The sequence below is a fragment of the Drosophila serrata genome, unplaced genomic scaffold, assembly GCF_035046125.1.
Source record: "Drosophila serrata isolate PLE 108 unplaced genomic scaffold, ASM3504612v1 contig_302, whole genome shotgun sequence".
NCBI classification, from domain to species: Eukaryota; Metazoa; Arthropoda; class Insecta; order Diptera; family Drosophilidae; genus Drosophila; species Drosophila serrata.
In genome coordinates this window covers 979,892-1,037,907 of record NW_028257200.1, presented here as the reverse complement: position 1 = coordinate 1,037,907, position 58,016 = coordinate 979,892, and the positions used below count along the sequence as shown (strand labels likewise).

General features: G+C 40.7%; 10 protein-coding genes and 2 non-coding genes across 14 annotated transcripts; 7 read left to right on the top strand and 5 right to left on the bottom strand.

Moving 5' to 3' along the window:
• Positions 1-2,778: 2,778 nt before the first annotated feature.
• Positions 2,779-5,260, top strand: LOC110182744 (uncharacterized). The gene is given in 4 exon segments (XM_020950845.2): positions 2,779-2,882; positions 3,965-4,034; positions 4,036-4,059; positions 4,209-5,260. Coding segments are annotated over 4 exon segments (1,077 nt in total). The 3' UTR covers positions 5,088-5,260.
• A 1,811-nt stretch (positions 5,261-7,071) lies between these two features.
• Positions 7,072-17,647, bottom strand: LOC110182743 (uncharacterized). Its single transcript, XM_086837241.1, has 8 exons — positions 17,095-17,647; positions 16,172-16,353; positions 15,625-16,113; positions 14,538-15,557; positions 10,303-14,443; positions 8,605-10,243; positions 8,426-8,544; positions 7,072-8,344 (listed from the first exon to the last, which is right to left on the bottom strand). The coding sequence occupies exons 1-8, from the start codon at positions 17,345-17,347 to the stop codon at positions 7,839-7,841; spliced, it is 8,349 nt and encodes a 2,782-aa protein (XP_086693367.1). The 5' UTR covers positions 17,348-17,647; the 3' UTR covers positions 7,072-7,838.
• A 528-nt stretch (positions 17,648-18,175) lies between these two features.
• Positions 18,176-27,957, top strand: Atg18b (Autophagy-related 18b). 2 transcript variants are annotated; one of them, XM_020950833.2, is made up of 4 exons: positions 18,176-18,576; positions 25,647-26,377; positions 26,434-26,985; positions 27,049-27,957. In XM_020950833.2, exons 1-4 carry the CDS (start codon positions 18,539-18,541, stop codon positions 27,147-27,149), a joined length of 1,422 nt encoding a protein of 473 aa, XP_020806492.2. In that variant the 5' UTR covers positions 18,176-18,538; the 3' UTR covers positions 27,150-27,957. The 2 variants fall into 2 exon arrangements, with proteins under 2 accessions (XP_020806492.2, XP_086693365.1); XM_086837239.1 differs by lacking the exon at positions 18,176-18,576 and adding an exon at positions 24,428-24,583.
• On the top strand, positions 19,808-23,779 carry LOC110182732 (uncharacterized). Its single transcript, XM_020950832.2, has one exon. The coding sequence runs from the start codon at positions 21,430-21,432 to the stop codon at positions 23,566-23,568; it is 2,139 nt and encodes a 712-aa protein (XP_020806491.2). The 5' UTR covers positions 19,808-21,429; the 3' UTR covers positions 23,569-23,779.
• Positions 24,428-24,567, top strand: LOC147643014 (U4 spliceosomal RNA). The gene has a single exon (XR_015272681.1). It is a non-coding gene; the product is annotated as a U4 spliceosomal RNA (small nuclear RNA).
• A 279-nt stretch (positions 27,958-28,236) lies between the features above and the next one.
• Positions 28,237-32,541, bottom strand: clumsy (glutamate ionotropic receptor kainate type subunit clumsy). Its single transcript, XM_020950828.2, has 11 exons — positions 32,317-32,541; positions 32,096-32,242; positions 31,761-31,823; positions 31,490-31,693; positions 31,203-31,414; positions 30,805-31,146; positions 30,283-30,714; positions 29,862-30,220; positions 29,370-29,800; positions 29,035-29,303; positions 28,237-28,972 (listed from the first exon to the last, which is right to left on the bottom strand). The coding sequence occupies exons 1-11, from the start codon at positions 32,387-32,389 to the stop codon at positions 28,427-28,429; spliced, it is 3,078 nt and encodes a 1,025-aa protein (XP_020806487.2). The 5' UTR covers positions 32,390-32,541; the 3' UTR covers positions 28,237-28,426.
• Positions 32,542-33,278: 737 nt separating this feature from the next.
• LOC110182730 (cilia- and flagella-associated protein 299) lies at positions 33,279-34,377 on the bottom strand. 2 transcript variants are annotated; one of them, XM_020950831.2, is made up of 2 exons: positions 33,847-34,377; positions 33,279-33,751 (listed from the first exon to the last, which is right to left on the bottom strand). In XM_020950831.2, exons 1-2 carry the CDS (start codon positions 34,174-34,176, stop codon positions 33,356-33,358), a joined length of 726 nt encoding a protein of 241 aa, XP_020806490.2. In that variant the 5' UTR covers positions 34,177-34,377; the 3' UTR covers positions 33,279-33,355. The 2 variants fall into 2 exon arrangements, with proteins under 2 accessions (XP_020806490.2, XP_086693366.1); XM_086837240.1 differs by having other exon boundaries at positions 33,573-33,770; positions 33,847-34,323.
• A 666-nt stretch (positions 34,378-35,043) lies between these two features.
• Positions 35,044-39,106, top strand: GluRIIA (Glutamate receptor IIA). The gene is made up of 11 exons (XM_086837389.1): positions 35,044-35,391; positions 35,456-35,605; positions 35,665-35,727; positions 35,797-36,003; positions 36,187-36,404; positions 36,464-36,613; positions 36,669-37,105; positions 37,165-37,342; positions 37,408-37,631; positions 37,689-37,826; positions 37,946-39,106. The coding sequence occupies exons 1-11, from the start codon at positions 35,286-35,288 to the stop codon at positions 38,397-38,399; spliced, it is 2,325 nt and encodes a 774-aa protein (XP_086693515.1). The 5' UTR covers positions 35,044-35,285; the 3' UTR covers positions 38,400-39,106.
• LOC147643013 (glutamate receptor ionotropic, kainate 5-like) lies at positions 38,502-39,106 on the top strand. The gene has a single exon (XM_086837390.1). The coding sequence runs from the start codon at positions 38,502-38,504 to the stop codon at positions 38,856-38,858; it is 357 nt and encodes a 118-aa protein (XP_086693516.1). The 3' UTR covers positions 38,859-39,106.
• Positions 39,107-39,883: 777 nt separating this feature from the next.
• GluRIIB (Glutamate receptor IIB) lies at positions 39,884-44,413 on the top strand. The gene is made up of 13 exons (XM_086837399.1): positions 39,884-39,968; positions 40,027-40,173; positions 40,244-40,306; positions 40,809-41,018; positions 41,228-41,439; positions 41,641-41,799; positions 41,874-42,032; positions 42,100-42,380; positions 42,442-42,631; positions 42,848-43,209; positions 43,286-43,716; positions 43,798-44,057; positions 44,118-44,413. Exons 1-13 carry the CDS (start codon positions 39,884-39,886, stop codon positions 44,301-44,303), a joined length of 2,745 nt encoding a protein of 914 aa, XP_086693525.1. The 3' UTR covers positions 44,304-44,413.
• An 815-nt stretch (positions 44,414-45,228) lies between these two features.
• LOC147643012 (U4 spliceosomal RNA) lies at positions 45,229-45,374 on the bottom strand. Its single transcript, XR_015272683.1, has one exon. It is a non-coding gene; the product is annotated as a U4 spliceosomal RNA (small nuclear RNA).
• Positions 45,375-50,556: 5,182 nt separating this feature from the next.
• Positions 50,557-51,552, bottom strand: LOC110180609 (chymotrypsin-like protease CTRL-1). The gene is made up of 4 exons (XM_020948293.2): positions 51,336-51,552; positions 51,223-51,268; positions 51,012-51,166; positions 50,557-50,957 (listed from the first exon to the last, which is right to left on the bottom strand). The coding sequence occupies exons 1-4, from the start codon at positions 51,550-51,552 to the stop codon at positions 50,557-50,559; spliced, it is 819 nt and encodes a 272-aa protein (XP_020803952.2).
• Between the last annotated feature and the right edge of the window lie 6,464 nt (positions 51,553-58,016).

Sequence of the window (58,016 nt, the reverse complement as noted above, 5' to 3'; positions counted from 1 at the left end):
ATTTTAATATTTTAACATATCGTCTTGATTAATGTTGTTTTTAGTACATTTTGCTTTATTTTTAGTTTATTTTCAAACTTAATCTAGGCTAACATCATAAATCATCAATATACATAAATGACAGTGTTTGGTATATAAAGCCACAGTAACTAATAATTATTATTATCATTATTATAAACACTTTCTGAAAAGGAATAGAATGACAAAATTAGGAATTAAATTTAAGGTTAATTTATCGCCTAGCACTATTAAAAGAGACTCTGTTTGTACAAATAACAAAAATAAATAGTTATTAATACTATATATCTTAAAATTAATATTATGGCACAATTCTCAAGTACATTTAAAATTTTATGAATATATTTTTATTATTAGATTTATAATTTTCCCAAAAGATCTAGCGTTTTCAATTGCAAAATTGGGTTGCCTTCGGAGCCAAATTGGGTAATTTTAAGTGTGTAAAATTGACTACTACTACTTAATTTGGTGGTGTAGTGTGTAATGTTTTACGTTTATTGTGTTTTAGCAACAATTTGGGAATTTCTTGCTTATTTGCTGGAATAGCTTTTTTATAAAGTAAAGGTTGGCATCACTGATTCCAGAGCTGGCACTGTCTCTTTAAAACGCCGACAGAACTATGGAGGGTATTTTTGCCAATACGGCAACTGGTCACACTCCGTGGAACGAAACTTAACCGTCTCATAGATGGCGTTTACAACTCCGCTAAAATTCGAAGTTTGAAAAATAAGCCGTTAAATTTAAAAATTCATATTGGTTTAGTTTGTGAAATGCTGAAAATAGTATTTATTTTTAGATACGCTTTACCAGTTCCATTTTAACCAGGCACCTGTAGATTTTATATTCCATATTCATCATTTTATTATACTCAAATTATTCATTTGGTCATGTCTAATTTATTTATAATTTATGAAGTATGTATTTATATATTTCCTTGCCACTTTACACATCATTTAATTACTCTCTTGTTCCGGAAATATCCTAACTGGGTCAGGCTTTTTAAAGTCAATCATTTAGTTTCATTGCTGCCAAAATAGCGTCACAAAATAAAGACATTAATAACTTGGCTGGGAAAAGCTCTCTTCAAATGGCCAAAAGCTTCACCGTTTAAGCTTGATCGCCGTTTGTGGTAAGCAAACCGACTGGCTAATTAAAGTCAAACATATTGGTGCTGGCCGCCGGTTTTACATTATTTATTGGGAAACATTTTAGATGATAAATGGCTCATATATGCAAATGTGTGAGGCCTGCAATCCATATGTTAATTTTATGATTTTAATCATCCTTAAGATTAACAAAAAGCATTCTGGGCGTACAGCCATCGAAATTGGCTTACGTTTTTAGTCGATTTTATTTTTGTATTTGTTTTATTGAATATGGTTAGCTAATTGGTTAATTAAGTGAGACCTGGGGGCAAAAGGCATCCGAGAAAATAAATTTTTATGCAAGCCATGATCATCTTTGTCGAATTCGATGCTGGTTGTTGCTGTTTGAACCTCTTAAATGGCATAATTAAAACGGATTACGCCTCTTGTGCCGACCATCTGTCTCTTAGTTTTGCAAAAATAAATAAATATATAAATATCTGCAAGTCTGCAGATGAAATTCGATGCTCTTAAAGTAGGCTAAGCAAATTCGCGACACCTTATGAATTGATTTCGTTTAGAGTTTAGATATGCTTTCAAGCCGCTGCATTTATGCATTAAAAATTAACCAATATGCAGGGGCTTCGATTAGCTTTAAACAACAATAAACAAAACGCAGACACTTTGTCGCTGCTGTTTGGGAAGGTCGAATACACAACAAAAAAAAAGTATTATATTGTAAAGAAAATTGTATCTGTGACACATCGAAATGATATTTCAAAAATCTGATAATCGAATTCGAATAACAAGAAGCAGCTTGAATTAATTTTATCTTATTGTATTTTTTATTAATTATCAATGATAAATACTTCAATTCAATGGACACAATCGATTAATAAATATGCAAATTTCAGTCTTTTGTTTATTACTTTTTTATATTGATTTGTTTTATAGATTTGTGAATGAAATTATATAAAAAATATTATAATAAAACTAAGGTTGATTTGATTTTGTGATATTTTATAAACTAATTTATTTCAGCTTTATTGTGATATAAATATTTTTTCATTTAATTATCTGCCATTTCTTCTGATGTATGATTTGCCTTTAAATATTTTAAATTTATTTACAAATTACACCATTTTTTTTTCTCAGTTCATATTGACATCGATACAATACCTAAACAAGGTGTTGACGAGCGGGAAAAGTGCCACCTCACGATTGGGCAAAAAAAAAAAGATGGCAAAAGCGGCCCAGACAAAAAAAACCCCACAAAAATAGTATATTGGTTGTTAATGTTGGCCCTTAAGACCACAATTAAAACGCTCAGCTTCGGGGGACTTTACACGGGGCCCAGACCCTAAATAATATTCAAATTAATTAAGCCACCGCAGACGCCTCTCTGTTTGGCTTTTTCATTCCGTTTTCATTAGTTACAAGTTCACTGAGGCTACGATACGAGCCGGGCATCCTTGAGCCGGACAAGCTGCGCTTGGCCGAGCGTGTAGTTTGGCCATTAGCACCGGCTAATAGTCAAACAAGACGAATTTCCTCAAGCCAACCGCACATGTGAGAAGTGCCTCGATCAACTGACCCCTGACCTTAGCCGCCGGCCCTTCAAGCGGTGTGTGTGTGTGTGTGTGTCCAGTGACTGCCCCCGCATCCGAATGTAAAAATGCAAATGCGTGTTGGCGTGTCCCGTGCCCATCCGCTCGGCAGCCAAGCTGCTGCCCTATTGACATTGCAAAACCCATCCAAATCTACCGATAGCAGCGATCGGTAAGCGGTAAGCGGCCACGCAGGCGCACAAGCCAGGTGAGAAGGTGAGAGCCGCCGGGTTTAACCCTTGGATGAGCCAAAGGGGTTATTCACAGGCAACGTTTTATTTGGGTTTTTCTTTCAAATTTGCTGTCAATTTTAAACTAATTTAATGATACGTTAGTATAATAATAATATAAATTATATATAAATTGAAATATTTCATACTTTTGTAAAGCCTTCCTATTGATTTCATTTCAATTGCATTTTCTATGGCACCTATAAATGTATATTTGTTAATGAAATTTGTAAATCAACTTGTGGTATCTATTAGTATTTGAATTTAAATTAAATTAAAAATGTTGCTTATAATTTAACAATATTTTGGTACCTGTTAATTACTTTAATTAAAGTCAAGTTAAAGTTCGAATTACAGGGTAAACTAAAATATAAATTATCATAAAATGCTACGTTTTTAATAATAATATAACTGATATAACTATTATACCACTTATTTAGAATCCCTGTTTGCTCTTTATCTTTATTTATTTATCTAAAATCAGCTGTGTTTTACGAGTCGAAAAAGATTTGGGACTTAAGATTAGTTTAAGTCTCTGTTAATGTTACCTGCCTTATAACTCTTACATTAACCCGGTGGGTAACCAAATGTGTCTTAACAAGGAGTTTATTCGGTAGAAACTAGCCCTAACAGGCAGTCTCTGATTGCGTTTTGCTGCACAATTAAGTACTTAACATTACTCTATTAGTCTTTTTCCACTTAAGAATTCAAAAGTAATTATTTTTCAACCGAGTATATTTAATTACACACATTTGACACTCTTTTTAATCAGTTTAAAATCGTATCGTTAGGGTCAAAATTGAATAATCTAAATTGATTGCGAGTTGCGGGGCTTGAGGCTATCACCAACTCCCCGTCCCAAGGCAGGGTTAATGGTCGGCTTCTCATAACTGCCTGCCTTAACTTTGACAGGCAGAAGCAGAAGACCCTCGGCAAAGACCCAGCTAACTGGCTGTAGACCAGGCCGAGACCGAGACCGAGACTGAACCCGGCTTTTGGTATAAAAGTGCCGGCCCATCTGCAGTTGGTCATCATTCAGCTTCAGCGTCTTGCGACCAAAGCTTGCCAAAGCAAATCCAACGAACTTCGTAGCCCAGCGCCAACAAATCAACAACAATGGTGAGTGTACCTGGTGCCTGGCCAGCGGTTCTCAGCGCGATCCGGCGGCACATCGATCAAGATAGCCGCCGACCTCGACCGCCGGCTCACCTTCGCCTGTCTAGCATCCCGTTCCCGTTCGCTAATCGATCTCCATCCGTGCCTTTCAGAAACTCTTCGTCTTCGCTGTGTGCGCCATTGCCGTGGCCTCCGCCGATGTGTCCCACCTCAACCTGGGCGGCAGTGGTTACAACTACAACAAGCCCACGCCGACCTTCAACATCCCGTCGGCTCCAGCTCCGGTTTACTCTGCTCCAGCTCCGGCACCAGTGTACTCCGCCCCTGCCCCAGCTCCAGTGTACTCTGCTCCGGCCCCAGCTCCAGTGTACTCTGCTCCTGCCCCGGCTCCAGTTTACTCTGCACCTGCCCCGGCTCCTGAGTACCTGCCCCCTGTCCAGGACATCCCAGCTCCTGCCCCAGCTCCAGTTTACTCTGCTCCTGCTCCTGCACCAGCTCCAGTCTACTCTGCTCCTGCTCCAGCTCCAGTCTACTCTGCTCCTGCCCCGGCTCCTGAGTACCTGCCCCCTGTTCAGGACATCCCTGCCCCAGCACCAGCTCCAGTTTACTCTGCTCCTGCACCAGCTCCAGTCTACTCGGCTCCTGCCCCAGCTCCAGTTTACTCCGCTCCTGCCCCAGCTCCAGCTAACGAGTACCTGCCCCCTGTCCAGGACATCCCAGCTCCTGCCCCAGCTCCAGTCTACTCTGCTCCTGCCCCAGCTCCAGTTTACTCTGCTCCTGCTCCAGCTCCAGTCTACTCTGCTCCTGCTCCTGCCCCGGCTCCAGTTTACTCTGCTCCTGCCCCAGCTCCCGAGTACCTGCCCCCTGTCCATGACATCCCAGCCCCAGCACCAGCTCCAGTCTACTCTGCCCCTGCCCCAGCTCCCGTTTACTCCGCACCAGCTCCTGCTCCCGTGTACTCTGCCCCCGCTCCGGCACCCGTGGAGTCTGGATACCAGTACAATGTGCCTGCCAAGCGTTTCCGCTTCTAAGTGGGCCAGGGTAGCAGGTGACCACCAGTGAGAGAGCCACTGCCATTTGGCGCGAGGACGGCTTGTTAAATTAACAAGCGGACATTCGCGTCCATTGTTGTTGAATATTTGTTGTTACGCAAAGTTCCCGTTGAGATTTTAGCTAATAAATAAACATAAAAAAATTATTAAAATGTAAACACAAGAGGCTGTTAATTGCAAGTGGATCGCTCCAACGATCGTCTCGCTCAAGTGTTGCGCGATCCCCTCGTCTGCCTTTAGATATTTAAATCCAGCGCCATAAAGTCGGGTGAAAGAGTGACATTGGCGAATTCGCATAACAGTTGGCAAAGAAAAAAAAAATGTTGGTCCAACTTTGAGGCAGATTTTTATACAAAGGTGACCCCAGGTGTGTCAGGCCATAAAACCTTTTGCTAAGAGGGTCCATTCAGATCACACTTACATTTTATATATATAAATATATATATAAAGTATCTTATGAGTAGTAGGCACAGATGAGAAATCTTCAAATTTGGCCATCTGAAGATCGGTTAAGAGATCTTCAAGTCCTCAAGTTCAATGGGTTTTAAGAGATTTCTGGGAATATGGTTTAAAAATAAGAAAGATAGTCGAATAATGAATGATCTCGCAGTTCTCCAAGAAGGTATTTATCTAATCTTTCCTATAAAAGCTATAGAAAATAATTTACTGATTTATTACAAATTAAATTCAAAGTTTAACTCAAATGTTAAGAAAGTTATTTATGATCAACTTAAAATACTTTGAAAAGTAACCAATTAAGGATACATTTCTTAGATGTTAAAAGACATTATTAGATATAATTCCAGTGGACCAAAAATATAGCAAAATATTGATAGACGCAGTTGGAATAAAATAAATTCGCAAATGATAAATATAGTTTCGAAAACTATCCGCTTTTAAGCTATTTAAATAAAATAAGTTGACATAGAGGCAGTAAGACAAATGGACTTATCTAGATTGGCTCGACTTTTGACACGGAACAAGAAAAAATATATAATTATTTTGAAGAAAGCATATCCAATATTTACCAATTGATATGTAGCATCTGGGAATTTTTTTTAAAGGTCACTACTATCTTTAGATTTAGATACTGTTTACTACAATTTCGCAATGAATTGGAATTCATTTAGCACACGAAATTCGCTTACTGCATTTGCTATTTGGCAATGAATTGGTTATTATTTAGCACTTAGCGTTAACTGCACACGGACTATTTGCTATCCTACTTATCGATGATCACTAAAGTAAAGTTGTCAATGAACCAACAATTAAGTAAGGTTGAAAATGGCAATTCAGGCTAATGAGGAATTTGACTTATTCAGGTTTATTTTCATGATTTAACTATAGTTAATCAAACTATAATTAATTCGTTAATAATTATGATTGTAATAAATCCATTTACTTTGTATATTGCTAATTACAATATCAAGAAGTATAAATTGCTTTAAATGGGTGTTTTTAACTATTTAATATATCGTTAAATTCAACATATGTATCACCTGATCAAGCTGATCTGAATAATCGTTATGCAAATGCCTATCATTAAATTTTATGCAAATGAAACTATTCAAGCATATTGCCAACTGCTGCTGACATTTTCATAAATAGTTTTCACTTTTTTTGGCAAACATTTCGATTTGCGAATTTTAGATTCAACTTTCTTATAACCTTCACCTGAAACACGCGTCTAAGACTTTTGCAGAGGCTATATAAATTTGAATTTGCTGAATATGTTAGCTTTAACCTCTCTAAGCTAAGTTTGAATTAAATTCATTATTTATTAAGGGTTGTTTTGTAAATGAATAAATATTTAACGAAATTAAATCAAACAATTAATAAAAGCACAACTGAGGTATAACTTTCTACTTCTGGTTTATTTTATAAAACATAGAATATTCTTCTTTAAATAAGCTGACAAAAGAACCCCCGCTATATCTAATTATATAATTAAAACTCAGTTAAATTGTAATATTTGCAACTAATGATAAATATTTTTATTATCAATATATATATAATATGTGTGTTTTGCCCATCTTTGATCTTAGTATACCATTTGCATTATGTTAATAATGGTTTTTTAGGTAGTTTTAACTGTTTTTGTAATATGCACTGCATGCTCATATTCCAATTGCTTAGTGAGGGGTTCATTATTACTCGAAGTATCGTTAGTTTACATTGCATTATGTTTAGGGTATTATTCGTTTATAGTTTAGTACTCATTAATGGTATGTATCATAGATAACTTATGCGCCTTTCGCTATAATTCCCATAAAATATACATCTAAAATTAGAATACTAGATGTAGTTAATGTTTTTGCTTTAGCTAAGAACTCTAAGAGCACAGAAAATTATGGGATAGGTAAATAAATTAATTACTTAATGGGGAAAATGTCTGTCGCTGGTCAAAACAAAATTTCTATACAACATAAAACAATCAAATCAGCTCATTAGATATCATACAACGTAGTATAACTCCACTTGCTTTAAACTAAACAAAATTGTCAAATTAGTTTTCCTTCTAAATTGCTTTGCGGGAGTAAATTTCCGATAAGTGGCCTAAAGCAGGATATTAAGCTCCGCCCTACAGAGGGCAATGCAATCTCCGGACAACTCTACCTGCTGGTTGTCCAAAGACTACCCTACTTACAGTACTCTTTAATCCTTAATTACAGATATCAGCTACTACATATATTTACAGTTTTTCTCCCTTTAGGCGCCCGCCGGGGTTTGTTATGTGTCATAATCGTCCTGCTGCGAGCTAAAGTAGCTCACCAAGCCACTAAACTCGCCCACCGCAGTGCCTCCCGTGGCAGCTGGCGGCGCTGTTGTGTCATGAGCCGATCCCGAATCATCTTCGGCAATGGTTGCCGGTGAATTTGTGGTTCCTCCTACCCTTGGACCCTCGCCCCCAACAGCTGGCGGGGATTTGCTGATGGGATAGGCACCCAAGGTGGTCAGCTTTTTACTTGTTATCACGGAAGCAGCTGCAGCCGTTGGTTTATCAGTGATTATAGGTGCTGCGGGTGCTGCTGCAGCAGGTGGCAGAGTTGGTGCACTCTGAGGCGGAGGTCCTGACGGCGGTGGTGCTTTGCCTGCACGTGTTAAAGCAGACACCGAGTGATTGGTGGGCGTCACCAGTGGGGGTACACTAACGATCACCGAATTGGGCGGTACTTGGGAAGGCGGCGTGGTCAGTGGTGGTGGCGGGGGATAGTAGCCATAGGGAGGATAGCCGCCTGAAATTGACAAAAAAGATCATAATTAAAGTTGTTATTTAGAGGCGACTCAAGCCGTATAAGATTAATAAAGTCACTTACGTGCTCCTGCCGCAAAATCCACTGATCCAGGTCGCATATTACCAGGTCCTGGAGGTCCTCCTGGCGGTCCTCCTCCCACACGAGGCGGATAGTTGGGATTGCCATAAATAGGTGGTGCTCTGGAAACCGATTCAAACGTCAAACACATTTTCGTGCCACACAAATCTTTGCTGACTCACCTGTACGGATTCAAGTGGGGTGATGCATGACGTGCTGGTGGTGGTCCAGAGCCATAGGCTCCTCCCATGGGTGGTCCTGAAGGTCCGCCGTGGTGCTCCGCACCATGAAGGTAAGGTGGACGTGTATTTGGCGCTCCTCCACCGCTGGCCGTCGATGCGGGGGGACCGGATCCCCGTAGTGGCGGCGGTGGTCCGTAGGTGGGCCGGAGGGTTGAGTGTGGTGGCGGAAGACCAGGCGGTAGTTGTGGACGCAGAAGGTGACGCGGTGGTCCAGGCGATGACGAAGGAGAGCGTGATCCAGCAGAGGTAGCAGACACAGGTGGCGGTTGTCCCGCCACTTGGCTATAGAAGCGAGCCAACTCCGCACTACTGGGATACATGCCGGCGGGCGGGCCGTGACCATGTTGTCCGTGTCCACGTCCATGGGGAAGGGGCAGGTGTGCGGGCATCCGGGTAATCACAGAGGCCTGCGAGGCGTTGGGAGCTCCGGGAGGAGCGTTAGGGGCATCCTCGTGCGGCTTAAAAAGCGGCTGGGGCTGTCCCTTTGACTTTTCCGCTGGAACTGTTGTAGGCGGAGTCACCGTTGATGATGTGGCTGCTGCGACAGCTGCCGCCGTTTGTTGCTTCTGCAACTGATCCCTGAGCGGTGTGACCTTTTTCCGTCTGCCACGTGGCTTAGTGTCGGCTGTGGGATTTCCAGCTGCTCCGCCATCGGGTGGGCGTGCTGCAGCTGAGGCGGCCGCAGATTGCATTAGATGTGCCGCCGCTGCAGCTGATGGCATGGACATAACTAGCGGCAGATGCTGAGCTGTTGGAGGTCCGGGTGAATAGTTAGCCCGTCCTAATGGCTGTCCGAGTGGGGCGGACAATGCATTCTGCAGCAGCTGCATGGCTTGAGGAGGCGGGACTGCCTGCGACAGATGACGCTGCAGCATGGGATGCATTCCGTGTGGCGGCGGCTGAGGTGGCAGGAGTGAGGCTGGCGGATGTGCTTGACTAACGGACAGAGGGAACTGGTGACGGAGCAGCGGCGGATGCATGGTGGGCATGGGCAAACGCTTGCGATGTGGCTCCTGCAGTCCCGATGCACTGGGAGGTGGAACAGCTGCCTCGGGAGCCGCTCTGCTTGCTTGCTTGGACTTGGAGGGCGTGGTACGCAACACTTCCTCGGCTCCGGGTAGCTCTCGGGCTGCCACAGCGGCACTAAACTGTTCCTCCTCCTCCACCATGCGTGCGATGGCATCCCCAATGTCCTCGGGGAGGTCATCGGGTAGCTCTGCATCATCCAGCTCCGATTCATCCACGTCGTCTAGGTCACCGATAGTCTCACCCTTGCGCTGCAGGTAGTCGATGTCCAGCACCTTCGCCTGCCGTATCACCGAGAGTGGGACAGTGGACAGCGAATCGCCACCGGCGCCAGTGGCCTTGCCGGGCGTACGCTTTTCTGAACCAGTTCCTCCAGCGCCTGACTTGATGGGCGTTAGACGGGGAGTGGCAGCCAGCTTGGCTCCCTCGGCATTCTTTTCGGCCAGCATTCGCTTGATCTCTTCCTGCCGTTGGATGAACTTCTGCCGCTCCTCAGGCGGTGTGTCGGGACGATGGACACCGGGTTTAATGCCGCCATCGGAACTATCGTCATCTGTAATGTTTTAATTTGGATAAATAATGCTTGAGAAATTTTATTTATTTATAACTCACCCTCTTCGATATAAGCGTAGCGACGTCCACGTGTTCGGGTGCGATCATCGGATGCAACACCTTCCTCCTCATCGGAGGAGGATGCTGCCTTCTTCTTCTTGGCCTTGCCTTTGCCCTTTCCCTTGCCCGACTGCGCCGCCGAGGATCCACTGGATTTGAGGGGTTGAGAGCGTGGCTGCTTGCCGGAACCCTTGCCCGACAGCGGTGCACCATCATCGTCCTCTTCATCCTCCTCATCTTCTTCAGGTTCACTCTCACTGATGTCATCGTCGGAGTACTCCAACCGCTTGACCTTCTTCGCTGGCTGACTGGCGGGTTTCTTCAACTTGGGTGATTTCCTGGCTATTGCCGAAGAACCTGATTTCTTAGCAGCCGCCGCCTTCTTCTTCTTTTTGGAGGGATGCCAGGCACCGTCATCGCTTTCAGATGTCGTGTCGTCGCACAGATCGGCACTGTCCACGTTCTCGGACAATTCCGAACCGTTTTCGTCGTCATCGGTTTCCGTTTCCGTGTAGTCAGAGTCCTCCTTCTTCTTCTTCTTGCTGGACTTGGTGCTCCGCCGTTGCTGCACCTCCTCCTCACTCTCGTCGCTCTCTTCGACCACGAACTTGCGATCCTTGCGTCTCTCGCGGGCCGCTCTTCTGGCCGCCTTCCGTTGCTTCTTCCCTCTGCCAGGTCGCCTGTATACCTCCAGGCTGGAGTCAGAGTCACCAGAACCAGACTGTGAGGTGTCCTCATCCGAGTAGCTTGATGTCTTAAAGTCCTCATCGCTGCCGTGATCCTCCTCGCTGCTCACATCCAAGGTGGTTAGCTTGCGAGGCTTCTTTTTAGCCGGCGGCTGCTTCGTGGACTTGTTGCTTCGCTTGAGGAGCACCTCGTCGTCGGAGGATGAGCTGCCACTGCCACTGGATTTGGATTTCTCCTTTTGCTTCTTCTCCTTCTCATTCTCGTTGTTAGCTTCATTTGCCGCCGGTGCAGGCTCCTTCGATTCCTGATCTTCGCGTCGTGCCTTCTCCTTGTCCGCCTCGATGATGGTGGAGATATCCTTGCCACGTCCGAGATTCCCAGCACCGGCCACCTCATCCATTTCCTTCTTTAGCGCCGAATTAATGAGGTCATCGTATTCGTTGAGGCGATAGCTCACATTGATCTGGCGCCGTTTGCGTAGCTTGTAGATCGGCTCATCATCCGAATCCGAGAAGCTGCTGCTGTTATCGCTGCTGGAGCCAGAACCAGATCCAGACCCGGATCCAGAGCCACTGCCAGCGGATTTGCCATTGCTAGAGGCGGATTCGTCACCGCGCCGACGCCTGGTGCCTCGCTTAGCTGCACGCCGATTGCTACGTCCGTCGCCCCGACGACGCTTCACCTTGTCGGCCTTGTTGCACACCTCCTGGTCCTCCTCCTCATCATCATCGTCGTCATCATCCTTGTCTCTCCTCTTCGAGTTATTGTCATTCGCTGCCAGATTGGCGGCTGCCTCTCGATCCTGACGATCTCGCTCCGCCTGCTCCTCGGCCAGGCGTCGTTCTTGCTGCTTTTGGGCCACCAAGGCATCGAATTTCTGAAGCTGGCTCTCGAGAGCGGTGATGAGCTGCTCCTGCTGACAGGGTGGACAGTGCCAGTCACCCTCGGGGATGTAAAAGAGCACGGGAGATAGGCAGGAACAATGGTAGCCCTTGTTGCAAGCGGGTGTGTCGCAGAGCAGTATCCATTCGGGATGATCAGACTTGCCACACTCCTGGCACGCCTCCTCCGCATCGTCTTCCTCCTCCTCAGCGTTCTCCTTGCGCACAGTACGTGCCCGCTTCATGGGCACCACTTGCGACTCGTCCTCCAGCTCGGATTCGGGCGAAAATTCATGGTCCGAGCGAAAGAGTGGTGAGCCGGGGTCCGTGTCGTAATGCGGTGGCTCCTCCTCTTCCTCCTCGCTTTCAGGCTGCTCCTCGGAGTCCGATGACCAGCCATCCTTGCCGGGGCATTTCTTTTTCTTCTTATTTCGCGTCTCTTCTTCTGCTGCCTCGCTGGCCTCTGACTCGGATTCCTCACCGGAAGGCTCCAGTACTGTAGGATCAGCCTCCTTCTCGGCTTTCTTCTTTTTCTTGAGCTCCTGCTTCATGGAACGAAGAGCAACCTCCTCAAGCTTGCGGCGTTCTGCCTCCTCCTTGATCTTCTGCTGAGCAATGCGACGGGATTGACGCACCGGGGTCTCGGAGTCAGTGGCTTCAATGATGTTGGTGGTATCCACTTCACGCTTCTTGCGAGGACCTCGTCCCCGACCCACCTTGGGCTTGGGCTCCTCTTTGGGTTCCTCCTTCACAGGCTGCTCCTCATCCGCTAACTTATCTTGTTCTGTTTTCGCCTTGGGCTCTTCCTTTTTCATTTCCACTGTTGGTTTAACTGGAGTTTTAGTGGTGTCTTGCTCCTCCTCTTTGTCCTCTTCATCATCGGATTCCTGCTTTACCTCTGATTTTGCATCTGGCTGTGTTTTCTCCTTGGCTCCACCACGCGTTCTTTTGGGTTGAGGCAACTCGGAGTAAACAACAGCGGCTCCACCACGGCGTCCAGAGCGACGGGCTGCAGACCCCTCTGGAGTAGAGCCTTCTTCTTTGGCTGAAGTCGGCGACGAGTCCTTTGCGGGCAATGCCAGCGGATCCACCTCTGTCGTTTCAACCTCCTCCTTGATGTCCTGTTCGTTGTTGCGCTTCAGCTTCTCACAGATGGCAGAGGGAGAGGTTTCATTGGGTGAGGCTTCTTTGGAGATGGTCTCCTTGGCTTCTTCACTACTGCGACGCTTCCGGTGCTGCGATGCTTCAGGAACTCCAAGGGAAACATTAGGATTTATCGCTTCTGGCAAGGCATTGTCGCTGTTTGTTCGCTTTCTAGGAATAGCCTCCTCCTCGCTGTCATCTCCCTGTCGCAGCTGGGTAAGCAGATTTTTCTTCAGAGGTTTTGTCACCGGTGACTTTTTGGTGGAGGAGGCAGGTGGTGTGACTTCTCTGGCTGGCGGCGGCGGCGGAGGAGTCTTTTCTTTTGCTTGCTTCTCAGAAAGTTGCTCCACAACTTCTTTCTCCGGCGTTCCCTTTTCCGGTGTCTTCTTTAGCTTCTTTTCAATAATTTCGGCCAGAGTGGGCTTCTGCTTGATGTTGGAAGGCGTTGTCTTATCCAGGTGTCTTTTCGGAGCTATGATCTTGCGACGACTGCGCGGGTCGTCCTCTCCGCTGGAAGATGTCGTCTCCTCGATCTGTGTCTTCTGAGCCTCCACTTTGCGCCTGACCTCCACGTTGGATACTTTAGGACGCATCTTTATGCGCTTGCCACCAACATCAAGGTCATCCAGAGCAGCATCGTCCTCGTCTTGGTTTTGATGCAGCTCCTCTTCCTGCACTTCGCTTTCGGAAGTAGAATTTCTAGGAGCAGGCTGGCAGTCATTAAGACGACGCTTTCTATTGGGCGGTGCAGGTGTAGGTTTAGCCTCGATAGGTTTTACATCGGGCCTTGGTTCGGAGGCACTTTTCTCCATTGCTTTAGTAGTATCAATTTTATCCTTAGAAATCAAGTCTGGGGAAGCACTGGGCACTTCGTTTTGTTCAATTTTCTTTAGATTTTCTTCCTCGGTAGAGGTCATAGTTTCAGTGCTGCTTGGTATTGATTTAGTTTGATCTCTACCAAGATCGGAGTGCTTAGCCTCGTCATTCACAAGATTTACTGACGTTATTTTAGTAGAATTATCTGGGGATTCCGGCTTTAAGCTCGCTTGACTCTCTTTTTTGACACTATCAGCAGTTTTTTCTAAAGTTTCTGGCTTGTTACTAACTTCAATGGATTCCTTAACCGATTTTGTATCTTGAGTCTTGGTTTCAGGTTTAATGGTTTCAGTGTGGCTTATTGTTTCCAATTTAGTTTCGGTTTCCGTTTTATTTTGCGTTTCCTTGGATGCCTCTTTTGCAGTCGAAACTTTGTCATTGCTTAAGCTACTTCTTCTTGCACTACACTCCGCTTTCTCCTGATTGGTCTCCAGAGGTTTGTCCTCCTTATCCAATTTACTTTCGTTTGGTATTGGGCCATTTGCACTCTCGGTTTCTTGACTTGATTCTTGGGGGTCTGGCTTTTCCTCAGAACTCTTAGCTGCTGCCTTTAACTGAAAACAAAGTAAACAAAAAGTTAGTTTTACGACCTTTGCGAGCTCTAGTAAATGTTACATATTAGGTATACTTGATTCAATTAATTATTACCTGTTTAGAAGATGATTTTCCATCAATTTCTGATTTATTTTGCAGAAATATGTCCTTCCTTTTCGGGGCCAGCTCTTCTTTTGCTTCTGCCGTATTGGAGATTTCCGTATTCTTATCCTTAACATTGTTCTCTTGATCTGCCTTTGCAGGTAACTTGGGTTCTTCGCTCCCTGCTTCTTTTGAGATTGTCGTTTCGTTAGTTACTTGGTCATCAAGCTTTTCTCCGCTGGGAACAGCAACAGCAGTAGTCGATGGACCCTCCTTGAGCTCACTGCCATTCCGCGGTGGAGTCTCTTCCCTGGAGTTTTGGCTGTCCCCATTGGTCTTCTCCTCACCGTCTAGGCTGTCGAAAATGCTGCGCTTCGCCTCTGGCTTAGGGTTTTGCTTCATGGGGCTTAACTTGAGGCATCCCGGCTCGCCGAAGAAGAATGTAGCCTTGGGCTCGGACTTGGTCGAGGTAGTTTCTTCCGCTGGAGCTTCGTGCTGACCATTACCAACAAGGCAATCGGCACCGTTACCTTGACCGAAGACATAGAACACAGGATCTTCAATGACTTCACTTAACTCGAGATTGTCCTCGTAGTTTAAGTTATAGGAGAGTGAATCGTTATCCGGAATAGACTCATTCTCGCGTCCGGATCCCTCGCCGCGGACCACCACAGTTGGATCTTCGACGGCTTCGCCCACTTCATCGTCCTCATCGTCGTCATCCTCTTCAATATCAGCTGCCGCACTGTCAATGTCCTCCTCCTCCTCCTCTTCGCCCTCATCCAACTCGGAGTCCTCTTCCTCGTCGCCTTCTTCCTCTTCGTCGCCGGATTCACCTTCGTTTTCATCCTTGGTGCTCTCATAACGACTGGGTTTCTTAATACGTTTGGTGTCCAGCAGCGTGGGTCGGTGCTTCTTGAGCTCCTCCTGCGATGCAGCTGTGGGACTGCTGTCTACGTCCTCGATTGAACGCTTTTTGGCCGGAGCCGGCGACAAACTGCCTCCCAGCTTGGCCTGACTGATGAGCAGGGGCTGCAAGATAGAAAAAACAATACTATTAGGTTTTCCCCGGAAACGGGATTACAATAATGATAATCACCTTAACTCTTTTGGCCTTTTGCTCCTCCTGATCGGGTGATCGAAGTTTAATCTTCAGATTGGGCACTGTTTTCACTACTTCCGGCGCCTCCTCTTTGCGAGGCGGCTCCTCATCCTCCTCCTCATCTTCATCATCATCCTCTTCCTCCACCCTTTCCACTGGAGGTGGTGGCTTGGCTGGACAGCTGTTGCTACTACTGGTGTCCTCATCAGCCTCACCTATGTCCTTGGAGGGTAGCACTACCTCATTGCCACGCAGCCTGGCAATGAGATTGACAAACTCATCTCGGTTTGTGGCCACCACCTGCCAGATCTCCTCGTCCAGGTGCTCTTGGTATATGCGCAGGTTGCAGTCGGCATCCTGGGTCAGCCAGTAGGCATGGCCCAGTCGATCCCTTCCAATGGGCTCCGATCGCAGAGTGTCGGCGTTAAGTGTAAGGATGTGGGCACGAAACTTGGCATTGCGCTCGAACTGGCTCTCAAGGAGTTCCTGCAGGATAGAGATGGGTGAGTAAAGGCATAATGAGGCATTAAGTAGCAATTCTTACTCGAAAAATCCGCAGCTTGACCTTAAGACTGGAGTTCTTGTAGCCAAAACGTTCGATCTCCCAGGCATCCTGGACCGAGTAACCGAAACAGAACTTGCTGAGGGCCGACTCCCAGCTCTTCTCGTGGACCGTCTTACGGGTCTTTCGCAGCAGTTTAATATGCAGGTCTCTCAGTTCGGGAACTGTAAGGAAGGAAATGTTAATGAATTAATAAACTTGTAATTTTGGATAACAATTGGTGGCATAAAATATGGAGAACCTTTGTGAAAACATCTTTTAAGCTTAAGCTAGAATTGAAACTATTTTAATTTATGAACAATAAGAATTTAACTTAATAACAATTCAATTTTACAACTTGTATTAATTAATTATTTGTAGAGAGAAATAATATTACTTCAATACAATGTAATGGATAAAAAAGATGTATTTCATTCTTATTGATGCAGAAAACGATATATTGGTAACGATAATACGGTAAAATTAAAAAAATAACACATTTAAAAATATATTACTCAACTAAGAAAAATTCACCTAATGGGAATAAAAATGAAAAATATTAATAAATAAATAATAAATAATGTCACCCAATTTAAGAATTAAAAAACAAATAAATCAAAACAAGTTTCACGGTTTTGTTTGTGTTGTTGAAAATACAACAAATAAAATTCGCTCTTTGCTAGCTCTCTCTCTTTTTCTCATACTCTTACCACCACAAACAAACCGGAGAGAGCTCTCCGAGAGAGTTCCTCTTTCTCACTCTCTCACCTGGCAAAGCCAATTGAAAACACAATTTTCCCAGATTTTCATTTTTGCTTTGCCATAAATATTTTTTGTATGTAACTCAATATAACTCGTTTCTTTTATCCCTTTTCAAACACTTGCCACTCTAGGCGGAGTGGACACTAGCCGCCTGTGGCACTCACCTTCATCGTTGTTGGTCAGCCACTCCTGCAAATGCTTGAAATTCGGCACATTCAGGCCCAAGTCCTTGGCGAACTTCTGCAGGAAGGCACAAATCACCGCAAAGTCCGGATCGTTGGCGCACGTGTGGAGTGTGGAGCTGAGGGCGTCGTCATCCTTGCACTCCTCCGATATTGCCTCCGTGGGCAGCGGGACTGGGATTGGGTTTGGAATCGGAACTGTGGTCGCCGCAGCCGCAGCTGAGGACGCCGCCATTTTTCATGCGTCCCCAAGAACGGGAGAAAATTTTCGTAGAGACACAAAAAGTTGTATACTACACTGAAAACACCGCACAATTGGCACTGAAAACACACGACATTTGTCCGAATTTTAAGCACCCGGCTTGCACAGCACTGCGGGCGGTCGATTGTGCATATTTGTGGTTTATGAGCAGGCGTTTTTACATTAAAAAATCGAAGTTTAAAACAAAAGAAAAAGGCTTTATTTTTCTATTGTGACCTTCAGTGTGGCTGTACTCACGTTGCCTGAAAATACTGAATCTTAGTAGTATATTACGAGCAAGTTGGCATTCTCATAGTTGGAAGAACTAGTTTTTGGTATATTTACAGTGTGTAAAATAAATTGTTAATAGAATTAGATCTTCTTGGACGTTTTAAAAATAAATTATTTTGGAAATTTAAATAATACTTTACTCAATTTCAATTATGTTGTTTATTTTTATGTTGTATCGAATTAACTAAAATGATTTAATCTGTTTGTTTTAGGCAGATACGAAAACATCTTTAGTAACGAAGCTGTAGGATGTATTAATCTGTGGCCCGGGTGTCCTTTTTCGCGGACTGAATTGTCATCGCTGTGCAATACGGGCCAACCCACAGAAAGAATCCATAAAAATAAAATTTTTACTATGTACTATGAAACCTTCATCATAAGCTTATATATAAACTTTTGGTTCTGAGTTTATACAAATTTCCTAGCATTTTTTATTTTACACCACTTTTTACACACATTTTAAGCGTGGTATTTTACTCCGCCTTTACATTTCACATAATGTCCGTTACGAAGTACCTACGGTATTTTTCTGACTAGTTCGACGTGAGCGAGCACTGGTTCCAAAGAGCCAGAGGTTCGAGTGTGTGTGTGTGTAGGGGGAATTTGTTGATAGATAGAACGAGAAAACAGAAAAACAGTCGCAGAAAAACAACAAAGACAACCGACGCTAACAAAACGAATTTAATTTATCAGAAATCGAATCGAACACTTCGCTCTGCTCATCCGCCCGCGTAGTACTGTGTGTTTTTTGTGTTTCGCTCCCAGCGAACGGTGAAAAAGTGCAATAAGATACATCGAGAGAGAAAAAAATAGATACAAGCCAAAAGCCAGTGAAAGTGTAACCGAGATATAGAGATTAAAATCAGCAAAAGGAGGAGAAAACCCCCAGCAATCATGGCCACATATCAGCTGAACTTCAACCAGGACTTTACGTAAGTAGCAACAAATGCGGGGCATCCTTGGGGGCTCCAAGCCAGGAAGGTCAAACCAGCGCAAAAAAAAAACAACAATTGAGATACAAAAATCGACACAAACTTGATGAATAAACAAGGCAAAAACAGCTGCTGAGGATGAGCTGGTGGAGAAAGAAGGGGAAGGGGGGTTGTCTTGTTAATAGCTCAACTGTAACTGTCTGACATGTTTGTGGGAGTGTGTTTGTGTGTGTTTAGGTGAGCGTGAATTGGCGTCATTTGTTGTATATGTGTATATAGTTTATTAGAACATGCAAACAAGCAGTTCCAATAACAATGACATGCATACATACATCTATTATGAAATACACTGTCTTGGGGTGAGGCGAGGGTGGGTGGGTTGTGGTAATAACCGCCATACACTATCCAACAGGAAGCCTAAAGAGTGAATGATTAACCAACACTGGTCGCAGCAACAAAACAAACATTCGACTCCGCTCTCTTTGTTGGCCAGTGTCTTTCTTGAAGGCACCCACACACGCACAACTGGCACACATTCGCGTGTATAATGCGCAACAGCTGACAGCGAGCGATTCGCCAATGCAAACAGCTTTATAAAGCTGCGCGTGAGAATTATAGCATTTCATGCAAATAGAGTTTAATTGCTTAGCTTTTTATAATCTTTATAATTATAAAATTGTTTAAAGAAAAATGTTCAAAAATTTATACAAATTTTAATTTTTTTAAATTGAGTGTACGGATTTATTAACCCAAAAATTCGGCTCGTTTTGTTTTTTACATTTCTATAAACAAAATGAAAATATATATATTTATGGTCAAGTTTAACCACTATCTATCCCTAAAATTGTTACCTCTATTGTTTACACTCACAAACACAGCCTCAAAATCTCAGGCTTATTAACCAGTTTCGCTTATGCACCGTTTCGATTATTTTCGCTCAGCTGATGTCATGTTTTCGTATTAACAGTAACAAAAAAAAAAGAGATGCAAATCTTAGCGTACCGTTACTTCAGGGCAAGTGTCATCTCCGCACCTGCTATCTCCCTCGCTCTTGCTTGCTAAACGAAAAAAATTATAAAGCAAATAGCAGCAAATATAATCAATATTTCCACTTATGGCGAAAATGGGGGAAAAAAGAACACGATTGCAATAAAAACGGGCAGCTGATGTACTATGAGCGTCATGAAGCGAAAGAGAACAAAGAAGCTTCTATCAGAAAGCGATAGGGGGGAGAGAGGGAGAGGAAAGCGGACGCTCTCTAATCAGAAACAAATCAATTAGTCCGCACAGGTGAATGCACGCCAGAACGCTTGAACATAACAAAAATAATCAAATCAAATATTATCAAACGAGGCATTTCCTTTGACTTTTGCTCGAGCCCTCCCCCCTGCCCGCCTCAGAGGGGGCTGGGCTTTGGACAGACCACAAGGCATCAGTTGGGCAAACACGTGATGCAGCAGTGCTAAAAATTGCATACGTTACTCATCTTATTCTTAATTTGTTTTTAAATTAAGTGCTGCGTAAGGGGTTTCTTTGTTGTGTTCTTAAAAATACAGAACAATAGTGCCTATTTATAATAAAAAATATATGCATTAATTTGCGAAACGTTTGCATTGCAATCACGTGATACAGAAATCTAGAACAGTATTCACTGTATATAAGAAACTAAAGAAATACTATTTATATTTATTATATTTAAAAAAAATCTATAAATGCATTTCAAATAACTATCTTTGTATCTCAAAGAACAAAGATTCAAAAATGTGTAGATATGTATCTATTGGATCCAGGTTGTTTTTGTTTTGAGCTCGACCATTGTTTTTGACTTTGCTTTATTATTTTATTTACTTGTTAAGATGCAATTGCTTACTCAACGTAATGTTTTTGATGGGAACGAACTGGATTGCACTCTTGACTTTTGTAAAAATATATATGTACCGGTTTGTTGTTGTTATTCGTCATTACAAACAACTGCAATTGTTTACAAACAAAGTTACGATTGTAAAACAGAAAAACAAACTGAAAAACCCTTTGTTTACTTAGACTAACATTTGTATAATTCTTTGATTATACTTGCTTCAAGTATAAATATATTAATTATTATATTATTAATATTATTAATTAATGAATTAATAGGTATTTTTAGGGAATTACATTTCATGAGGTTAATCCTTAAATATTCCCCCCGAATAGACAACAATAGATAGTCAATATTTTGTATGCGTCATATTATTATTATTTTTTGTTAATCATTACGTTTGTTTACTAACAAACCCCGAAGACCACGCAAAAAATAAAGCCTCCAAACGGCAACAACAATGCTAGGGTAGAGGAGACCTCAGAGCGCTATCGCATAACAAGGGGCCGAGTAACCGTAACCTTGGGCCCCATTTTAGCGACGGCTACGTCTGCGGCGGCGGGAAACTAGTTTCGATTTCATGAGCAAAAAAAAAATATTCATTTAAAACTGAAAAATATGTGTATGTAGTCACACGTGTTGCGCTCTCAGAGCGCGATAATGCTGGCTGCTCATCGCGTTAGGCGTGCTTTGCAGGCTAATTATGTGCCAAAAGCCAAGCAAAACAAAATCCAATGATAATAGCTTGGAATCATAAGAAACCGGTTTCAAATGTGGCGCTCAAAAGTACCAATTAGATTCCCGACATCTGGCAACGCTGCAGCTGCATACTAAAAGTATGGCCACACTTGCAAAAAATACCAACGCGGAAACAACAACAACAAAAGCGCTGACATTGAAAAATCGAGAATTAAAAAAAAGGAGAATAACAACTAATTTCTGCAATTAGAGCGAGGAAATTGCATGGCGAAAAATCGATTTGCAGTGCAGCAGCGATGGAGCAGCGGGCTAACTTTCTGGCACTGACCCTGCTGGACGCTTTGGAGGATGAGAACGAAACGGACATCATGTCCATGCTGGAGCGGAACACCATCAACGCTGGCATCGTGCCCTGCGAACGGGGACTGGCCCCGCTGCACTATGTCTGTGGGATGCGTAATGCCGAGCTGGCCCGCCGCATCCTGGAACGTTTCCTCGAGTGCCCCGACCTCGATGTGGACTCCCTGTGCGATGGCAAGACCACAGCATTGCACATTGCCAGCATCTATGGACGCGAGGAGCTGGTAAGGATGCTGCTGGAACGTGGCGCTCGTACAGATCTGGCCGACGAGGAGAACAAGCTGCCCGTGCACTATGCCATCGAGGAGTGTCACTTTGAGGTGCTGCAACTGCTGAGGGATCACATCTTTCGTGAGAAACAGCGCCTGAAGAGTCAGCGGCAGCGCCTGCAGCCCGGAGATGCGGTGACTCCTAACCAGTTGAAGTACAACCATGACACAACGTCGCCTTACTACATTAACATCACCCACAGGCGGCATCGGCCGCAGCCGAAGTTTCCGGACGTAGAAGGAATTCCTCCACTGCCGGACGAGGAGTCGGTTAACTTGTTCGCCTTGACAGAGGCCCATCTCACTCAGCTCATACAGAGCCAGCGGGAAACGGCCCCGCACGACGATCCAGACTATCCCAAGCAAAGGTCGCTTATTGAAAGCTGGCGGGAGAAGGTGGAGCGCTCGCGGGCCCGCCAATCCTTGCTGCATCAGTATGACGAGCATGTGGAGGCCCTTGTGGAGGAGGCCATGAGCCAGGATGACTTCAACTATGAGCAGCACTTGCAGCAGAAGCTGCGCAGCGAGGAGAAGCCCAAGGATCAGCAGGATGAGGCTCCGGGCTCGGGCCGTCAAATATTAGAGCACCTAGTAGAGCAGGTATCGCGGGCAGTAGTTGTTGCACCGGAGCCAGAGCATAGCTTCTTTACAGCTCAAGGAGAGGAGGAGGATGTGCAGCCAGAGGTAGAAGCGGAAGCTGAACCGATAATCTCTCCCCGCCAAGATGAGTATTTCCTGCAGATCAAGGAGGCCTATGTGCATACGGACGATGAGAATGGTCTTGTGTTTTACGAAGCCAAGTTTCTGCAGAATACCGAAAAGCGGGAGCAAGCCAAGCGGCCACTAGTGGAGAAGTCACCGGAATTGGACAGCACTGTGAGCACGAATCTCACCCTGCCGCTGGATTATGAAACTGACGCTCTACGTAAGGAGCTAACCCAGCTGGGTGCTCCGGTGGGTCCCATTACCAAGACTACAAAGCGGCTGTACATCAAGCAGCTGATAAAGTACAAGCGCAATACGGAGGCTCTCCTGGCTGCCCAGAAGCATGCACAAGAGGCGCAGATACGCTATTCCGTAGAGTTGCATCGCACTCTCCGTTCGCCGGAGGATTTTGCCAGGATCAACGAGTACATGTCGCATGAGGCAGCCTCTGCCGAGCATTTCGCCAAGACCAGTCTGCCGAAGAAGAACCTGCGAGAGGGCCACATCAAGCAGAGCTTCATCTACATGCTCATAGATCCAAGAATCTCGCGGAATTTACCCGGGGAAAGCGCCTTTCTGGACAAGTTTGGGATATGGCAGCGTTTTCTCGACTCGATCTTCTATGTGGGCAAGGGCAAGTCCTCGCGACCGTACGCTCATCTCTACGATGCCATGAGACAGCACACGCGGCTCCACCAGCAAAGGGACAAGGGCAAGGCAAAGGCGGCTGCTGGTGGCCGCGGTGGCGGATTCCGCACATTGCAGCCGGAAGTCTTTCGTTCGCCGCCGCCGTCGAGCGGCAAAATGGGCAGCCGGAAGCTGGAGCGCATCCTGGAGATATGGCAGCATGGCAGTGGAGTCGTTTGCCTGCATGTCTTCCACAACATTATGCCCATTGATGCGTACACCCGTGAGGCTTCCATCATTGATGCCATGGGTTTGGCTCACTTAACAAATCTCAAGCGTGGCGATTACTATGGACCCGCGCAGTCCTGGACGATGAAGCAAAAGAAGCAGCTGGGCATTGCCCTGCTCTTCAAGGCCATGCACATTTACCTGGCGGAGGGAGAGTCCCAGCTCTCCCCCAGTGACCTCCTGTGAGGAGTGCAGAGGGGAGTAAAGGAAGCACAATCAGGCCATAGGCACCGAGTACAAAGTGCATTGGCGCAACTCGATAATGTTCAAAGCTCGATCTCAAGATTGCTTTTAGTAGAAATTAAGACAAAATGTGGAGGCAATAGCGTCTCAATAGATAAACGAATTTCACTAATAAATTAAATTACACGGAATAGTTTATGTTCTTTACTGAAAATGTTGTGTTTTCTTTTAGTAAAAACTTCAATTGTTTTTGAAGAAAATCTCTTTTTGGAAGGGATTTATTACTTATTACTTTGTTAAAGGTTTTTTTAATCGATAAAATATATTATAATTATATATTATGACCTCTTGACCTTTTTCCAATTTAGATTACTGCCAAATGAAGGCTTTAAATCACCAAATTTCAAATTGATTGATTTTTAATGCATTTGATTGTGCTCAACAAGTGGTTATTTATATATTTTATATATAAATATTTATAGATGACCTTGAAAAAATAAACAAATTTCATGTCCTGCTATAAAACAAAACTCTAAAAGTTAAAATAAATCCTTCATAGAAAACCCTTTCAAATCCTGACTCATATTTTCATTCGGAATGACCAAATGCAGCTGTCCTGCTGCTGCTGCAATGAAAATCCACCCTTAAGAATCTCAAAAACCAAAATATCCTTCCTTCCTCCCCCCTTCCCCCTTGTTTGCTGCACTACAAGAACAACGAGTGCCTAAAAGCATGCTGCACCTTTTGACCGGCAGCCGAAAGTCGTTTGCCTGTGTTGTTTTTCCGTGCGTATGCGCATAAAATTCCCAACTGGTTCCAGCGCCGTCGGCATGGAGTGCCGGTCGCCGGCGACCGAAAGGTTATCTTTGCGCAGTGGCAATACCGTAACCGATGAAGTTCTACTGAGGTGCGGTTATTGCTAGTTGAAAACTTTAACCAATACCCCGCCATGGGGACGTGAAATACCGTCCGCTACGGCAATTTTTGGAAGCCCGAGAGGGCTAATTAAATAATAAATGTGAGATTGAACGTGACTAATTCACTAATTAGTATAAAAGACAGTGATTAATAAACAGTTGATTGATGTTTTCACACTTCATAATGTTCTTTTGTTTAGGCTTAAAGGAAATTGTTTTCTTTTAAATATTTAGTAAAATAATGTACTTTTAAAATCAAGAGTTTGTTGCTAGGATTTAAAAATTGAACAAAAATGGAAGGAATAATGTGTACATATTGAATTATAATTAATTATATGTATATTTTGCACTGTTTTAGTTGACTTGTAAATAATTGCAGTACAACTGTGGCTATATTTTAAGTTAATTTATTCAGGAATTTAACTATTTATACTGATTTTATAGCAAGGAAAATAAAAAATATATTTTAACATTGTGAAATTAGCGGAGACTGTCTTGTTTTCTTAGGCTTTTGTTTAAAATATTCAAAGTTAAAAGGGTTTTGTTATTTAACAATAAATGTTAAGCCTTGATTGTAGTTTAAAGAAAAATAGCAAATTGTAACATTGTTAATAACTAAGTAACAATTTTTTAAAGACCAGTAGATTTAACTAATTTGCCATAATTCTCATAGCTTAGCATTAGGAACAAAAACAATTATATTTTTAAAATGTATATCCGAAATAAATAATTAAGTAATGGCCTTCCATTAGGCTTTTGTTTAAAATATTCAAAGTTAAAAGGGTTTTGTTATTTAACAATAAATGTTAAGCCTTGATTGTAGTTTAAAGAAAAATAGCAAATTGTAACATTGTTAATAACTAAGTAACAATTTTTTAAAGACCAGTAGATTTAACTAATTTGCCATAATTCTCATAGCTTAGCATTAGGAACAAAAACAATTATATTTTTAAAATGTATATCCGAAATAAATAATTAAGTAATGGCCTTCCAAATTTTAAACAAGCTTTAAGGCTTTCTTGTAGAAGTTAAACCTTATATTACTATTTTAAACATATTGCACAAATCTTAATCACAAGATTTATAATATATTCTCTAATATATAAAAATGTTTATTAAAATTCTCTATATTAATCCCCCATTATTTTATTTATTTTCTTATAGCTCCCTGTCCGTGTTGAGTCCCTCGGGCTTGCGCCTGTACTCGATAGCCGGCCAGGATAAGGTCGAGGAGATCTTTGCCAAGGACAATACGGAGCAGATCCGAATCGTGGAGCGTCTGTTCAATAGCTCGCTGGTGGTGCTGGTCACCGCCCAGAAGCCCAACTGCCTTAAGATGCTGCACTTTAAGAAGAAGCAGGACATTTGCAACTGCTTCTATCCTTCGGAGATCCTGTGTGTGCGGATGAATCGCCAGAGGTTGATCGTGTGCCTGGCGGAGAGCATACACATCCATGACATTCGCGACATGAAGATCCTGCACTCTATCGAGAATATCGCCCCCAACGAGCAGGGTCTCTGTGCCTTGTCCCTGAACTCACACCTGGCCTTCCCCATCTGCCAGACCAGTGGGGAACTGCGCATCTTCAATGCCAGCAAGCTGCGTACGGGAATGACCATCAAGGCTCATGATACGCCGCTCTCGGGACTGGCCTTCTCGCCCAGCGGAGCCCTGCTGGCCACTGCCTCCGAACGCGGCACTGTCATCCGAGTGTTTTGCGTCAAGAATGGTCAGCGGGTGCAGGAGTTCCGGCGAGGTGTTAGCTGTGTCCGCATTGCCTCGCTGGTCTTCTCGGCCAACGGTGACTTCCTGTGCGCTTCCTCCAACACGGAAACCGTCCATGTCTTCAAAATTGATGCCCGGGCCGTGGAGTCGGTCGAACTGAAGGCAATCGGTGAGTATTTTGCTGATCTCTAAATTGTTTGCAGTTATTAATTTCCTGTATTGCAGCTGAAGTGGCTGCAAAGTCAGACAAAGCGACCAAGGAGTCGACGAGCGTTCCTCCTGTTGCAGAGGAAGTCAACAGTGCGCCCACGCCCGTTGCCAGCTGGGGTGGAATGTTCTCCAAGGCGGTGTCCTCGCTTCTACTGCCCTCACATGTCAGCGAAGTCCTGTCCCAGGATCGATCCTTTGCCACAGTGCAGCTAGCTCAGGCGGGGCTGAAGCATATCTGTGCCCTGACCCGCGTCCAGAAGGAGTTGCGTCTGCTCATCGCCTGTGAGGATGGCTTCCTGTATGTGCACGAGTTCAATGCGGAGCGGGGAGGTGCCTGCAAGCTACTGTCTGTCCACGATCTGCGTGGCGCTCTGGAGGATGTAATTGAGCTGCAACTGAGCGAAAGTGTTGTAAAGTCACAGATCAAGTCCACAAATGCCACGGCACAGCCCTCGCTCACCATGCTCAAAAGCTGTGCGGCCAGTGTGCTCATCGAGAATCCGGATCCCATGCCGGACAATAGCTATGCGAGCATCCTGCGTGGTGACCAGGCGGATGCCATGTCTGGTGAGTACTTCATATTTATATATACTTATTATATAGATAATAATTTATATTCCTATTCCACAGATTCTGCCAAATTTCGCAAACTCTGTGATGCCATCGACACTCCAACGAAGCTCTATGATGAGCGGCAATTTCCTCCAGTAGCCATCGCTGCCAAGGATTGACAACGCCGCCGCAGCCACAAGGATATGGTCATTGTTGACAAACAGCTGGCGGGTTAGCAATAAACTAGGAAATTCCTCTCCCAAGAACAATGAATATCTTATTTAAATCCCCCCCAATTAAAGTACTTTAAGTTCTAACAAGACAGCAAAAATACTCCACAAAAAAATATATAAAAAAAAGTATTAATTTATATTTAATTTCCATCTTATTCTGTATATATGTGAGTGAAAATATTTGGCAGTGTTCTTAGTTTTCTCATTCCGCTAATTTATCTTTGTCCAATTCAGACAGATTCTCTCTTATGCACTTATTCTAGCTCTGTATTTTTGTATGATATATAGATTTAGGCATAGACATAATATATATAAATATATATACTGAAGGTGATGACTAGAAAAATTGTGCGACAGAAGCTCAACAAAAATCCAAAAAAGAATGAAAGTTAAAATAAGCAACAAAACCTGTACCTTAATGTGGAGAGAAGTGTAACAAACGTATTCAATTAGCTTTGCGAAAATCTAACATATAAATATTATAAACATTTAAAATGTGACAAAAGAACAGAATAATTTAAACTATTATCCTAAGTATTCAAGTGAAGTGTTTACAAATATCGAAGCAATACTTGTATACATATGATTTATTAATATTATATTAATAGCTATGTACGTATGTCAATATATGCCCAAAATAAGTTAATTTAATTAAACGAAAAGAGAAAAAAAAACGATAAAAACAAAGAAAAGAAAAAACAACAAAAAAATTACAAAAATCTAAAAGCAAATAAAAATTAAAAAACCCCGAAAATCAGAACAATTTTTCTATTAAGTCTCGATTATTGGTTGCAGAAATGATCGAAATATACATAGATATAGCGTGACCGATATTTTAACACTGCGATGTGTGTAGCTATCCGATATTATATTTTATATAGACTATTGAAAGACTAAAGTTATATTTATATTTCTTTGATAATGTTGATATCGTAAGGTTTCGTTTTGATATTCATTCCTTTTGATTTATCAAATTTCTCGATATGATATGTTGATTCATTTCCCTTTGATTCCAAGGTACAAGTATAAACAATTTTATTATTGGATATTTATTTATATTTCGGTCTTTTTGAAAAAGGGTTTATCAAGGCTCTGCAACTGACCAACAACTTTTAAAATCAAATATTTAAAACTTCTATTAAATGCTTAATTCTTTATGTTTTATGGGTATTGACATTTTAGTATTTGTAGCTGATATAAGTTGTAAAGGGTATTATTTTTCTTCAAACTCCATTACTCAATTTACTGATCCTTTGGTTAGGCGATGAATCCTCTTCCGGTTGATGGCGATGATGATGATGATGGCGATGGTGATGATGGTGATGATGTCGATGGTGCGGCTGCTCCGGTTCCGGCTCTGGCTCTGGCTCTAGCTCGGGTTCTGGCTCTGATCCTTGGATTTCTTCAGGCTCTTCTTCATCCATCTGTGTGGATTTGTCCACTTTCCATCCAATTGGCGGCGCTTGCGGTGGCGGAGTGGTGGTCTTTTGTGATTTCAATGAGAACATGGATCCAATTTTCTTTAATTTGCTATGTACCGAGGCCTCTACATCGTGATCCGCTGAACTCTTGAGGCTTTTCATAGACAGACCGTGGGATTTCGAGGAATGCTTGGAGTGACTTGACTTGGACTTGTTGGATTTCGATGAGGAGCTTGAGCCGGCTGAAGAAGAGCTGCCCGAATCGGAGCTGGTGTGTACAGGTTTGGTGGTAATCCAAATTCTGGCCGCAAAAAGAGCCTCCGATTTTAATGCTTCTTTGAGGGAAATCTGCGGAAAGGTAAGGTATAATTATAATACTTAATTTTCTTTTTAAAATTCTATAACATTACCTTCTCCTCAATAGCCACCGACTTGACATTCCACAGAAACTCTGAGCAACCGAGAACCATGGCCGCACACAAACCGAGACCCAGCACCAGGAAGACACCGCCCACATTCTCCAGTCCAAGTTCGGGTGTGTCTCCGCCTTCTTCATCGCTCTTTTCACAGTTGCCTCCGCCATGCATTTCCTTCCACCACTTCCGCTTCAGTTCCGCCAACTGACCAAGTTCACCGAGTTTGAGAACAGCTCCACTGATCTGTTTGCGGTATGGGGAATCTGAAAGGATTTTTTAGTTTGATTTATATATATTTCTGGGGAAAATAATGTCTTGTAAATACTCACTAAAAGGCATTGCAATGCCATAACTCTTGTAGTCCAACCATCCACCGATCTGCACCAGATCGCATTTCCGCTCCACATTATACTCCAGAGTGGTGGATTCCATCAGGAAGGCATATAGATTCTTACCCTTCTGCACTCGCTCCACACCTTCGTCATTGGTCTTGGTAAAAACCGAGGGACTGGCACTCTCCATGGCTGTCCACATTTTTTGATAGGTGCTGAAGTTGGAGTCCCTGAAGAAACCCATGGTGGAGCCACCGGCCATAGCTCCATATTTAATCTTGCTCTGAGCCGCCAGATCTTCGGCGCTGTTGATGGAGTTTCCCTGACGAGAATTTGTGAGAAAGGCAGCCAAATTGGCCGTGTAGGAGTTAAGCATCATTAAAGCAAAGAACCACCACATTCCAGTCACCAATCTTGTGGAAGCAGCCCTGAATCGGAAGACAGAATTTGTACAAATAGTTTATAATTTCTTCTCCAATTCCTACTTACTTGGGCAATATGTCGCAGCCCTGTCCCATCAATGAGCCTATGGATAGCCAAGTGGTGTTCATTATGGACCATATATTCTCCACTTCCTCAGGCTCCTTGCAGGGATGTGGATTCTCCCAATCATCGGGGGCCATTCGAGCCAAAGCAAAAAGCAACAGGGATATGAACAAGTAAGCCGATCCCATATAGATCCACACATCCAGCGAAAAGGGGGACAGGAAGGAAAACAAATCCGTGGGTGGAGTGGGTGGCTTGGAGAACAGGATACTAATGCCCAAGGTCATAAAAGGGGGTGTAAAGTCCACTGCCTGGCGTCTAGAAGATGTCATTGTCAAGTCACAGATGCCAAGGTCAGCATTCTAAAAGGAAACATATTCAATTTTAAATACTTTCAAATGAATTTAAATTAAAGAACTCTCACCCCATCAAGGAGTTGCCTCACAATGCCATCCCATGTCTGGGTAGCCTTGTTCAAAGCACCATACTTGCCATCCGGCGACATCCTGAATTCGTACTTAAAGTTCAGCATTTTGGCAATGGCATCGATGAGGTCAATGGAGTAGCCCTCATAACGAGAGTTACCCGAAAGGATTTGTCCCTCCTCGGGTTCGCGCAATGTGAGGAACGGGGCTCCCAGTCGAGAGGAGACAATGAAGGTTTTATTCGAGAGCTTCTGGCCCACCCTCTTCTCACTCTCCTCGTCATCATTGAGCACATCCAGGCCATTTACCGGATCCCAAGTGGCCAGGTCCAGAAAGCCACCAGCATTTAGTTCCATGAAGCGTAAGGTGAAAAAGCTTCTTTGGCCATTCTCGTTGAAGTCTATTCTGCCAGTGGCAGTCTCCTCCGAGCGCTGGAAAATGATTATGTTAGTTGAGTCTCATCTTATTATTATCTTATAATTTAAATATTTAATAATTAAAAAAACTTCTAGATAACTCACAGCCTTCATAAACTCAATGATCCGCTTCCCAAAAGGCCAAGGCTTCTTCCTCCTGCATTCAAGTTCCGGTGCAGCAAGTTCTTCATAAATTCCCAGCTCAGTAAGACCCTTAGAAAACAGCCAAACGGCATCGTTGATCAGAATCATCTGAGTTTTTACCTTCTCTGGCTCCACTTTATAGTAACGTCCTTCGCGTTTTTCCCGCTCCTCCCAATCATGGACCACATTCTTGATATGAAAATCTGTGGGATCCATCAAACGAACTGTGGTTATGTTGGCTTCAACGCCAGATAGATCTCCAAACTCAATGGTATGGGTATCAAGAAGGGGTATGAAGACGCTCTTAAATAATTCAAAATATTATAAATTATCATTAAATAATTCACTTCATTTCAAACCTGATATTCGCCCAACATTTTTAACTCGTTAGCTTGCTGCAATATGGGCAATAAGTTATCCGGAGAACAATGCAGGATCAGACAGTTATCCGTGGAGAGTTTAATTTCCTTCAAGAACGGCCTGTGATCTTCATCCGAGCCAAGTTGTTTTACTGTCGTGGGATTACTGCTAGGCTCCCCGACTTGCAAAATATCCTGCAGCTGTTGGAGCTCTGGAATTGTTATAAAATATTTAAAAATAAAAATATATATAAAAAAATATGTAAATAATTTAATTTTATACCAACCTCTATCGGACTCGTATACAACTGTGAAACTCCGCCAACCAAAGCTCTGTACTATCTCCGCAAATCCTTGGGACAATAAGAGATTATCAGGATGCACATTTAGTGTCATGGAGGAGTGTTCTCGATCTGGTATGGATTCATTGGGTATCCAATCGTATACAATGTGAGGTATGTCCAAGGTATCGCATATCGAAGCAATAATATCTGCAAAACAAATAAGTGATATATTATAGTTTTGTTTTTATTCTTGGGAATTAATTCTAAGACTTGCCTGAGCTGCTGCCTGTACTGGGTCCAAAAATAGCAATTACTCCTTGGGAAATTAAATTGCAAACTGAAATGGAAGTATTTAAAAATGTTTGTAATTGTTTTTGCTAACTTGAGATATTCATTTAACTGTTATATATATTACAATTTAATTTTATGTGAATGTAAAAAGAATATAAGATACATTTAACACTATTTTCTTCGAGGTAAGTATGCCTTTGGGCTCTTGTATGTGATTTATATGTGAAAACCCATAAAACTTTTTAGTTTCCCTAAAAACTGTACTAAATTACTCTACTGAAATCCCATAAAATCTTTTCTCCAACCATAAGTACTTACCCATTTTTTCCATGATGAAACTATCATCCGTATTGGCATACATCACAATGGGAACCAGTTCTATAGTGCGTTCCAATATATTTGCTCGATCCACTGCAGTGCGGAATGCAATTTCCGACTCATCTTTGTCCGATGTAAAGATGCTGCCTAGAAAATGTACTCGATTTCGTATTCAAATGGCAGCAATTTGAGGCAGTGACCTATTTTCAGATGAAACTTACCCACCATGAACTGATTTCTATCTGCCATTGCGGGTATGGCCATCAACAGGAAGTGTGCGAATATCGTATACATTTTGTATACTAAAACCCGGAGATTTCCATTGAAGTAAACCGTTCGGTTTAAGCTGATTTCTGCTGATTTTCACTGATGATGTAAATCGTGCAGATAATAAAATTTGTTGCAACAAATTTGCAACTGCGATGTTCAGAGGTCTGCGATGCAATGAAATCAGAGCAAACATCAGCAGCTATGCTAATTTTAAAAGCGCGAGCACAAGAGCAGCTACAGAGAAAGAGCATAAATTGGCGTTTGTTTTGCTCAGCGTATTCTAAACAATTTTTAGAATCTAAACAATTTTCAATATTCTCGAGAGCGTTGAAGAGCGAAGATCCATTTCCACTTGGATGGCTGCCAGCGAAATGTTGTCCCCCATTATGATTAATGGGATTTTTCTATGGCGCGTGCTATAAACTTCAAATTAAAATGGTCGTAAAATAAGTCAACTTCTTCCGGCCAGTAGGAGTGTCTTTTACAATAAATAATATGGCACTACCCACTTGAAAATAGGAATTTTATTGAAATAAAAATATAAATGTGTGAGGTGGATAATATATGTGGAAGTGTATGTTAATTATTTACAAATTAAAGAATACTATTCAAGTTTTTTCGAAGTGAAATTATTATATTGTATATCTACTTTAAAATTGATAAGAACTGAAGAACATGATAAAGAGTTTACAGAAAATATATCTCTATAAACTAGTTTAGTTTTGTATTAATAAAGTTCGTCACCTGCCTTACAGATTCGGTATGAATTATTTATTTTCCTGACGCTAAGAGTATAATTCTTTTAAATACCTGCGTCAGTCACGAAATGATTATCATTATAAATGAATAAAAATATCCCAATAGAATATTAACCAATATTCCTTCAGCTTACCCACATTAAAACCAATCCAAATTCGAAACTATTCTCCTGATCTTTACTTAATACACATTCTATTATACTAGTAATTTGGATGTTACCACCAAATAAAACTAGACCTTCTTGCGAACAATGTGATCGTAAAAGACCACGTATCCATATTTTGGTGAATAGATCATCGTTCGCTTGGCGTTACCTGTGTACATATTAGTTTGACCGCCCACCGTGATCATTTTGTGGTCACCACGATGCATAAACATCAAACCGAAGCGATGATGATGCACCACCAGGAAGTTATCGCTATCGGTGTACTTGACCATGTTGTACCTGGGATTCGAGTAGCTCAGGTTATGTGACATGGGTTTCAATCGACTGCGACCCGCAAAGACAGCTCGCCAGTCTGTGTGCCTTATAGTCTCGAGCATGCAGTTGCGCCAGCTCATGTCCAGGTCGATATAGCCGGAGATCTCCGATCCATCATTGTTGATATACGAGGTGAAGACGATTGTCTGTGGAAGAATAATACATCTAGCAATTAAATATGCATAAATTTCTATACACAGCCAAAAGTATGCTGTATTTTAGAAATATTCTTTTCCCTCACCGAAATAATCTTGTTCCGGTTATGCATCTCGCGGGACTTGAAGCCCAAAAGCACTGGATCCTTATTAGTCGGCGCCAAGGCATCACTGAATAAGCCAATAAGGGAAGTTTTGGGCCTGATGGCCTCCAGAGCGATATCCACTCGCTTGAGAAACTCCTCGAGCGTGTAGGGGATCTTGGTGGTGCGGTAACCCAGTTGGACGATGGTCACTGTCGTATCCCGGTTGGCCAGATACCGATTATCCTTGACCGTGCCAAAAGACAAGATGTAGTCATTGTAAGTATCGAACTCCAACACGCTGAAGTCCACGCTCTTGCCCTGTGTGCCCATTTTTGTGATAGAGGATGGACTTCAGCCCCAAGTGTTTTTGTGTTATTTGTGATTTCCTGGGAAATTAGCCCAAAATGCGTGTATGTGGAGAGTGTGAATATAACTGACTATAAAAAGTATTTATTTTTTTTCATTTTTAATTTATTTCACATTTTGTTGAGTTGTCACAATTTGTTGATGTTTCAAAATACTAGAGACACATTAATTTTTGAACTATATAAACTATTTAAAATAACCGACTTTTCTTTGCCATCGGAGAGTAGACAAGCATAAGGGTTCATTAGTAAAGTAAAAAGTCCTCGCTGTGAATTCTTATTAGGTCCTACGAATGGTAATGCGTAGTGTGATCGAATCCTAGCAAAAAACCCTTCCAAGGATTTAAGGGATTAAATACAAAGCATGAGAATAGCATGACTCTCAAGCTTTGAATTTTATGAGTTATTCAAGCGGAATAAGTGGGAAGAAATTAAAATGATAAGGATGACCTGATCAAAATTTGTATATAAATAAATAAAATATATTTGAATTTTCCTCTTCAATTGCATTTCTTCCTTAAAAGTCACCTTTAATTCCATCAAACGCACTTAAAGACATCAAAAGGCCTTTTAAGAGATCAAAAAGCTGGCCAAAAGCAAACAATATTACGAACATCATAATATTTGGCACACAATTGCGAAGAGCTGCTGACAAGGAAAATAATCGAGCGGTGGCGGGCCAGACTGTCTGATGCCGACTACGTCATCGAGAAGCGCCATAATTTCCTCTCTATAGAGCATTGCGTATACGCAGCGTGGGCTGGCCAGCATCACAAATGCTCTCTCGAGATCTGGAGAGAGAGAGAGAGAGTGAGCGGGATTCCGATCACACAGATGGACATGGACCAAGTCAGTTGGCGTCCGAAGCGCTCCAAGACTGGATGCTGCCGTCGCGTGAAAAATAAATCGTGAAAAGTGACTTACTTTTGGACTTGTCGTGATATTTAGTGCGTATTCGTGTGCCAGTGTGTGCGCCGGCGGATATATAGATTTGTACATATGTAGATGGGAAGTGAAAACGAAATGGCTGCTGCATTTAGAAAATTCAATTAGTTTCGAGAATTTGGAGGAAAAATGAAAAAAATGCATTTGTATCCAGTTCACATTTATGCCCTCACAATCGTATTTCTCAAAACGATACTCGCCCTTGGCGGTGATGGTCGCAATGAAATTACCGTGGGTATGTCCTCATCCATCAGCCTTAGCTATATTGCTTAATAGTTTTTTGTTCTCCCTCCGATAAGGTGCAATTTTCTATGAAAATGAAAAGGATATTGAACTCAGCTTCGATCAGGCATTCCGCGAGGTCAACAACCTGAAATTTGCCGAGCTGCGATTTGTCACCATCAAGCGGTATATGCCCACCAACGATAGTTTTTTACTGCAGCAGATTAGTGAGTGAATTTTATATATAACATATAACATATTGATGAGAAATTCATCTTCCGTGTAGCTTGTGAACTGATTTCCAATGGCGTTGCGGCTATTTTCGGACCAAGTTCAAAGGCGGCTAGTGGTACGCGCAAAACACACATTGAGAGAGTGTAAGGCTACTGGCTACAGACAGATATTCTTTATATCGTAGATATTGTTGCGCAAATTGCCAACACGACCGGCATTCCACACATAGAGTACGATTTGAAGTTGGAGGCCACAAGGCAGGAGCAGCTCAACCACCAGATGTCCGTCAGTGTGGCACCTTCCCTGTCTGTCCTATCCCGAGCCTACTTTGAGATCATCAAGACCAACTACGAGTGGCGAACCTTCACCCTGATCTATGAAACGCCAGAGGGTGAGTGATGACTTAAGGTTGTCTTTAATTTAATACTATGTTAGTAAATCAAAAGGTTGCAAGGTATACATCAAAAGTGGTTCATTTCAACAAGCACTTGATTGATTTTAACTAAAGATTATAAAATCTAAATTATTTAGATATAACCCTTTTTCATTTTCAAAATAATTTCTCATATTTAAGGTCTGGCGCGTTTACAAGATCTTATGAATATTCAGGCTCTCAACAGTGACTTTGTAAAACTCAGAAATTTGGCTGACTATGCCGAGGATTATAGAGTCCTTTGGAAAGAAGCAGATGAGACTTTCCACGAGCAGCGCATAATTTTGGATTGTGAGCCAAAAACCCTAAAGGAGTTGTTAAAGGTATCCATGGACTTTAAGCTGCAGGGTCCATTTAGAGTAAGTCCCCCAAAACAAATAATCTTAAAATCATAACTAAACTTTCTTTCCCTTTAAAGAACTGGTTTCTCACGCATCTGGATACACACAGTTCGGGGTTGAAGGACATCTACAACTCAGATTTTAAGGCCAATATTACCTCAGTGCGATTGAAATTAGTGGATCCAAATCCTTTTGAGAGAAAGAAGACACGTATAAGCATGGTGGATGTAAGTTAAATTAATGAACTTTGTAATTTTCATACTTACTTTTAATATCTTTTAGCAAATTCTGAGAAATCAAACCATGTTGCCAGTTCTTATATACGATGCTGTGGTGCTCTTTGCCAGCTCGGCCAGAAATGTGATTGCAGCCATGCAACCGTATCATCCTCCCAATAGACATTGTGGCAGTCCTAGTCCCTGGATGCTGGGACCATTTATTGTCAATGAAATGAAGACGATCTCGGAGGATGACGTGGAGCCACATTTCAGGACGGAGAACATGAAGTTCAATGAGTATGGACAGCGCACTCACTTCAATCTGGAGATTTACAAGCCCACTGTTAATGAGCCCATGATGGTTTGGACTCCCGACAATGGGATAAAGACACGACGCCTCAACCTGGAACTGGAGAGCTCTGGTGCCACGCCGGATTTCTCAGAGCAGCGAAAGGTTTACACGGTGGTCACGCATTTCGAGGAGCCCTATTTTATGATGAAGTTGGTTGCCTACAGATTGAAAACTAAGTTTAGACTTTAATTGAACCCTTTTTTGCTAGAGAGGATCATGAAAACTTTAGAGGCAGGGAAAAGTACGAGGGCTATGCCGTGGATCTCATAAGTAAGCTATCCGAACTGATGGAGTTCGACTACGAGTTCATGATCGTCAATGGTAATGGCAAATATAATCCAGAGACCAAGCAATGGGACGGCATCATTCGCAAGCTGATTGATCATGTAAAGTGAATTTAATTTGGTTCTAAATTGTTCTTATAGTTATTTAAATATTCTTATTCTTCCAGCATGCTCAAATAGGTGTCTGTGATCTGACCATCACTCAATTGCGAAGATCTGTGGTGGACTTTACAGTGCCCTTTATGCAACTGGGCATTAGCATTCTGCATTACAAAAGTCCTCCCGAGCCAAAGAATCAATTTGCCTTCTTGGAACCCTTTGCATTGGAAGTCTGGATCTATATGATCTTTGCCCAGCTTGTGATGACTCTGGCCTTTGTGTTTATAGCCAGGTAAATAATCTTAACAGATCCTTTATGGTTTCTAGGTTTTTAAAACATACTTTAAAGACTATCCTATCGCGAGTGGCTACCTCCGAATCCAGCTATTCAAGATCCCGATGAACTGGAGAATATCTGGAATGTGAATAACTCTACTTGGTTGATGGTGGGTTCCATTATGCAACAGGGTTGCGATATACTGCCAAGGTGAGTATAAGGATTATAAACTTAATAAAATCATAATAATCTCCTCTCTTTATAAATTTAAGAGCACATTTAAATCTGATGAATTGCTAAAAAGTAGCACTCTTTTTTCTGTTCTACAGAGGTCCTCATATGCGTATTCTTACGGGAATGTGGTGGTTCTTTGCCCTGATGATGCTCAGTACTTATACGGCCAACTTGGCTGCGTTTTTGACCAGCAACAAGTGGCAGAGTAGCATCAAGAGCTTACAGGATCTCATCGAACAGGATGAGGTGAGCTTTGGCAGTATGCGCGGTGGCAGCACCTCTCTGTTCTTCTCCGAATCCAACGATACCGATTACCAGCGGGCTTGGAACCAAATGAAGGACTTTAATCCCTCCGCCTTCACAAGTACAAACAAAGAGGGCGTGGCTCGAGTGCGCAAGGAGAAGGGCGACTATGCCTTCCTAATGGAGACCACCAGTCTAACGTATAATGTTGAACGGAATTGTGATCTAACCCAGATTGGCGAGCAGATCGGAGAGAAGCATTACGGCCTGGCAGTGCCATTGGGTGAGTCTACTTGTATAGTTTGAAAGATCAATGAATACTAACTGGAGGTCTGTCCAGGTGCCGATTACCGAACCAACCTTAGCGTATCCATTCTCCAACTCAGCGAGAAGGGAGAGCTGTACAAGATGAAGAACAAGTGGTGGAAGAAGCATAATGTCACCTGTGACTCCTTTCATGAAGTGGATGGCGATGAGCTATCTATTATCGAGCTGGGTGGTGTTTTTCTGGTCCTGGCTGGCGGAGTCCTTACTGGCGTCGTCTTGGGTATCTTTGAGTTCCTCTGGAATGTGCAGCATGTGGCAGTGGAGGAGCGGGTGACCCCATGGCAAGCCTTGAAAGCGGAACTGGCTTTTGCTCTCAAGTTCTGGGTACGCAAAAAGCCCATGAGGATCTCCAGCAGCAGTGACAAGTCCTCGTCGAGAAGGTCCTCGGGATCCAGGCGTAGCTCCAAGGAAAAGACCCGCAGCAAGACGGCTAGTTAGGAGCTCTGGAAATATATTTGTCAGCGCCTCTTGAAGCTGAATTAAAGCATTTGTGCAGCTATGTCATGTGGAGTCTTCTAAAAAACTATGGCTATGCGTTTAATATTTTGGTATATATAAATTCATGTATATATATAGTTTGTGCTATATTTATAGAGTTTTTAGACCACTTACTTAGAAGGTGCATGGCGGTATATTGGACTACTTTTTAAGTTTGCGCATACAAATAAAATTAATTTTATAAAGTATTTTTAAAATTTTTTTTTAGAGAATATCAACTAAAAATTTTTCCTTAGCATCAAGTTCTTCAGGCTCTATGGTATACTTATAAAAATTAAAACAATATATACTGAAAAATAAGTAAATACAAATTAAAAGAATTGTTTCAATCATCAAAACATTCATAATAATTCATATTAAATGTTAGCATTTTAATAATTATAAATAGACTTTTGTCTTTTATAAAATTCTTAACAATTTATTTACACCAATTTTTTGAGAAAGATAACTTTCTTTGTGATCCAGGGTATCCTTCATTCCATACACTCTGCAGGCGCCCTGATGTACCCTACTTAGCCGGTTGTGGGGGCGTCCGGCTTGCCTAATTTTAGAGAACATTTAGTTTTCATTTATTGGGCCATTTCCAGCTAGAGCTCATGCGAGTGTCTGCTTGGTCTAGACTCTGGTCATGTGCTGGCAGCCTGCTCTTCTCCGAGTGGTGCGTGGTATGGGACTCCGTTGACGTAGTAAGGCGGTTCGGTCTGTCGGTCTCCCAGAGATCTGTCACGGCAATGCTTCCAAAATTCTGTGAGAATTGCTTTTTGTGGGGCCTTCTCAGTGCCTTGCGAGCAGTGCCCCCGTCCGGATCCGGATCCGGTTGAGTTTTGTTTTTTTCGCCGATATTATTTTTTTAAGCAAAAAAATCGAATACATTTTGTGTATAGATGGATTGAGTGGGGACTGAAGTGAAATTCGAAATAGCAGTATATATTGGTTTGAAATTATGATCAGATCTAGATGACATCATGTCCGGTATTCAACAGTTCCTAGTGTTTGTGGCCCTCATTTTATCCAGCCGAGCCAATGAAGATGGTTTAATTGTGAAAATTGGTTGGTTGAATGGTTTATCGATTAGCTTTTCAGTTATATACATGTCATATTTATTTAGGAGCCATCTTTTTTGATACGGAAATGAAGTTGGCCGAGGCCTTTGATGCAGCACTTCAAGAGGTGAATGCCGTGAATCCAGCCCTGAGACTGGAGCCCATCAAACACTATTTGACCGTTGACGACAGCATTGTGCTGCAAGATCTTTGTGAGTCATTAATAATCACTTGTTGGATTAATACTTTTGTATTTATATAGAATTTATTTCATTGATTTAGCTTGCGACTTGATTGGAAATGGTGTGGCTGCTATTTTCGGACCAAGTTCAAAGACAAACAGCGGTAAGTTGGCCTTTTTTCTCTTTTGTCTGGCCGTAGTTAAATTATTTTTAAACAAATCATATGCTTTGGCGTCATAAAAGAATGCCTTCTTGCATATACAAAAATATATATGCATAAAAATCTGAATAGATAAGTCAGACAGATCGAGAGAGGAACATAGAGAGAGGAGCTCTTTCTTCTAAAGGCTCGTCAACCTCGTTAATGATTCTTCAAAATAGCCAAACACACTTACACACATGTTGGCCATTAAATTGGGCTAGCTGCTCGCTTGGATCTACCAAATTTTTGCAGTAAACGGATCGGTGGTTGGGGACTATTTGACACAGTGCCAAGAAAATTCCCCAAAAACATTAGTTTTCTCTCGTGCTCTTCGTGTTTTGATCGCTAGATTCGTTGTGTGTTTTGTTAGTTCCTCGGTTCATTCTAAACAAAAATATATCGGCCCAATGATTTATCTCTTTTGCTCTCACTGAATTACCTTACTCTTCCAAATCTCCGCCAGATATTGTCGAGGTACTGTGCAACATGACGGGTATACCCCACCTGCAGTTCGACTGGCATCCTCAGCAATCGACCAGGGTGAGACTCAATCATCAGCTGACTGTTAACGTGGCCCCCATGGAATTGGTCCTTTCGAATGCCTTGTCCGATATATTGGGCAGCAAGAGCTTCGATTGGAAGTCCTTTACCATTGCCTATGAGAAAAGTGCACGTAAGTATAGATTAAATACTTTTTATTTAATTATTTTTCTCATTTTTACTTACATATATTTAAAATATTTTTAATGTCTTTCTTTGATTTGACTAATATTCCTTAATACTATCTAATTTGACCGTATAGACCTTGACCTTTTATTAAAATTAATTGGAACCTTGTATTGGAACCTCAATCATTTAATCCCTACCTATCCTCACCTTTAGATTTTAGTCGTCTGCAGCATATATTAGCCTGGAAGCAGCTACATAAAACTGGAATCAAAATGCAGGAATTCGAGCGAGGAGGTGACTACAGGATTCTCTGGAAGCGAATTAGCAATACTCGTGAGAAATTTGTTCTCCTTGATTGTCCAACCGATATTTTGGTGGATGTGATCAATGCCTCAATTGCATTTAATATGACTGGATCATTCAATGTGAGTAAAGTGGAATAATTAAACTTCAAATTCAAAAGTAAGAAAAATATTTAATTGCTATATGATGCCAAAACATTATAATACTTTAAGAAGTTATACTTCCTTTAGACTATCTTAATCATGAAGTTATATTTAAGGTATCAGAAGTTTAAGTTTAAATTTTATTATTAATATTTAAATTGATATATTTATATAATATAGAACCTCTTTCTTACCAACCTGGATACACATGTCAGTGGCATCGATCGTTTCTATTCGCGAGAGTTTACTGTGTCCGTGGCAGCTATTAGGATACGAGCCTATATTCCGCCACCAATTCACGATGAGATTGATGTTTTTGACAACGAAGTGGATACTAGGGTAGGACATCTACATTTTTATCTAAATTTTAAAATCTAAAAATCTTAATTATCATTTAAATATTTCTCAAAAAGTTTGACTCCCTGGCAACTCAGCTTGTTTACGACTCGGTTGTCCTGTTTTACAATGCCCTGCTTGAGATAAGTCAGCGTCCAGGATTCTATACTCCTCAATTCAGCTGCGGTCGAGGCTTTTGGCAGCCAGGACCTCGTCTGATAGAACAGATGAAAATGGCAAGTTGAGTGCATTATTATAACAAAAGGATACTTATTACGTATATAATTTTAATTGAATTTTCAGGTGTCTCCCAAGAATGTGAAACCCCCCTTTAAGACCCAGAGACTTCAGATAAATGCTGAGGGACAGCGTGATGACTTCAACCTGGAGGTTTATAATCCTCTTATTGATCGTGTGACCCATATTTGGAACAAGGAATTTCAACTTGTGGACTTTGAAAAAATAAGGGAGAATTCAACTCAGGCGGTGAAACAAAGGCGTCTCGAGAACAAAGAGGATTTCTCCCAAAAACCCGTACGCTATACAGTGGCCACTCGTGTGGGTAAACCCTACTTTAGTTGGCGGTTAGTTTTATATGGTATTTCTATGGTAAACTAGAATTATAACTATGTTTTATATTTGCAGAGAGGAACCGGAAGGAGTTCACTTCGAGGGCAATGAGCGTTTCGAGGGCTATGCCGTTGATTTAATTTACAAATTAGCCGAGATATGTAAATTTGATTTTAACTTTGAACCAGTTAGGGATAACAAATATGGAAGTTACGATGCGGCCACTGATGAATGGGATGGCATTATTCGTCAGTTGATAGATAATGTGAGTATTAAGGTCCATGATAACAAATTAATTACTAACAGTTAAATATAAAAGTAATATCAATAACAATATGAAATCTTTCTCATGACTAAAACATTTACAACTTTATTAATATCATTTGTGGATCTTATCATTTAAATATATATTATTACAGGTTGCAGTAAATTCTTCAGGAATCTATCACAATTAACATTTATTATTAAAATTTATTTGTAGAATGCACAAATTGGCATCTGTGACTTGACCATAACCCAGGCACGTCGATCTGTGGTGGACTTTACTGTTCCATTTATGCAACTTGGTATAAGTATTCTGTCTTATAAGGAGCCACCGCCAAAGGCAGATATCTATGCTTTCCTGAATCCATATGGTGTTGAAGTCTGGCTCTATGTAATGATTGCCATGATGATAACAGCGTGGGCATTGATTCTCGCCGGTCGCATGGATCAATATGAATGGGAGCATCCGGTGGTGAATGAAAATCACGAAATGGTTCGGGAAAATACCTGGCATCTGCATAACACTATGTGGTTGGTGTTGGGATCGATTCTTAATCAGGGATGCGATCTTTTGCCAAGGTAAGTGGAAATTATTATGACTATTACTTATATTAATTGTTTTATATATGTTAATAAAATTCTTTTATTTATTCAGGGGTCTTCCCATGCGTTTACTGACTGCCTTTTGGTGGATCTTTGCCCTGCTTATCTCTCAGACTTACATAGCCAAATTGGCGGCTTTTATTACCTCTTCGAAAATAGCTGGAGATATAGGCTCTCTTCATGATCTCGTCGACCAGAACAAGGTGCAGTTTGGCACAATCCGCGGAGGAGCCACCTCAGTGTACTTCTCGGAGTCCAATGATACGGAGAACAGGATGGCCTGGAACAAAATGTTATCCTTTAAGCCGGATGCATTTACCAAGAACAATGAGGAGGGTGTGGATCGGGTGAAGTTAAGCAGAGGCACATATGCCTTCCTAATGGAAACCACTAATCTGCAGTACTATGTGCAACGCAATTGTGAGCTCACCCAAATTGGAGAAAGCTTTGGAGAGAAGCATTATGGAATAGCTGTGCCGCTGAGTAAGAAAATTAATAAGTTTTATCGTGAACTTCAAGTTGTTAATTTTTAGATTAATATTTATCCTCTTATCTTCCTCTCAGATGCCAACTTTCGTTCCAATCTCAGTGTGGGCATCCTGAAGTTGAGTGAAACTGGAGTTCTGTACAATTTGCGCAACAAATGGTTTAATAGCAATGAGAGCACCTGTGACTCGGATGCCTCCGTCGTCGATGATGGCCAGTTCGATATGGATTCGGTGGGCGGACTGTTCGTGGTACTCATTGTGGGCGTGATTATTGCATTTGTGATTGGCGTGGCCGAGTTCCTCTGGCATGTCCATCGCATAGCAGTTAAGGAGAAGGTTGCTCAGAGGCCACCATCAACAGGCATGCCATTTAGTAATCGACAAAATTGATTTCAGATACCATCCTTGTTGGCCCTGAAGGCAGAGTTTCACTTTCTCATCCGCTTTTGGCTGACCAGGAAGCCCCTGCATACCTATCGCCAGAGCAGGGACTCGACCTCGACGGGCTACTCTTCCCTGGAGCAGATATCGAGTGCATCCAGTGCCAAGAAGAGGAAAAAGACACATAGGAGAAAGGACTAGGGGAGCAGAAACAGGCTTGCAAACATTCAATAATTTATGTTTAGTGTAGAATAAGGATATATGTATAACAATGGTTAAAAAGAGACAATTACGAAATAAATTTAAAAGAGTTTTGTATATTTTTTAAGTACTACTTTAGTGGATTTTTAAATTAAGAAAATTTATCTTTTATCCTTATCCCTTGCAGGGTATTATAATTTTAGTCAAAAGTTTGCAATTATTAATATTCTTGATCAGCATCAACAGCTTCCTCCCTCTCTCGCCGCCTCGCTCTCTCTTACTCTCCCTGCCTCTTGTTATCCGGTAGGTTTAACTCCCACTATGCATCTCCAGAGCTTACTCTTTCTCTGCATGTTTCTCTGCATGTTTCTCTGCCTCTCTCGCTCTCACTTTCTCTGTTCTCTTGGCTCGGGAACTATAAATAGAGGCACCTATGGCGCCGCGACCTCAGTATGTGCGTGGCCTTCCCAGTGTTTACATCGATAGTGATTGTGGCAGTGATATGATGACTCGAGAAATATCTCTGGCCAATGGAATATAACTGGATAAACATGATGAGATATTCGATACCCTGCTTAAAGTCACCAAGATTATAAGTCTACACCGGAAGAATGTAAGCAATGACGTGTCCTCCACTGGGGTAAGTCTTAATCATGACAATTATATCTTACACATATTATTATTATTATATCATATATGTACATATATAGATGATATAGGAGGGATCAGACCTTGGTCTAGATCCTAGCCTAGGTCTAGCTTTTATTATTCAATTAAAAACATAAAACTGTGAATGTAAAACTGTAACTGTAAAATTGTAAATTTTGACATAAATAAATATAATTTATATTATATTAATTCCTGGTGATTGAATTTCAATCTGTATATCTTGTTTTAAATTGAAGCGTAATTTATTATTAAGGCAGTCCTTTCGGACTTTGGAAAAATTGCCTCAGCAGTTAAGATCAAAGATCCTCACGCTGGGCGAGCTATTGGCTAAAGTTTTCAACTAGCAATAATCGCAGCTCAGTTAGTACTTCATGGCTTGCGATATTGCCACTGCACAAGGTTGTTGGTGAGGATCTGTGAAAACTTCAAGACTCTAAGACTGAATAGAGCTAGAAATACTTGAGAATTATAGGTAACCAAGTAGCACTAAAGCATAGGGGTAGTTTGTGGAAGATTAAGAAATCTAGCAAAACCAGTTGCCAAGCTTTCACCCCTTTAATTGAAAAAAAAACCAGCTTGAATCACCACGAGACTCCATCATCTGGCTATCGAATTTTACGACCTAACAGCAAACTCCTTGACTGCTCACAGTTTTGAGACCAACATAAAATCGGAGAGAATTGAATTGGGGATTCGGTGAAGGCAGTGAAAGGGTCAAGTGTCTGAGGGTTTTGCGTTCTGGCCAGATACTTGGATTATGCGAGTTAAACCGCTTGCCCGCAGTGCGGCCAAATTGTAAGCGGCTTTAATTCGACCATCGACCGAGTTGGCCTTAAAGTTAAGAGCCACTCAACACATCAACATTCCACCTCAGACAGTCTCTCTACGCATTCCCTTTTGGTATATCCAGGAGCCAGGAGCCAGGATTCAGGCAGGCACTGGAAAACAGCCGATTAACAAAGGACTCCTCCGTTGACCTGCCAAATGGCCATGGCTTGTATGGCGCTTTGTAATTTAAATGGCTCTTTTATGGTGGCCTCCATAAAATGTACAAATAAGGGTTAATTATGTCTCGGCAGTTGACGCCAAGCAGGCCGACATAAGATGCCAAAATTTGTGGGCGGAAATTGGCTAGCGGGAATGTTAATGAGTGTGAATAAAAGGGTTTTTCTTTTGCTTAAAATTTAAGATTATGCAAATTAGGGAAATCTGTAATTGTAAATGGAATGGGGATTGTATTTCCTATTTTATTTATTTTTTTTTCCATTGCCAGTCCTTATATAGGGTGTACAAATGGTTTTAAATGGTATAATTAAAGTTTTTAAACATATATGTTTATGAATATATTTATTATAAAGGATAATACTAGGTCTAAGTCGGTATAAAGTAGTTTAAAAATTTAATCGTGTTCTAAAATAACTTCAAAATATTCTTTGAGACACCTTTTAAAGAGATTTTTAATGCCTATGTATGATTGAATTCAATTCAAATTTGTTTACTTTTCTAGGACAGTCTTACTATCTTTTTTGGTGTATTAGCAAATCTTAAAGTATTCTGTAGCATTGCTTTACGGTTTTTAAATTGCTTTACAAATTAAATTAAATATAATATCATAAAGCATATTACAAAAATATTCCTACAACATTTTTGTTACTAAACACAAATTTTTTTTTATAAAAAAGTTTGACGAATCGGTTACTTAATTTGTATTTGCTTCTATTCAAATTCAAATTCAATCTGCGTCATAATATCAAATAATTGTATTAAAAATGATTATTACATATGTACTTATATTTTCCCCCCCTTAGCATAAAGTCCCCAATTAATAAGCCTCATTTTATTGGGCTTAACGCAGGAATGGCTAACAAATCATTTAAAATCACACAACTTACTTATCCCTGCGTAGGAGTGACAGGCCTATGGGCCTATTAACCCTTGTCAGCAACGCCCCTTCTGGGCAACAATATCCTAAACGGATGTTGGCCATATCAACACCAAAAAACACAAACTTTGACACGGAAAACAAAGCTCCCTTTTAACAACAAAAGAAAAAAGAGGGAAAAACAAAAACCCAAAGCACAAAAAAAAAAAACCCATAAAGAACAGACTCACTCGATTGCCCCATCGACGAACCGGAAACAATTGACTCGATTACACGGCAAACAAAAACAACTTGCCAACATAAACATGACAGACCAATAAAGGCAAGGAAAAAAGGGCAACAGGACAGACAAAAAAACAAAAAAAAGAAAAACCATTGCCACATAACAACATTGTGGCAAGTGCAAAGAGTGCGTGTGAATATAAACATATATACATATATTCAGGATGGGTTTGGGTTTGAATCTGGGTCGAGTTCAGTTTAGTTTCCGGAATCTTTCCCAGCTAGTTTCACCCCCTAATTGCTAGTGGGTCCTTTTTTTGACAGGTTTTTCTGCTTGTTTTGATTTAAATAAATGCATTTGACTCCTATTTGATTTCATTGGTCGAGTTGTTCCAGCTGCTGTGAACGCTTTAACCGCATTGTTTCAGACTCTGTTATTGTTATTTATGCCACAATTCTCACTTTTTTTTTTTTATTTTGCTTTGTAAAGCGATTCTAAAAAAACCACAAATTGTTTTATTGTCTGTAGGTTTTTATATATTCTTTTTTTTTTTCAATGAGAATAAAATTTTAATTGGTATTTATTGGGGGCAGCATGCATATTGCATCTGTCGATAACTCTACTTCGTGTTGTGTTTGTGATTGGTGGCTCTGGGTCAGGCTGAAGTTTGTTAGATTAAGTTGGATTTTCAAGCTTAGAATGGAAGTTAAACCATTCAAAAGCAATAAATTTAAGTGGTATTGTTTAATTATTGCACTTTAAACAAATAATTGGTAATCTAAATTAACATCAAGGCATTTGAAAGTATTAATGAGCCTAACAAAAGATTAGCACACACATTTCTTAATATGATTTTAATAAATTGAATTGTTTATAATGACTTTGGTATTTTGGAAGATTTCTTTATCCTCCGAAATCAATATAACTGAGCTGTGAAAATGTCCTAGAGGAGCAACCTTTCAACTTACACAAAATTGTTTTATTTTCCTTTATTGAATTAAATTTAAAGTTCAATGCTTTTTTTTGTTGGAAGACTTGGGAGTGTTTATTTATTAATTATTGAAATTGCTTCGATGTTTTATCATTGCAATATTTGTAGGATTAATCAATATTCTGTTTGATATAATCGGTAAAACAAACAATTAAGTGAAATAACATCTTTTTTTATATTATTAAGACGAATGGATAATATAGTTTTTTTCCATACTAGCTGGTCGATATTTTCATTGTTCTTTTGCTTCTTTACTTTTCTATTTTTCCTTTTTATAATTTAAAAACTACATATGTCCCGCCTAAGCGTATTTAGTAAATTATTTCCTTACGAGTTGAAGAAAACAAATAAATAATAATCACAAACACTTGAATAATCATATAAATATTTAATGTCATAAGTTAATTATTAAAGTCGCTCCTCATTTAATAAATATTTAAAGGCGTGTCATATATGCAGCATATCAATTTAATATGAACAGCCTTCAGACTGGCATTTGTGCAATTTTTGTTGAGATTTCATAACCATCAATTTTGCAAATGCAGTGCCGCAGAGTCGAGATCAATCCATACAGAATGCATTTTAAACAACAAGTTGCCGGACCGGAGCCACAACGCTCACGATAATTATTGCCAGGGGAATGGTGGGAGATGTGCAGCCAGGAGCAGCCAGGATGTGGATGTGGGGGCCGGGCAAAAGGGAGCCAATATGTTTGCTTGTATTTTCGATGGCAACACGCGCGACGATGATGTCCAGGCCGGGAGACTGCCTGCATGGCCTGCGAGTTGAAAATTTTTGGAAAATTCAACCGGCTAACCAGCAGAAAGCAAGCTGGCAAATAAAAGCAGCACCAAAACATGAAGTTGGAACAGCAGGAGGGACAGCCCGGAGCGGGTTTTTCCGCAAAAGCTAGGGCAAGAGGCATGGCATCCATGCACCTAGAGGAATGAGCCTTAATGAGCTGAAATCTTTAGGGGTAAAGAATAATTTATTATAACGTTTATTCAAAAAGAAAGTAGAAAATATGTTGAAAATTAAACAAGTTTTAATAACTGTTCTACAAATTTTTCTATCCTTTTATGACAGCTGTAAGATAAAGTTATCCAATTCGGACCGTTCCGACTTATATATAAGTGAGAGTATATAGAAGACGAACTGAAAAGCTTCATTCAGATAGCTTCAATACTGAGAAACTAGTTTTCACATAATCGGACAAACGGACATTTAATATTGCAGAATTTATATTATAAATTTAATTAGCAGCTTCCTTAAAATTTACTTTAGTTACACTGAAAAGCTATAAATCAAAGAAATAATCATACAAAAAAGTTGGATTCACTCACAAAAATTCTCCCAGTGTGGAAAAGACGAAGCTGATGCAGCTGAGGCTGCCCCCGACCAGAGGTTCAAATTCAATATGGCGAAACAGAGGAAGTACAGCCGACGCAGCGAGGGGCACCAGAAGGGGCAGAAGGCTCCCAGTGGGGGAATCCCGGCCCGGCTCGTGCTCGAATTGAACCAACAGCTTGTGGCGTCAATTTGCGGACATTATTGTTTCAGGACTGCCAACTGTGTGGCGGGCAGCGAGGCCTAAGCAAAGCCGGCCGAAAACTCACCGCAATCATGGGATAACAGCTTTCCGGGCATCGGAACCTATTGTTTTTCGATGCAGCTGCATTAAAAACAACAGCCAGCCTCGTCAGCAGGTGTAGCTGCTGGTGCTATCTAATTTTTGATTATTTTTGCGATTTGTGCGAAAAATTAATTGCGGCCTCTGGTATTGTTTGCGTTTGCCGTGCTTTTGCCATCGTTTTTCATTTCAGTCAAAGATCACACATTTTGTGGAGAGTATTCCTGTTCGATTGGTAGCTGAAATAATTAAGCCGTAATGAATGCTTCTGTTGGTCGAAATATTGAACGTGCACAAGATTTGTGGCAGCATTTTGAATTGCTAATAAAAATAACAAAAATGTGCGAAAGTTAAGAAAATTTTATAAATCTTGAAAATTTAATTTGATACTGAAATGATGTCTACTTCAATATCAAAAATAGGGTTCAAAATTAAACGAAAATCAATTAGAAGTTTTTACAAAAACTTTTTAGCTACAATAAGATTCTTGATCACTGGGTATATATTCATATAAAGACAATAAAAATATTCATTTCATAGATACTTTTGGAATCGAAGTCAAAAAACCTATATTCCTATGAAAACTATAATAAATCATAATCGGATTTTAATAAAATTGTTTACTTTTACTAAGCAACCATAATTTTATGCATTTTTCTTAAATTTAATCAAGCAAAAAAGGATAAATAGAGTTTAAACATAGTAATTAAACTCTAGCTCCTTGCTAGACTAACAATTATACTATTTCTGATCAGGAATATATATTATACATTATCTTTAGGGAAATTTCACCTTTTGCCTCTTACAAAAGTACATAACAAGATATTTATATACATTATAAAGATATATTGTTTCTTTTTAGTGGGTTAAGCCATATTGCACAGCTCTGAGAATCCAGTCCACATAGTAGTGCACCCGGGTATAGACTCCCGGACCTCTGCACACCGATACACCGTAGCTGACGATGCCGAATTGGACATACCGTGGAGTGCCATCTACATTCACCGAGTGCACCAACGGACCGCCCGAATCACCTAAGCAGGTGTCGCCAGTAGGATGGGCGGCACAGATCTGTCCAGGACCGAGTTGAAGTCCCATGTGATCGTAGCACCTGTTTTCATTTATATCCTGCAACTCTATCATTTGCAACACCGCAGATGTTCGACTGTTTGCCGTTTTGCCCCATCCCGATGCCGTGTAGGAGCCAACATATGGTACTCTCCGGCTATCCGTCATTATGCAGACCGGCCTGATGTTTGCTGTTGGTGAAAACTGGTAAGAAATGCATTGAAAAAGAGGTTTTTTTTACCCACCGTTGTATTCAACATCTCGCTCGAGCCTCAGAATCCCGATGTCATTGATATGCTCAGCCTTGGTGTAAAGACGATTCCTTAAGGCCATTGTCACTCTGTACACTATCGAGCTGTCAGCCCTGGATTCCGTAAAGTACTCCCCCAAACACACAGTGCTAAGGTTATGGAAATAATCCATGTAAAGGGATCATAATATATATAATATACTTACAGATATTCGTCATTGACGATACAGTGAGCAGCAGTCAGAACAAATCCTGTCAAAAGGACATAAGAACATAAGATCACCTCCATTTTCAGGTCAGTAAAAATGTAAAATCTTACGTTTGTGAATGAGTGATCCACCGCAAGTGAAGTCATTTTCGTTTTGATAAATGTAAGCCATCCAAGGAAATTGGCCATGCCTGGCATTAATGCCGTCTACTATTCTGTCCACAACGCCTGTGAGACCGCAATTGGGCTCCAGGAACTGAGCCAGTGCCTCTTGTCGGATGAGCAATCCCACCAAAGACACGAAAATCTGAATTGCCGAGAACCTCATCTCTGCTCACCGCCAGACTCGCGTAAACTGATAGCACAGTTGTCGTATTTATTTTTATATACATCTCAGAGCAGCGGCTTATCACTGCTTAATGTTATTAATTTTATTGATTTCTTTTTCTAGGAAATACTTGACTTCTTTTATAGAATAAAAATGGAATAAAAATTATTTGGAACTTAAGGCAAAGCCTGATAATTAAATTTGACGTAGAGTTATAATTAAAAACAATCATTCCCTTCGTCTGTATATACGTTTATTAATCATCTATAAGGGCACAAAACAAACCTATAAACCAAAATAGTAAAGAATGAAATATATTTTATGTTTTTTGCTTTTGTTGTTTTTTTTATGTTTCTTGGAAGAGCTTGGGCTCAAATTAAATTTGATTTGCTTATACATAATCTTAGACGGAATGTGTTCTCTGAAGATGACACTGACTTATGTATAAGAAATAAATAGAAAAATAATCTCAAGATCAATGCCAATTGAATCTTGATTTTATGCTATATCTTTAATTCATTTCACTTTAAAAACTTTAATCTAATTTCAGAGTTAACATTGTAGTTTTGAAGCTTAATAAAGCTGATATTCCATAAATTTCCCCCTTTCAATTTTGTTTTCATTAAAAGCAAAATATTTACAATTCAATTAAGCCTGATACATGATTACATACAGGCTTTGGCCTGCATAACAAATTAATGCCATGCTTTGCATTACCATAGAGGCTTGCAGTCGATGCATGCTAAAGTTTTGGCCAACAAAGAACCACGTCTAAGTGACTATTTAATTTATTATTTTATTAAATTAAATTGTAAGTTTAAAGTTAAGGTTAAAAGTGTAATATTTACACCCAAATGTGTTGCTCCTTGGCAGTATTCTCAGTTGGCAGAGCTCGGTTGAAAGGGATTTTTTTCGTTAGCAGAAATTTCCCCGCTTTCAGCTAAATGAAAGCTGTGGTGAGTTAATCCAAACTAATGTTGCTATGCAGCGATTTTCTATAAAAAATAAAGACTTAAGAAAAATTATTTAATAAATTTCAATAATAAATTTCTTTTTATGTATGAACAAATTCGTGATACCTCTAATTATATATAATTAATTTAATAATTTATTATTACATTAATAATTAATAATTTATTATTACATTAAATCCAATGAACGAAAAATGGCAAGAAACATTTATTCTGTTGTATGATGATGACGACATTTACTAAAATATTTATGTACATTGTTTTTTTTTTATTATTTTAGTTCATTTCATCAGAATGTGGAGCTATTTTAATTTAACTTTCCAGTTATAGCCATAATATGGATATGACTTTCTAATAGCTTTACAAAAGTTTTTAAATATGATGAAAAAGTGTCTTATTGCCTAAAAATAATTTAAATACTTGTGTTTTCTTACATTATTTTTGTTAAATTTAAAAAACTTTAAAATATTGTTAAAGTAAAATTTGTATAATGAATCCAATACCCCCTACCATTATTCAAAGAAATCGAAGTCAAATGGAAAGCTTCCCTAGAAATACAACCAAATACGCAATAGGCGCAATTGTCAAATTATAAAAGTCCCCACAGGAAGTTCGACAATTTGCCTACTAAGACAGGAGAGAGAGGGAAAAAGAGCCGAAGACATAATACGAACGCGAAAAAAATATACGCTGACGAGGACATGCGATAGGCTGTTTCCTTTAAATAATAAATAAGTATGCGAAACGCGCAGTAAAGACGCCGATAAGTAGGCTACGGAAAGTGTGGTGGGAAATACAAAATGACTTCTGAACGAATCAGCCTGTGAGAAGGACTCTTGAGCTGGATATTCTCTTAAAGGCTTTCTTTATTTATATTGGTTTTTTTCCATTTACTTTTCGATTCGGATTCTTCGGATTTATTATTTCTTAATATTTTGATTACTGGTTACTGTAGGTTTTGTTACAGTAGTAACAAAAAATTGCCTAATTTTTCGTTTTCTTCTCACAAAAAAATATGTATACGTTTCATTAAAATAATTTATATTCAAATTGGTAGCCTAAACCTTTAATTTTTATACTTTTAGACTCCTTTTGAAGGGAGTACAAATCTTCCAAATCAAATTTAAATAACTAATAAAGTAGAAGTAACCCTTTGTTTTTTACGTTTCCCTTTAAATATATGAATTTATATATGATTAATAACTTAAGAGATTTCAAGTGTAAACAAGAAAGGAAGCTAACTTCGGCACGCCGAAGTTTATATACCCTTGCAGATATAAATTCTATGACTTGGAATCTCAACAATATAAATTATATTTATTTGTGTTAAAAAACAATAAAGTAATACCTGCTTTCATTTCATTCACCTATACATATTATATTTGCAGTTTTACATTCGCAGATTTGCATTTTTCCTCTACATCTAATGATCGTTTGTATGGCACCTATATGATATAGTCGTCCGATTTTCATGAAATTTGACACAAAATGTAAGACTAATATAAAATGGCTATACCTCAAATTTGATGAAAATCAGCTGAATACAGAAAAAGTTATAAATTTAATTGAATTAATTTCTCGATCGTTCCTATGGGAGCTATATGATATAGTAGTCCGATTTTCATAAAATTTTATGCAAAATTGTAGAGTATAAGAAAATGGCTATATCTCAAATTTGATCCAATTCTTTTGAAAACTGAAAAAGTTAAAATTTTTTTTTTTTAATTTTCCGATCATTCCTATGGCAGCTATATGATATAGTCGTCCGATCCGGCCCGTTCCGACATATATACGAGTGAGAGTATATAGAAGGCTAACTACAAAGTTTCGTTCAGATAGCTTCAAAACTGAGAGACTAGTTTGCGTAGAAACGGACAGACGGACAGACGGACAGACTGACATGGCTAGATCGACTCGGCTGTTGATCCTGATCAAGAATATATATACTTTATATAGTCGGAGGTGCCTCCTTCATTGCGTTGCAAACTTCTGACTGAAATTATAATACCCTGCAAGGGTACAAAAAGAAGTGTTACTCCGCTTGGTTAGCTAATATAAAGTAATGCCAGACGAAAGTGCGATAGGGTTAAGTAAGTTAACTCCTGTGAATCAGGATCCCTCCTCTCGTCACGCATATTGCGTTGCAGCTCACCATTATGCTCGCGTCTGTTATTAGCCTGGATGTAATGCCCGCAAAGTGCATGCTTCTGACTTTGCTGCATTCGTTTCAAAGTCATTAGGCGGCCACCTCGCCCACAGATGATACAAAGCCCCAACGAAACCCCATGCAAATATACATGCGGGACACAGGACACGGTAGCCAGGAGCTGGGAGCTGGGAGCTTGGAACTGGGAGCCGAGAGCGTGGTCATTATGCGGCTGGATATTTTCCACATTTCATGGCTCAAGTGCTTATTTGAACTCGGGCCAGGGGTCGCGACCAAGAGGGCGCCTTCAACTGGCAGTTGGAGTTTTCAGTTTTCGAGTTTGTTTTCCGCCTTTCCGTTTTTTATTTTGCGCTACCTCGAGCAATTCAGGAGAAGCACTTAAAAATCGACACGGTATGCAGTTATTTGTTATTTGCCGTTTGCGAAAATTGCTTACTTGGAGCGGCCACCACCTCAGCTCTGTCAGGCACCCAAATACATATATATCTCCGGTTTTCAATCAGCCTAATGACAGAGACGGTTTGAATTTGCTTTTTAATTAAAAGAAAATACCATTCAACATTGTCCAAGAGCCAGGCGCACTCGAAAAACTCGAAAGTAGAACTACTCGCAACAGAGAACTTGGCGCAAAGAAAGCCCAGGCGCTGATAAAAGGAGAGACAGAGTCATAATAACAATAATAAACAAGTTTCCCACTTCATTTTGAATGGTCCGGCGATGTCCTGATAGCTACTTAGTGCCAATATTAAAATCCGGCCACAAAGCCAATGGCAGTTTCCTGTCCAAATAGATATAACAACAACATCAATAAAAACAACAGCAGTTGGTAAAAAGCAACTGCAGCGTTAGCAGAAAGCAAGTTAATCAGCATTTATGAAAGATTTTCCAAACTTTTACTGCACTACACAGGAAGTTATAGTCGTGAAGGGGTATTCCTGATGTATGGAGTTGGTTTGTCATATTAGAATTGAGTTTATCAGCGAATTAATCTAATATATATTGTTTTACCATTTTATAATTTAAAATAGTGTATTATTGGAAAAATTATAATATTGAAACTGTAAATATTAATCAGTAAGATAAAAAATACCGGCAAAAATGCATCTTACATGAACAAAACATCCTACTCTTTTACTATTATTTCTTTGTGTTTTTTTTTGTAAATAATGCATATGTATATTATTTTACTATTGGCTGTTAATTTTTTTTTTAACTATACAACTTATTCTCTGTTTCTTTTTATTAAAACGAATAATTGGAAATCTTTTTTTAAAGATATTTCCTGGTGGAAGCAAAACTATCTTTGTGTGATGTCTCACGTATTTGAGTCTCGATTTCAATTTAATTGAAACCAATTTTTAGTAAACAAATCACAATTTTAAATTTGTTCATTTATTTTTTAATCTCTCAAAATGTATGTAATATTTATTTTCTACTTTCTGAGCAACCAAAATAAAATAGATAAGGGTATCATGTTTTATTTCCATTAAGGTTTTTCCTTCTTTACATTAATACTTCCAAAAATAAAAGTAAGTGTCTCCAATTTTCGCCTTTGCAATTATTATTTTCTTAACGTTCTGTTGCCCATCCATTTTTTAGGAAGTAAATAATTTCATATTTTTATGCTGAAGCATTTATTTGCTTAGCTAGCTGGCTGGATGGCTGGCTGGTTGGCAGTAATCTGCTAAAAGAATCTGCCAGTCGAATGTTGGTTTCCAGACCATAGCAACCTTCCTTGGCCACTCGAGGTAATGACACTTTATGTGGCCAAAACTGGAGTGGCTTTGGAGTCGGCAGACAGCCGAAATGCCAGTCTGCCGGCTTGTGTCCTGCTGCCTTAGTTTGGTGTCTGTGTAATGTGCTTTATACCCCTTGGTTGTGGTTAGTTTTTCGAACCAAAGGCGTAAGCTCCAAGAGCGCTTATGTCTGAGATGGTCCTTCAGAGTTTTGTGTTTTTTTTTTCACATTTTTTCTATGGGTTTATAATACGAACAAGCCTGAATCGGTGAAGAGGCGATTTGGTTTTGATTATATTGAGTACTCGGGCTTAAGAGTCTTCTGTTTTTCAACGTCATCTTTATGAAATTCTATATTGAAAGGTGTTATTTTTTATGAATTTATTAATAGGTAACACTTAGCATTAAAAATATTTAAAAGCGACCTTTTAAATATATATTAAATTTATAATTACTAAATTGTTGGTTAAATAACATCCCTAAAGCCATACCTTATAGACTCTATACTAAAGCCATTTGTGCCTATCATCTGCATCTAAGTAGCTTCCTCGAAGTGGGTGAGGCGTGTCCGGCCTTTACAATTTTAAACACTTCCGCCGCACAATGCTTGAGGAAAGTAAATTAAAAAATTTAACTCAAACCATTTGTTGTCCGCACGTGAAAGTTTCCCATTCGGTTGTCTGTCTGTGCAATAAACAGGAAAAAATTTACGCGCTGCTAACATGCAACTTGTGGCTTGTGTAACTGGCAACTTGAGTCAAGGTTTTCTTGAACCACCAACCCATCCAGGTCCTTGGGTTAATGTAATTCCTCTAACATCCCTCCCCCCTTCGGGAGAATGCATAAAACTTGCAGCTGGAATGTTCTGCTTGTGCGGGGGAGTCCCCTTGAGCGATTCCCATATTATAGTTCCACTCGAGCAACTTTGTAATTGAAATCAAAGTGTGTAAAGTGAGCTCGAAATCAAAACCTAATGCTACACACATGAACACTTCCAAAGGCGAACCCTTCTCTCTATTGAGCCATGAGACAAAAGGCGGCAGCATTTGGAAAACTTGGTCATTTATTTTGATTAAAGTTGGCCAACAATTAAACAATCTGTAACTGAAACTGTTTCGAGAATTGCTGAGAACTGTTTGCCATTGACTATACACCTCGTCTTGGTTCACATTTCACGTGATTGGGTTTCTTCTCTCTGTGGAAACAATGGCCGAAAGGGTGAAAGGGTAAGGGGTGTCCTGGTTGTGTGACTCTTTGTCCAAGTTTTCTATTGATTTACAAATTCTCGGTCTTCAATGATTTTGTCTATTGTGAAAAGGTAAAAATTTTAGAGAAATATTTCTGGCATTGTCTTGCCATATATTGTGAAATATTTAAATATAACTAGATTACCTTTTATTAAATTCTTTTTATTTCACTTTCACTATTTCTTTAGACTAAAATCCGATGTATGATGAAACGACATTGAGCCTGTTATTTAATTAATCCTTGAACACAAATTCCCTGACTGTTCATTTTGTATTTGGGGCATTAATTAATTTCATATTCATTACAAAATCTATAATTTATATGAAAATAATTTCGGCAACA

Bases quoted from the DNA above. Each gene is read 5' to 3' on its own strand.
- LOC110182743 (XM_086837241.1), bottom strand. From the start codon at position 17,347: ATGGCGGCGTCCTCAGCTGCGGCTGCGGCGACCACAGTTCCGATTCCA. The intron at 16,354-17,094 runs GTGAGTGCCACA...CCTTCCTTACAG, and splicing joins GCTGACCAACAACGATGAAG to TTCCCGAACTGAGAGACCTG. The intron at 8,345-8,425 runs GTAAGTGACTTT...TGTCAATTTCAG, and splicing joins GGATTTTGCGGCAGGAGCAC to GCGGCTATCCTCCCTATGGC.
- Atg18b (XM_020950833.2), top strand. From the start codon at position 18,539: ATGGCCACATATCAGCTGAACTTCAACCAGGACTTTAC. The intron at 18,577-25,646 runs GTAAGTAGCAAC...ATTTTCTTATAG, and splicing joins AACTTCAACCAGGACTTTAC to CTCCCTGTCCGTGTTGAGTC. The intron at 26,986-27,048 runs GTGAGTACTTCA...CCTATTCCACAG, and splicing joins CCAGGCGGATGCCATGTCTG to ATTCTGCCAAATTTCGCAAA.
- LOC110182732 (XM_020950832.2), top strand. From the start codon at position 21,430: ATGGAGCAGCGGGCTAACTTTCTGGCACTGACCCTGCTGGACGCTTTG.
- clumsy (XM_020950828.2), bottom strand. From the start codon at position 32,389: ATGTATACGATATTCGCACACTTCCTGTTGATGGCCATACCCGCAATG. The intron at 32,243-32,316 runs GTAAGTTTCATC...TACATTTTCTAG, and splicing joins TAGAAATCAGTTCATGGTGG to GCAGCATCTTTACATCGGAC. The intron at 31,694-31,760 runs GCAAGTCTTAGA...TTTGTTTTGCAG, and splicing joins CAGTACAGGCAGCAGCTCAG to ATATTATTGCTTCGATATGC.
- LOC110182730 (XM_020950831.2), bottom strand. From the start codon at position 34,176: ATGGGCACACAGGGCAAGAGCGTGGACTTCAGCGTGTTGGAGTTCGAT. The intron at 33,752-33,846 runs GTGAGGGAAAAG...ATTCTTCCACAG, and splicing joins ACCGGAACAAGATTATTTCG to ACAATCGTCTTCACCTCGTA.
- GluRIIA (XM_086837389.1), top strand. From the start codon at position 35,286: ATGAAAAAAATGCATTTGTATCCAGTTCACATTTATGCCCTCACAATC. The intron at 35,392-35,455 runs GTATGTCCTCAT...CCCTCCGATAAG, and splicing joins TCGCAATGAAATTACCGTGG to GTGCAATTTTCTATGAAAAT. The intron at 35,728-35,796 runs GTACGCGCAAAA...TTTATATCGTAG, and splicing joins AAGTTCAAAGGCGGCTAGTG to ATATTGTTGCGCAAATTGCC.
- LOC147643013 (XM_086837390.1), top strand. From the start codon at position 38,502: ATGAAGAACAAGTGGTGGAAGAAGCATAATGTCACCTGTGACTCCTTT.
- GluRIIB (XM_086837399.1), top strand. From the start codon at position 39,884: ATGTCCGGTATTCAACAGTTCCTAGTGTTTGTGGCCCTCATTTTATCC. The intron at 41,019-41,227 runs GTAAGTATAGAT...CCTCACCTTTAG, and splicing joins TGCCTATGAGAAAAGTGCAC to ATTTTAGTCGTCTGCAGCAT. The intron at 44,058-44,117 runs GTTGCTCAGAGG...AATTGATTTCAG, and splicing joins GCATAGCAGTTAAGGAGAAG to ATACCATCCTTGTTGGCCCT.
- LOC110180609 (XM_020948293.2), bottom strand. From the start codon at position 51,552: ATGAGGTTCTCGGCAATTCAGATTTTCGTGTCTTTGGTGGGATTGCTC. The intron at 51,269-51,335 runs GTAAGATTTTAC...TCCTTTTGACAG, and splicing joins TGGATCACTCATTCACAAAC to GATTTGTTCTGACTGCTGCT. The intron at 50,958-51,011 runs GTGGGTAAAAAA...TTTCACCAACAG, and splicing joins GCGAGATGTTGAATACAACG to CAAACATCAGGCCGGTCTGC.